Source organism: Pseudophryne corroboree, chromosome 6 (genome assembly GCF_028390025.1).
Source record: "Pseudophryne corroboree isolate aPseCor3 chromosome 6, aPseCor3.hap2, whole genome shotgun sequence".
Taxonomy (NCBI): Eukaryota; Metazoa; Chordata; class Amphibia; order Anura; family Myobatrachidae; genus Pseudophryne; species Pseudophryne corroboree.
This window is the reverse complement of record NC_086449.1, coordinates 16,432,871-16,504,959: the sequence shown is the minus strand read 5'-3', so window position 1 is coordinate 16,504,959 and position 72,089 is coordinate 16,432,871. Positions and strand designations below refer to the sequence as shown.

The window sequence follows — 72,089 nt, the reverse complement described above, 5'->3', positions numbered from 1 at the left end:
AAAGATGTGTGAACTGTTTAAGGTCACCAATTTCTGCAAGGCAATGTGCTGTTCCTTTATAGCATAAATAAACACAACACCCACTTAACTTCAACAATTTTATTTATTTATTTTTATTTTTTGGGGGGTTTTTAAAGAAACTTTTTTCAAAATTTAAAAAATAAAATCACAGTATATTTTCAATAGCCTCGATGTCTGCTATCACTTCCCTTAAATGGGCTTTCAGCCGCCCTAAAAGTTCTGGCAAAGTGCTGGGATCTCCAACTGCAGCATCTGAAAAGAAGAGTCAAAGAAAACATTAATAACTTACTCACATTACCTATTATACAAGCAGGGCACAAAGCACACTTTAATGCAGGCCTGTCCAAACTGATGCCCTCCAGCTGTTGTGAAACTACATAGACCAGCATGCCTTGACACAGTTTTGGGGACAGAGAATGCAAAACGGTGTCAGGGCATGCTGGAATGTGTAGTTTCTCAGCAGCTGTATGTCCGCAGTTTGGACAGGCCTGCTTTAATTCCTAAGTTACGACATCATGGCTGTTTTAAAGAGAAATCAGTAGCAGAACAACACACAAGCCTGCTCAGCAATGTTTTTTTGTTTATTACAAGAAAGTGGACCACACCATGGGGTACATTTATTACTACTGGAGTTCTAATTAGGATGGGACGTTGCCCATAGCAACCAATAAAATTAGACATATTATCTTGTAAAAGTGGACTTACAAATTACAACTATAATCTTATTGGTTGCTATGGGCAACGTCCCATGCTAAAGAGAACTCCACTCAGGTAGAAATGTTAGCATCAAAACTGAGCACATATAAACCATGTTGTCCTGGCCACCCTGTTGAACTAATGAGTGTCGACCTAGAGTGGACACACAAAACATTGCACACATAACACTACATATAATGACACTCTTTAAAAATTCAATGCAACATGTACACCATGAATAATAACTCTTTTTTTTTTCTTGGTAGCGTATTTCCAACAGTACAACAGGGCATGTTTTGAGATTGTAAGTCTAAGTAGTTAATCATTATTGTAAAAATGTAAAAACACTTACTTTCCTCCACAACATTGTCACTTAGCCCATCTGGGGCTTCTTCTGCCCATTCGCTGGGTGGTGATGCCAGCTGGATGGGGGAAGGAGGCTGGATGGGGGAAGGAGGCTGGATGGGGTAAGGAGGCGGGATGGGGGAAGGAGGAGGGATTTTGGGAAGTTTTTTCTGAGGGTGGGTCTGATTGTGAGGGCGAGGGGGGCGGAGAGAATGTTTGGCCAATCGAGGTTGAGGGGGGCTGAGAAGGGGATTTTGAAGGAGAAGGGGACTGGTAAGGAGGAGAAGGGGGCACAGAAGGAGAAGGAGAGGTGGGCTGAGAAGGGGAGTGGGAAGCTGAGGGGGAGTGGGAAGCTGAGGGGGACTGGGAAGCTGAGGGGGACTGGGAAGGGGAAGGGGACAGGGAAGGGGAGGGGGACTGAGAAGGGGAGGAGGACTGAGAAGGGGAGGGGGACTGAGAAGGGGAGGGGGGCTGAGAAGGGACATGATGTGGGCTCTCTGCATCACCTTGCCGTTGTGGTCGTCCTAGAATGAGATATGTTATTTATTTTCTGTTGCATGTTAAAAAATCAAAACACCATTTGGCAATTACACTGTGCTGTCCCGTGTAAAAGACACAGGGCTAATTTTTATAATGTTTATGTTGTCCATAGCAAACAATCTGATTCTACATTACTTTTGTGTTGCTCATTACATAATCTATTCCATTGACTCATAATGATTGTTATAGGCAACATCATCATATCAATATTCAAGGCACCTTATTATATTGACACCACTGATCAAGTTATGTGGTACAGTTTCCAGCCTGTGTAGTAATTATGAACAGCATGCACTTGTTTTGACTAACTTTGTTACAGTCAGTACTGTTTGGCCTAACCACACACACTCTCATATTTTGTCAACTAGTGCAGTCAGTGTTGCAATTACAGAATACCACTCAGTGTAAATTTGCACAGTTTTGGATAATAATGTAATGTAACTTACTGCGTGCACGCAGTTGGCGGATTTGCTGGCGGATCTCCGCCAAAAGCTCCGGAGTCCTCCTGCGCAGATCACTCCATCTGCGTTCCAGCTGTATGATGGTCCGCCAGCTGCGGACGCGAGTCCTGAGTAGGTGGCGGACCTCCGCGTAGGCCTTGCGCTTAACCCGATTGGGGATAAATCGCCCTACGTGGCCTACGCGGCGGTCCATCACCGCAACCAGGACGCGGAGCTCCCGCCTGGTGAAAGGTGCTGCACGCATCATGGCAATGGCGTTTTCCTTATTTGGGCATATATTTATAGTGTGTGTTAGCATGTGATTGGTCTAAAATCTATGTTGTCATTACAATAAACTTTATTGATGTTTGCAATGCTGTGAAGAGCAGAGTGATAATTTCGCACGAGCGGAAATACGCAGGCGCGGAAGATATTAAAAAAAAAAAAAAAAACAACTAAAACACCCACACAAACACAGACACACACACACACACACACACACACACACACACACACACACACACACACACACACACTTTTGATTACATTTTGATAAATATCTGTGTACTCACCACAGTTTTAGTGATAATTCAGCTGGACATTCACAAAGTGGTCAACATTCAATTTCATTTGTTGGAGTTATTTTACACAAAACAAGGATTTTATGAAAGTAAAAAAATGAGGACACTATTTAGCAACATCACATTATTAGATTTGAAAAAAAAAAACATTGTAAGCTTAACCTGTTTTCGGTTTTTATAAATAAACATAATTAGAGATTCACACACACCCGAATAATTACACAATGACCTAACAATATCAAGCCAAAATTCTGCGTTACAAAATGAGCATAAGCATACTGTGTTTTGTATTAATTTTGAAAAGTAAATTAAAAAACACTATACCTGAAATATTCTGCAACAATGCTTGCCCTGACTTGGCTTCCCCTCCGTGTAACACTCCCCCCACCGAAGTGACGGACAACCCCTGGCTCCTCATCAGGCAATTCCTCTGTCTGAGGAAGCTCTACGCTACTCCTTACCGCGATGTTATGTAGTATAGCGCACAGGACCACTAGTTTACTTGCCATCTCCGGCGAATACATGATGTCGCCACCAGTGCGGTGGAGCACACGAAATCGGCCTTTAAGGACCCCAATTGTGCGCTCCACCAGCTATCTAGTGGCAGTAAGCGCGGAGTTAAATGCCGTCTGTGGTCCTGGCCTGGGATTACGGTAAGGAGTCATGAGCCAGGGGGTGCAAGGATATCCACGGTCTCCTGTTTGATGAGAATTAAAAATTAGAAAGAGTATATTCTGATAATTAGAAAAAAATAACATTAAATTATGTTGTCCAACTCACCCAATAACCACATGTCTGCTCGTTGACTTGATCTTAATCTGTGCCATATCCCTGATTGTCTAATGACATAAGCATCATAGGAGTTTCCGGGAAACTTGGCATTCAGGGAAAGGATCTGGAGGGATGGCCCACAAACAACCATTACATTCAGAGAATGAAACAGTTTCCTGTTTCTATAAATCTCTTCATTATGTCTTGGTGGCAGAATAGCTACATGTGTGCCATCCACAACCCCAATAACATGTGGGAAGCGACTACCACCTTCCTCAAATTGCCGCTTCACCACATCTAGGGCAGCAACATCCAAAGGCATAGCAATAAATTGCTTAACCCGCTTTAGGAAAGCCTGGCAGACACGCCGCAGGACCTTACTGAACTGGCCCTGCGACATGCCAACCAGGTCTCCAACAACATGCTGAAAAGACCCTGTAGCCAAAAAATGTAACACAGCAAGGAATTGTGTCAATGGTGGTATTGCTGTAGGATACCGAATTGAAGACTCCAGATCACTCTCTATTATGGAGAGAGTGTCTAGGATTAGATGTGGTGGCAGCCTGTATCTACGCACAACAACATCATCTGGCATCCCAAAAAGTAGGACACGGGTTCGGAAAATTGGTGGCCTAGCACGCCTCCGTTGCCTTGGTTGATGAGGAGCCGGTTGTGGTTGTGGGGCTGGCGGTTGGGGTGGGAGTGCTGCCGTGGGTTGGGGTGGGAGGGCTTCTGCTGCCACAAACACTGAGATCACACACTTTAAAAAAGATTAACAGATATGTTGAATAAGACAAATGCAAACCCAAAAAAATAAATAACATTTTTTTTTTTAAAAACGGGGTGTCAACTTACTGCAGGAGCATAAGACATATTTTCTGGGTTCAATTCCGGAACAATTTGAAATTGATACAAAAAAGGAAAAACACAAATTAAAAGTGTGAAACCTACATATTTTTAAAAATAAAAATACAGACACATAATAAGAGCATCAAAGACATCACAAACACCTAAGTATAAATTTAAAAAAATAGGTTAGACATCTAAAAAATAATCCAAAACAAAGTTAGCCCTTTAGTAGCTAGTACAGGCAAGACCAGCACTACTTTGCAGAACAATCCTGGTAAAAATTAGATTATTTATTATAAAGATGGCTGACAAACATAAGCAAAACACTTTGAACAAACACAAACAGGCACCAACACAGGCCAAGGGGACTTACCTGCTCCAAAGAAAAAAACTGGAAATTAGTGTTAGAGGTCACACTAATCTAATAAATCAAAAAGGGTTTAATTCACCCATAATAAGACACCTACAAGAGACCAAAAATGACAGTAAGAACAACATAGAGACCATTAACACAAACAGGCACCAACACAGGCCAAGGGGACTTACCTGCTCCAAAGAAAAAAACTGGAAATTAGTGTTAGAGGTCACACTAATCTAATAAATCAAAAAGGGTTTAATTCACCCAAAATAAGACACCTACAAGAGACCAAAAATGATAAGTAAGAACAACATTTTAACATTAGTCCACAAAACAGCAACACTGAAGCACAGGTTTAGTGTTAAAAATGTACAAGCAAAATATATATTATCAAAATTTAAAATGTAATAATCAAAAATTATAAAAAAAAAAAAGGAAAATTGAACAAGACAAATGCACGAATACTCACAAATGGAATTTCGCAAAAAGTATGCAATACTGTCTATATGCTAAACGCGAACAAACGGACAAATGTATACTTGACAATTACTCACTCTGAAAAGTACAATAGCACCTTCACGCACGGCCCAACAAACTCCAAACTGCAACTACTACAAACTCCAAACTACCAACACTCACAGCGTGCAAACTAGGCCCATTAATAAGCAGTGCAATCATTAGCAAGATTACCATACTGTACACCTGTGTGAATGAACGCGCTGCACGTAGGTATAAATAGGCACACACCTGGGCGTACACACGTCATCTCCAACATGGCTTCTCGTGAGGAATTAGCAGCAGAGATGGACCGCATTGCACAGCAGCAGATGGCATTGGCGAAAAAACGCCTAGAGTGCCAGAAACGGATGTTGGAATACGCCTCTGCGGATTCTGAACAGGCAGGACCTAGTACTCTGCAAATGTCAGCTTCTGAGCCCCAACAATTGAGTGGGGATACCCTGCCACACACACATACTGTCCAAACTGAGGAGGAATCAGCATTAGCCACACAAACACAACAGGCAGAAGCTGCTAGTGAGGAGGAAGATGGTGAGGAGCAACAGGAAGAAACCTCACAGGCTACCTCCAGGCGTAAGAAAAGACAGCCAGCATTCACTAAGAGGGAGTTGCGTGTCTTGGTCACGCAGGCCATGTCCAAAGTACATAGAGGCCCCAAAAACATGGGTGCTGCTACAAAAGATCGCATCTGGAGGGACATCACACATTCTGTGAATGAAGTTGGCTCTGTCGTCAGAACATCGCAGGAAGTTAGACGATGGTAAGTGCATCTTGCCAGTCCTTTTTCTGTGCTAAGTTGACTTAAAAATGTAGTGACATGTGATGTTATGTATAGCAAACAGAAGCAGAACATGTGTACTAGATATTTACATACACAAATAATAAGACTCTACTTTGCCCCTCTTTCACAATACATATGTAGGTGGGCCGACTTCAAATCCCGCCTGAAGGCAAAGAGGTCTGCGGAGTGGAATGCCTCAAGGGCTACAGGGGGAGGACCATCTGTCGCTGTGGAGTTTACAGACTTGGAGGAGATGGCGATGGCCTGTGTCAGTTATGAGGAGGGCCAAGGGGTGTCTAATATGGACACGGACCTGCCTGAGATCCTGACGGGACATGACTTGCCAGGTAAGTTTACACATGTATTTATCTGCAATTTAAACTGTATTTATAAAATAAAATCTAATTTTTTATTGTACTCTTTTCCCACACATTCTTCTATTTGCTTGCCACAAAACACAGCACAGGGGGATGATCAGTTTGAGTCACAGGAGGGTTATGTGGCTGAGGCTGAGGTGGAGGGACCTAGTGGGTCTGCCAGTGTGGGGCCACAAATCCCACCTCTGCAGGTTCCTACTGGCCCCCCCACCCAACCCTCTGCTATCCCGGAGATCCTGCTTGAAATCGCTAGGTATGGTGAGAGCCTAAATGCGTTTCAAGACGGGGTCCTCCGGGAGGTAAGCCAGATAGCTGTCCGAAAAGAAAAGTTGCAGCGCATATAGATTAGAATTAATAAGAATCTATTTATTAAAACACATATATAAATAAAAATATATATATTAAACAAACTGTGCAAATTTATACCACCGGCCGGTCAATACATTTTTACAATAATTGATGCATGCATATACCAAATGTAACATAAATTGTGTCTGTGTCATTCTGATGAAGCCGCTGAACCCGGAGGGAGGCGGGGAAACACGTTAATTACTCATTCAAACTGCTATACCGCTGCCCGGAGGTCTTTACAGCAAAACTATACACTTCACTAAGATGCGATTGGAATTCTTCACCGTTTATATGATCCCCCAGAGATGACTGCGCAATAAAAGGTTGAGAGCACCAGCAGCCGGGAGGACATTTCGGGTGAAATTATCCATGCACAGGAGTGGTGAGACCGCATTATATTAATGTCTGGCCAGACACATTTTCAGTGAGAGCACCGGCTCAATTACAGGCTGCAGTTATTTACAGCATATTTACTTGCACCTGAAGTGAGAAATATACTTTACCATCATCATCTTTTTTCACCAAAAATGACTGGTATATAACCTCACAGGAAAAACTATTGAGCGCACTATTCAGTCTGAATAATTATCAGATCTATCATATTACATTTTAATTATTCTAGTAGGTATTGCTTAAATATATTGAACAGATAGGAAGCAATTTGTTACAATTTATGTTACATTTGGTATATGCATGCATCAATTATTGTAAAAATGTATTGACCGGCCGGTGGTATAAATTGCACAGTTTGTTTAATATATATATTTTTATTTATATATGTGTTTTAATAAATAGATTCTTATTAATTCTAATCTATATGCGCTGCAACTTTTCTTTTTTGCTTGTTTGATTTTTCAATCTAATAGGGGTGAGTAGCCCTATGTTGCTGGCAGCATATTGATTAGGAGTGACAGAGCGCCAGATTCAGCATTTTGTTGTTTAGATAGCTGTCCGGCTCACTGAGCACCGAACCAGTGTTGAGCAAGGTGTTGCTCAACTCTGCCAAGGTCTGGCAGAGATCAGGCAGGGCCAAGAACAACTTGCCTCCTCATTCCAAAGCCTTGCAAATAACATCTTGCAAGGGCTCCAGGCCATCGCTGTCTCCCTTGCCCACAGTGGCAGAGAGCCACCCACATCGGCTCCCTCCCCTGCCCCTGCCCAGGAAGAACAGCCCACTGGGCAGGCCCAACGAAGGTCGCTCCGCAGACCAAGCCAAGAAGAACAGCCTCAGGCGGGGAGAAAAAAAAGAAAGTGATGTCTCTCCAGATGGGCAGCACCCATGTTTTTCATGTTGCCTCTATGTTATTGTGGAGTTGGCTTGTGTGGCCAGAATGGATAACTCCCTCTTAGTGAAATGTATTATTTATGTTAGGAGGTATTGTAGCCTGTGAGTTTTTTGGTATAAACACCAGAGCCATCTTCCTCTTACTAGTGTGCTATGTATTGTTGTGTTTGTATGGTGGATCCTAATTCTTTCTCAGTTGTGGCAAAATTTTTGTGTGGCAGGGTGTGTAATATGTTTTATTTTTGATTACAAATTATAATTTAGTCAGAAGCTGAATTTTGCAGACTACTAAGTTCTGCTATATCATTTGTGTCAGTGCCATATGCTTGCTGCTTGGTCCATCTCTGCCTGTGAGACTCACGTGTAGCCATGTTGTTTTCATGTTGTGAAATCTTACTACAGTAATAAAAAAAATGTAATTAAAAATTGTGCAATTTATTCAAGGTAATGCATTAGGTAAATCTTAGTTCCAGAAAAATTAGGTCAGCATATAGACACTTGTGGACCAATCTGCAATTTCTCCCAAAAAATTGCATCATCCAACAAATACAGGTATGCTTTGCACCACACTTTAATGTCCATATTAAGTAAACTGACACAACACTTTTTAGATTTATCTATTGGTCAACAGGACATCATTTAAAACATTGTCAAATATTATAAACAAATATTAATGTTACATTTCTGACAAAATGAAAGTGTATGCTGCATTATGTGGGTGTCGGTTTCTTTAGCAAAAATGTTGCAGCTTTAAATTTAAATGTTTAATTATTTCCCTTGTTTGTATTTGTTATTCTTACAAACATTAAAACAATTTTTAAAAATGTTTACACACCTACTTTAACACAAAAAACAACCTTATTTGGCAGTGTGTGTGATTTATATGTGAGTAGAATAAACATGTAATGTTGGTTCAGACAATTGCTGTTTCCTAACTTTCATCTGCGCAGTAATTAGCAAGTAATTGGCCATCAGATGAATGTGCTCTTCAATTAACAGCTAATTACTGCATACACACTTGGTAACAGTACTTCGCAAATGTAGAGTAACTGCAGACCTACTCGGCTGCTGCGTGAAGGTTGCTACGGTTTCCTATGTTAGATTTAACAGCGACAAGGTATAATTGCGAAAAACACGCCCATTGCGAGTTGCATACTCCCACACTGTACGCCCACTTTCACGCCCATGTCGGAGCATTGCGAAGTCTCGCCTCTGCCACGCCTCTGCCACTCCTTGTTTTCGTTTGCCAGTTACGTGTTGGTTTAAATTTGGCATTTTTGCACTAATGTCGTACGCATGTACTCGCGCATGCGTATTTACGCTTTTGCACATGCGCAGACACTTAGTTTTCGTACATTTGCGATGCGATGAATCTCTGCGATCAACTCGGAATGAGGGCCTATGTCCCTAGAGATGATTGTCCTGCCCCTCACTGTTCTTATTGGTAGGTTAAAGCTGTCACTCTCAAAGAGGAACATTACATATTAGGTTTAACCCATGAAACACATTTTGGGGTTATTAACCTATTAAGGTTAAATTAGGTGGGTCCTGGTTTAATTATTGAATAGGATAAAAGGTCTTGATCTATATTTAATAGCAGTATGGCTGCATGCCTATAAGGGTTTGATAAAACCACATTTCTTTAGGAGTCCCACATTAATTGGTAAAGCACTAATTTGATCTAATTAGGAGGTGATTTCATTCCTCTTCCCCTATATAAGTTAGGCCCTGTTTCCCATGCTACATTGCATGGATGTTTGGACAATCACTGACTTGCTGTTGGAAGGCAAGGTGCCTACATACAACATTTAGAACAAGGCTCCATTTAATTTATCATACACTCCGGTATGTGTCTTTTGTAATGCGGTTGTATGTATTATTACATTCTGATATTTATGAATTGATATCTTTTATACAAGAAATTCCCCTGAATCAAATCTGTCACCCATATGGGTGTTACTCATTATGATGATCAATGTATGAATAGTCTCAACTCATATGTGTTTATCTCAATTGTGTTTCCTTTATACATTTATATACATATACACACTGCTCAAAAAAATAAAGGGAACACTTAAACAACACAATGTAACTCCAAGTCAATCACACTTCTGTGAAATCAAACTGTCCACTGAGGAAGCAACACTGATTGACAATCAATTGCACATGCTGTTGTGCAAATGGAATAGACAATAGGTAGAAATTATAGGCAATTAGCAAGACACCCCCAATAAAGGAGTTGTTCTGCAGGTGGTGACCACAGACCACTTCTCAGCTCCTATGCTTTCTGGCTGATGTTTTGGTCACTTTTGAAGCTGGTGGTACATTCATTCTAGTGGTAGCATGAGACGGAGTCTACAACCCACACAAGTGGCTCAGGTAGTGCAGCTCATCCAGGATGGCACATCAATGCGAGCTGTGGCAAGAAGGTTTGCTGTGTCTGTCAGCGTAGTGTCCAGAGTATGGAGGCGCTACCAGGAGACAGGCCAGTATGTGGAGGAGGCCGTAGGATGGCAACAACCCAGCAGCAGGACTGCTACCTCCGCCTTTGTGCAAAGAGGAACAGGAGGAGCACTGCCAGAGCCCTGCAAAATGACCTCCAGCAAGCCACAAATGTGCATGTGTCTACTCAAACGATCAGAAACAGACTCCATGAGGGTGGTATGAGGGCCCAACGTCCACAGGTGGGGGTTTTGCTTACAGCCCAACACCGTGCAGGACGTTTGGCATTTGCCAGAGAACACCAAGATTGGCAGATTCACCACTGGCGCCCTGTGCTCTTCACAGATCACATGTGACAGACGTGACAGAGTCTGTAGACGCCAAGGAGAACGTTCTGCTGCCTGCAACATCCCCCAGCATGACCGGTTTGGCAGTGGACCAGTAATGGTGTGGGGTGGCATTTCTTTGGGGGGCTGCACAGCCCTCCATGTGCTTGCCAGAGGTAGCTTGACTGCCATTAGGTACCGAGATGAGATCCTCAGACCCCTTGTGAGACCATATACTGGTGCGGTTTGCCCTGGTTTCCTCCTAATGCAAGACAATGCTAGACCTCATGTGGCTGGAGTGTGTCAGCAGTTATTGCAAGACGAAGGCATTGATGCTATGGACTGGCCCACCCGTACCCCAGACCTGAATCTAATTGAGAACATCATGTCTCGCTCCATCTACCAATGCCACATTGCACGACAGACTGTCCAGGAGTTGGTGGATGCTTTAGTCCAGGTCTGGGAGGAGATCCATCAGGAGACCATCCGCCACTTCATAAGGAGCATGCCCAGGCATTGTAGGGAAGTCATACAGGCACGTGGAGGCCACACACACTACTGAGCCTCAATTTGACTTGTTTTAAGTACATTACATTAAAGTTGGATCAGCCTGTAGTGTGTTTTTCCACTTTAATTTTGAGTGTGACTCCAAATCCAGACCTCCATGGGTTAATAAATTTGATTTCCATTGAAAATTTTTGTGTGATTTTGTTGTCAGCACATTCAACTCTGTAAAGAACAAAGTATTTAATAAGAATATTTCATTCATTCAGATCTAAGATGTGTTATTTTATTGTTCCCTTTATTTTTTTGAGCAGTGTATATGTCACTTAGACTTTACAAAAATGGTTTCTTCCTTTTGAAACCTCTTTTTTATAAAAGCTAGATATTAATGGATACCAAACTGAAATATCACTTGAATTCTTAGGTTCCAAAATCCATTTATTCATACAAGGATCTTTTGTATGCATGAGCTCCATTTTTTAAGCTGACCTTTGAGGTATGTTATTATGTACCCTTTATATATATATAAAAATTTGGAAAATTTCACCGAATCAATCTAATATAACCATAAAGGATTGGATATTTAATACATAAATCTTTTTGATGATATGCAAGATATGATTTACAACATTTTTCAGAAAGTTTGTTATTACTTAAAATTCTTAGTATTTCCTGTTCAGGTATCACACACATTGATACTAATCAATGGTAATTAATCGATCCATTAGGTTCTTTTGGGTTAGAATTAGACGACTTCATTATCCTTTTGAACATCCTTTACTGATGGTTTGAATTTGGGTAGTCGACTCTAGAGGTATATGGTGTAATGCCCAAACATGTGGATCTGGTAATAGCCTTTGATATATTTGATTACAACTTTAATTAATATGTTCCAATTAGGTTGAAGTGATATTACCACAATGGTGGCTATCGAACTCTCCTTATGAATATCCTTGATTGATTGTCTGGGTTCTTCAAAATAGTTCTCTTTTTTTGGTCATTATTTACCAAAAATCTGAGGTATGTCCTGTTCTGTAATTATGATGCTCAGATGTCCTCTTTCTTTGTTTCTTGTTTTTCCCTGTTCCCTTCATTCTCTTTGAGACTGTTTATTAATAATTATTGCTGTTATACCATGTCTTGCTCACTTGTTCTTATACACTTCATTTTTTATTATTCTTATTTCATTATATTATTTTATATATTGTAATTCGTAATGGCTATATAAATGCTATGCATTGATTAGTTGTCCTATTATTTTAGACACACCCCTGATGAAGTCTTGATATTAGTTTTAGACAAAATGCATTGGGTTATTACTCTGTTTTCTGATGTTATCTCCAAATATTTAATAAGGAAGATTAAGGACACAAGTAGAAGTTTACCTGCACTCTTCCACAAAACATAGGAGATTTGCATCTTGTTGACTATGTAATATGATGGACACTATGTATGCTTCTGTATCTTTTTTAATAAATGATTCAATGAAAAGTTTATCCTTATATTTTAACGATAGATCAAATCATACCATGTAACTTTCTGAGGTTCTTTTTAATTTCAGGGGTTGACAGAATACTTGGGCACCCAATTCCTCTCTCTCTCTCTCTCTCTCTTTCTCTCTCTCGCTCTATATACTGTATATATATGTATATATATATATATATATATATATATATAATATACTGATGAAAGGTGCAAATAAAGGCATCAGAAACATTGATCTAACAAGCTTGGTGAGCTGTATGTTTTCTTTTCAAATCCTTGGAGTTCCGCCCATAAATTTGTGCTATCCACTGGGCTTTGTAGTGCCATGGGAGGGCACCCAGGTATTTATCTCCTGCTGTTGGAGTGCCGCTCACATGTGTTTGTTTATATATATATATATATATACATACATATACTGTATGTATATATATATATATATATATATATATATATATACTATATTTATTGGTCCGGCACTCACTATACCTTATGTAGATGCCCTGGTGCCCTCTGTAAAAAAAGATGAAGACTGGGCTAAGAAAACAGCAGCACTCCCGGGTCTTGGTGTCTCAAAAGGGTGTATTCAAATCAAAACATCTCAGCAATATTTCCAACATTTCGGAGCCCTAAGCTACTTTGTCAAGTCATGGTGAATATAAAACCAAATTCTAGAGTGCATTGATAAAAATTGGAGTAAGATTATATGATATTCTCATGAAGGTGATGGATTTTTTTTCAGGGAAAACCTTTTAAAAGTACAGTTCTTATTATTCTGTCAGTCTTTATTCCAACTTTGGAAGGCAATCCTGTGAAAAATACCCTCTCACCAAAACAGATCACCCAACAAGAAGAGCCAAATGGGCAATCAGTAAAAGATACAAAGTATTACATTTCAATTTTAATAGTTTTCTTTTAAAATAGTATTTTTACATACATGATTGAATACAATGAATCATGACCAATACAGGAGAGATGTTACTATAACCTACCTCCACCTTATTTAGGTGTGAGCTCAGGAAAGGATCCTCACTGGATTGCACAAAAGACCTCAAAGCACTGCTGACCCTCTCCTGGATAAATGCTGCAATGATGTGTACTGGTCTCCAGCTCCAACGTCAGCAGTGCTTTGAGGTCTATTGTGAGCTCCATTACATTTACAGAAAAAAAAGCAGATATAGGTTATTTCCTCTACACCAGGGCTTTTGAAGCCCAAATAAGCCCTTATTTCTACTATTTAAAGTCACTATAGGATAACCCCAAATATCAGGCCAATATGGAAATAAAATAATGCTCATTCCATCTGTAAATTATTTTCCAATAGTTTTTTTTATGTCAATAATTTTTATTGAGACTATATGCAAATAAAGGGGTACAAAAATAGAAGAGGCATAGGGAAAAGGAACAGAGTATGGGGAAAGGGGGATGCACACAATGAGAATTAAAAAATACAGAAATAGCAAACATGAAAATGTGAATGAATCAAGTAGGCAGCAGTGTCAATAGTAAGAATATTCATGCAGTATAAACATTGACAATAAGGCAAATGATAAATAGGTTTTTTTTTGGTACCTGCACTCACCAATGCATGTTGTCAAATGTATTAAAAATGTAAAATCAGTGTATAATAAACAGGTGTCTGTGTCGTCTGCTAATACTTTAATTCAGTCACAATGCTGAGTATCTGTCAGAATTAATGCTATAAACACATATAAATATCAAATGAAAATACCAATATTGCAGGCTCGGTTCTTACACATCATATGATAATTTTAAGTATGGGGTCAGAATGTCCGTATTCCGTGGTACACAAAGTTCATATCTAGTGCAGTTAATTGGTTTAATACAATTTGCAGTCTCTTAGGGTTGCAATGTTGACCCTTCGGTCTGGGATTCCCCACTTGATGATGGAAAAAGAGTTTTTAGTCTGAGGGGGGTCGTGTTCTGAGAAGCCGGCGTACCAGCCTGCCAGGTACAACATACCTACCCACATTTTTAATATCTCTCCGATGTTTAACTAAGCTGTGAGTGTTCTATTGATGTTTCCACTGTTGCTGCTGTCCCCATACTCTCCGTCCCTGGCAGCTCTCCAAATGTGCAGGGCTTCGAGTCCACCTCACTCTGCTGGTCAGTCAAAGGATCCCGCCGGAAGCCAAACTGTGACTGGATTTGAAAATCACAGCGTATCAAAGCACTATAAAGAGACACATATTGCGGAACCCACCTCCCTTTTCTTTATAGCAATTGACAAACCACATAGGAATTAGAGGGGTGGGGACTTCAACAAAACACTGGATATAAAGGAGTTAAAATGGATCTTTAATCTAAGAACTATGGCACCAACAGGCCTAAACATTGACTTCAGCAATGCTATATTGACAAGATAAAGAACACACTAACCGTTATTTAAAATACACGTTGTGCATGTGTATCTAGACACATAATTACAATACACATCGTGAATAGGTCTATTTTGTATCAACTGGTAAGCATATGCATTATTGAATCTGTATACACCATATCATAAAAGCAAAAAAGGCTGTCATACAACCTTTAACATACAAGTGATCTATGTGAACGAGACCCTTTGAAGTGTAAATCAAGAACTTTTGGACACACCCTCAGCACTGATTGGTCTGAGAGGCAAATAAAGAGACCCCTATGGACAAGCATCAGTATCCTTGAAAAAGGTATAAGGGCTGAAACGTGTTGGAGGCACTCATTGGCACTCACACACAGCCTAAAGAAAGCACAGCTAACCTGCAATTATACCAACCAAGCACCACAAATTACATCCATAAGTCTTCTCGCTGGCTGGTGAGTGGAGCGGCCGTTGATGACGCACAGGGATTCGGAGGAAGCGGAGCCTTGTGGCAGCGCGACTGCCAGTCACAGTTTGGCTTCCAGCAGGATCCGGAGAGAGTAGGGACCTCCTGGTCTCTCTGGACCATGGCTCCTCCCCCAGCATGTCCCGATCACTGCTGGCCAGTGATCGGACAGCTCGCGGCATTCCACCCAGCACTGTAGAGACTGCAACCTTAGCCAGCAAAGAGAGGTGACGTCCCCACTCGGTCTCCAGAATCTGGATAGAGCACTGGAGCCTGGAGATTGCAGCCCACAATGCGAGCAGGCTGGGAGCTTACTTATATGAGTGGCCGGAAATCCCTTCATCAAACACAGCCAGATGAGCACACAGAAGACCCAGGGCATTAGCACTCGCCACCGCCGACTCTGGTTTTTGGCATGTCTAGTGATGTGGTTCGGTTGCTGATAATTTCTAAATGGCACATAAAGCCCAGACAGGTGGTGATGTCCCAGGGAGTCACCTACCTGCAGGCATATGGTATGTCTCATATACTGTATGAGTGTGTGTATCTCTCCCTCCCCCCTTTCTTTCTCGCTATCCAGCTCCAAATCCTCTCTCTGTCTCCTTCCCACCACTCTCTCTCTGTCTCTCTACCTGCCATGTTTCTCTCTCTCTCCCTCACAACCCTATCTTTCTCTCCCTTCCTCTCTCTTAACTTAACCTGATGTAATATGTAAAAGGGGACTCTACCTGCCGTTATGTGCAAAAAGCGGACTCTACCTGCCTGAATATGTAACATGGAGCTCTGCCTGCCATAATGTGTAAAAGGCGGCTCTACCTGATGTAATGTGTGATACGGGCTCTTCCTGGAGTAGTTTGTAAAATGGAGCTCTATCTAGCATAATATGTGACAGGGGCTCTACCTGGCATAATGTGTAAAAGGGGCTCTACCTGGTGTAATGTGTGTAAGTGGCGCTACTTTGTAGCATAATTTGAATAATGGAGACTACAGTGCAGTGTAATATGAATTGGTATTATTTTGTGGCCATGACCCTTCCCCAAGAAGACATGCCCTTATATTTTTAGCGTGGGCTTGAGGAGTGCAATTTCCATGTTTTAAATAGTGGGAGGGGGGGCACTGATGTCTAGTTAAGGCATTGGCTTTTACTCCTGGTGGCAGATTTAATGGTGGGGCTGCATTCACATAAAACAAACATTTGGGCTAATCAGCTTGATATAGGAAAGGAGGGAGACTAGAAGAGCGGAAGATTCAAGTAAAACCCAGACAATAAACATGCTTTTGGGGTGAAGCATATTAATGTATCTAGAAAATAGCTATTTCCTTTGGAAGAGGCAATAAACTCTGGTCAAGCTAGCAAACACAATAAAGAGGTGTATTTGACCAGTTCATTTTAATTGCCTTCTTAGAGATGGCTGTGTTCCAATACCTCAGATTACTTACATATCAATAATGGATATCAATATACTGTAATAAATGAATATTTTACTGTCATTTGAAAGCTTTTTAATTTTACTAACAAATTGTTGCTCTACGTATTAATTAATTGTTAAGGGATTCACAGGTGGTTGCTGTTCCTCTGTGACATTGATGAAATCATCCTCACATGTAATTCCACAAGGATCTCTGTCTGCTATAAAATCACCACAGAAGCTGGGAGCTAGATACTGTACAGCAGTCACAACATTAACAAACCAGAACACCACGACTGCTGAGAGGAGGAACCTGCCATTCCCTCAGATGTCTTCTTATGCATGAAACATACTGTAATATTTCGTAATTTTTTACCCCTGCTGTTTTTATTATTGACAAGAGTACGAAATTTGGTGAAGACTAATAAGGATTAGGACAGAATATTTCTGGAATATTTTCTTACTGAATGACATTCTGAAATTGTGCTCTAAAATAGACAGATGTTTCGCATTAACTACCTGACTTTTCTCCAATCCGTATTATGGGGGTCATTCCGAGTTGTTCGCTCGGTAAATTTCTTCGCATCGCAGCGATTTTCCGCTTAGTGCGCATGCGCAATGTCCGCTCTGCGACTGAGCCAAGTAAATTTGCTATGCAGTTAGGAATTTTACTCACGGTTTTTTCTTAGTTCTGGAGATCGGAGTGTGATTGACAGGAAGTGGGTATTTCTGGGCGGAAACTGGACGTTTTATGGGAGTGTGTGAAAAAACGCTACAGTTTCTGGGAAAAACGCGGGAGTGGCTGGAGAAACGGAGGAGTGTCTGGGCGAACGCTGGGTGTGTTTGTGACGTCAAACCAGGAACGACAAGCACTGAACTGATCGCACTGCAGAGTAAGTCTCGAGTTACTCAGAAACTGCATAGAGATGTCTTATCGCAATATTGCGAATCTTTCGTTCGCAATTTTAAGAAGCTAAGATTCACTCCCAGTAGGCGGCGGCTTAGAGTGTGCAAAGCTGCTAAAAGCAGCTTGTGAGCGAACAACTCGGAATGACCCCCCATGTCATTAGCAGTGTTACTGCTAATTGTGTATATCTTTTTAACAGCGATGGTTATCTTAGTGAACATTCGGAGGTGATTTGGTTACAAAATTTGTGACATTTTCAAAGCTACATTTATACATTAAAAAAATTATATTAAGATAATTTGTAATCGGTTACTATTTATGTATTCTGACCTTTGATAAATAATCTTATAAATCAACTACTTCTAAAGTATAAATGTGTGATCTGGTGAAATCAGCTGACAATTCAATTTGAAAAGAAAGACATCTAAGCTCTCACATTCCCCTTCTCTACTAACCACTGTGCAACTTTGCCTCCTGACCACTCTTTATATTTTGATCTTTTTTTTACTATACGACTCCACAGAAGACATTATAGATATTTACATGTTATATTGTTATTAATAGGGGAATTTAGTAAACAAAAAAACACAATTGGGCATCTTGTTTAATGCCCCATTGTATTGGCAACTTTTACATTAAATAGGCCCCCCTATATAATTTTCTAGGAATCAGGATATTTATGGACATTTCAGAACTTTGAAGTTTATAGGAAAAAATATCTGTTACCATACAATTTTACCATCTTTGCACAGTCATTTCCTGTTGCATTCTTATTTTAATTTTTATAATTTGTGATTCCTGTTACCACCTCCATGTTTGTTGATTACACAGTTTCATATTTTCAATTCAAGAATAATATACATACTTAATATAGGTCTACATTTTTCAAAAACTTTTTTCTTTCTCTTAACATTGTTACAGTGGTGGGTTGCTAAAGGACTATCTGGCACAATAGGTACGGACATTTTCCTTATGGCCTATTGCTAGATTATAGATGTCTATTGTTTTAATTTTAATTTCAGTATCAAATTCAAGTATTCAGACATATATTGTCCATATTTTTATCTATGTGGCAGATTCAATTAGCCACAGCTTCCATTCTGTGACGTCCTGCATTTATAATCTAAACATATTTTGCAAATAAAAAAAAATGTTTGAGTTCAAAACTTTAATTTGTGGACATCGCGCCAATATCGTGCATTAATTATGTAATGCGTAATCTATGTAAAGTGGATGAAAGAGTAATTCTAAGTAGAAATTTACTCAGTTCTTAATGTCAGAACTATTGCAAATTCCGATTTTCTGTATTTTTATTTTTGGCTGACCAAAACACTTGACGTCCGAGTTCCAATAAGAAGATCTTAATAAATCTGCAAATAGAGTGTACAATGACTGTAGATTTGATTAGTAACAGTGGATAGTAAGCAAAACATAGCAGGCTATTGTAAGGTATCACAGGGCTTAATTTTACAACATTTAAAATAGAATTAGAAAATATAGCTAGCGGGTGTATTTCAGTAAATAAATACAAAAAGGATTTTGGGGTTACAGTTAGATGTACGGTATCTATTGTGATTTATAAGTGAGTTAGTAAACTCTTACATTTCCCATCTGGAAGGTCAAAAACACATAATTAGAACACATAGACATTCATGTTCCTCATCATTACACCCATCTCTCTGCTTTTTAGAAAATGACATGAATAATGAAGTGGCATTATAAGCTATGTATTACTATTGAAACACCTTTACATACATCATTAGTCATCAGGTACGTGCTCTGGAGACTTACTGAGAGCCACAATTTCTCCCTCTGAAACGCACATTAACTTAACATACAGTAGTTTTCTAACTGAATAGCAAAAAGTCATGGCCGGGAGATTTTGACATGTTAAAAAATTATGTGGCCTAATTTGTGGCTAATTGAATAGGTAATCTGCTGTCAGTGATATTAAAGTAAAACTCCACATTACATTAAATTATAAACTATTATGATAATGTCATTGTAAATGTAATAAATACCATTTATATTTTCCTTTTTTGTAGGATATATTCTCTACTGGCTTCATTTCATCTGCTTTTATCACATTTTATACTGTCAAAAACTTGTGCCATTGGAGAAACAGACCTCTTACAGTTTATTGTACAAGGGTGGAGGGTAACACTGCACAGAGAGTCGTATAACACTTAACTAAGAAAAGGTCAGCATCTTATTGTGATATAATGATCTAATTCTGAATTTGCTGTGTGTTGTATTAGATCCTGATTCAGAGATGATATGTGATCCTGATGGTTTATGCATATCTCCAATGGTAGAGCATCTCCAATGGTAGTACTCGTTCTGACCATGTTCTGGTAATTTCCCCTGGCATTTGATGTCGAGGGGGGGGGGGGGGTTGAAACTGGGCAGCGTTTTTAGAAATTGGGTCAAGAGTTTTATGGCCCCAGCAGCATTGTAAAAAGCCCATGTTTCGCAGATGGCTGACATAACTGATCCAATACTGCACAGCTGCGGCTGGCTGAAGCTGGCAGGGGAATCTATATAACAAGACTCCTCCTGCTGAATCAGCATATTATACACAGCATCTGTATGACCTGTGTCCTTCCCTGAATCAGGCTCTTATAGGCCCTACACACTGGCCGATTACACTGAAAGATACGAACGATCTCATTCATTAATGAACGAGATATCATTCATTTTTTTCAGTGTGTAGGCACCTACGATGAACGAAGCGCAGCCCTACGCTCTTTCATTGTTGGTCTTGGCTCATTTATTCATGCATGCCAATATGGACAATATCGTTCATATTAGCTTGCAGGGCTATAGGGCCGGGTGAAGCGGGGAGTGAAGAAACTTCACCCCCCCATCACCCCCCCACACACCGCCATGCTGTATCGGCCATCGGGCACCTCAGTGGCCAATCTTGTGGTGTGTAGGGCCTTTAGTCTGACTTATAAACCTATACTATAATTTATCATGTGGATGTATAAGTAATTACATACCAAGTAGATTTTTAAAGTTGATGTAAGTTACAGCAAAGTAATCTATACTTTAAAAGCCTAAGTATACAGTATATTTCTAGAGCATATTATACACTGTAATACAAAGAGATTGTAGCCATATAACAGCAATTCATGCATCATACACATTCATTTTAGCATATGGACCATACAACTTCTGACATTACTCAGACTATTTTTGCACATAGCTCTGGAAAAAAAGCCTAGACATCCTTAAATTACTGTGAAAAGTAGGATAAATATGGACTCTCTTGTTTTGGGGGGCACATTTTTTTTTTAAATGTCTGGTATTAAAAATTAACTCTTATTCTAATCATTAAAATTAGCTCATTAAGCCTATTACAGACAAAAGACAGATGTCAACAAGTAACATAGATATCAAGAGTATGTTTGAGCAATATTTGCTTCGATTTGCAATCTAATTAGTTCAGCAAAACACTCTCATGTAAATTGTGTCAAAAAACTGTATTATTAGGTATCAATTAGTAACTGTAAAAGATTAATAATTTCTAGCATCAATACTGATAATAGTACACAGATTCACTTAGCTCAATATTCACTAATACCGTTTGAGCAATGTTTGATTAAATTTGCAAAATAGTAGGCTCAGCAAAATGTTTACCTATAGATTATAACAATTAACAATATTGGCCCTCATTCCGAGTCGTTAGCTCGGTAAATTTCTTCACATCACAGTGATTTTCCGCTTAGTGCGCATGCGCAATATCCGCACTGCGACTGCGCCAAGTAATTTTGCTATGAAGTTAGTATTTTTACTCACGGCTTTTTCTTCGCTCCGGCGGTCGTAGTGTGATTGACAGGAAATGGGTGTTACTGGGTGGAAACAGGCCGTTTTAAGGGCGTGTGGGAAAAAACGCTACCGTTTCCGGAAAAAACGCGGGAGTGGCTGGAGAAACGGGGGAGTGTCTGGGCGAACGCTGGGAGTGTTTGTGACGTCAAACCAGGAACGACAAGCACTGAACTGATCGCAGATGCCGAGTAAGTCAGAAGCTACTCTGAAACTGCTAAGAAGTTTGTAATCGCAATATTGCGAATACATCGTTCGCAATTTTGAGAAGCTAAGATTCACTCCCAGTAGGCGGCGGCTTAGCGTGTGCAATACTGCTAAAACCGCCTTGCGAGCGAACAACTCGGAATGACCTCCATTGTTGGGTATCAAAAAGTAAATGTAAGAAATTCAATAATTTTTAGTAATTTCTAGTATCAATAATGATAATATACCATGCAGTTCACAGATTCACTTAGCTCAATTTTCACTGGTTCCAATTCCCCCCCCCCCCCCCTATTCCCCTCGATTTTACTGTATAACCACATATAGGATTGGCTAGCATATAGGGATAGCAGCTCCCAGAACCTCAGGCAGCTCACAAAAAGTGAAGCTCTGTGTCCTCCCTTATCTCTTTCCACTGTACTACTTTGGCCATCAGGGGTGCACCTCCACCTTAGACATCTCTTATTAGGCTTTGTCCTACATTACTAACACAACTATTATTATGGATCTTACTATCACTTAATTTTATACCATTTTGTGACTGTATCTACCTGCGCTCATACCTTCCATATTCCCCCACCCCTAACTACGATATCCTTGAGTTACTGAAATCAAATATGCAGGATTTCTAGAATGGCAGAACTTCATAAACCCTTTATGCTGGAAAATTGCAACAGTTTGTTCACTTGATTATCTGTGTGACCAGGATAAATTCTGTAGTTTAATTGTGAGGATCAGATTATTTGTAGTAAAGAAAAAACTATTACTGTACATTATTTAAATCATCAGATAATTTCTATCTAATATACAGTGCATCCAGAAAGTATTCACAGCGCTTCACTTTTTCCACATTTTATTATGTTACCGCCTAATTCCAAACTGGAATTTATTCATTTTTTTCCACAAAATTCTACACACAACACCCCATAATAACAACACTAATACCAGGATGGAATTACTTAAAGAGAATGTTGTTAAGAAATCTACCGACAAAATACATTGGGTTAGAAAATGTATTACTCTACACAATATGGTTGAAAAATCCACTACGAGCCTTTGGCCCATCATACAGGGAGACAAAGAGCTAAAGTCGCTGACGATTTGTGTTTTTTTTTCTAAGTCCCAATCCGGGAATACACTAAGCAGAAAACTCGGCAGTGTCTGGTCTATTTGTAATGGTTTGATTGGCAAATTTCTGAAATACGAATGAATATACCATCGGTCAAACACGGCTGTTATTTCATACAGTACGGGTATTCACTATTCATTCATATTTGGGTGTTAGTCTCTGAGTGCTCAAGTGCGGGTCTATTTTTTTCTGAATCGTTAAAAAAAGCAGCAAAAAAATAGACCTGCTTTTTCCAGTCGAGTTTGGATAACCATGCACGGATCAGTGAGATCTATGCATGGTTATCTATGAGAAAGGGTGTGTTTAGTGTAAAAATAGAAAAAAAATTGCGTGGGGTCCCCCCTCCTAAGCACAGCCAGCCTCGGGCTCTTTTAGCCGGTCCTGGTTGACAAAATATGGGAAAAAAATGACAGGGGTTCCCCCATATTTCATCAACCAGCACCGGGCTCTGCACCTGGTCCTGGTTCCAAAAATACGGGGGACAAAAAGCGTAGGGGTCCCCCGTATTTTTAAAACCAGCACCGGGCTCCACTAGCCAGGTACATAATGCAGCAGCCGGGGGACACTTTTATAGTGGTCCCTGCGGCCCTTGCATTACATACCCAACTAGTCACCCCTGGCCGGGGTACCCTGGAGGAGTGGGAACCCCTTAAATCAAGGGATCCCCACCTCCAGCCACCCAAGGGCCAGGGGTGAAGCACGAGGCTGTCCCCCCCATCCAAGGGCTGCGGATGGGGGGCTGATAGCCTTGTGTACAAAATGTGAATATTTTTTTAGTAGCAGTACTAAAAGTCCCAGCAAGCCTCCCCCGCAAGCTGGTACTTGGAGAACCACAAGTACCAACATGCAGTGGAAAACCTGAGCCGCTGGTACCTGTAGTACTACTACTAAAAAAATACCCCCAAAAAAACAGGACACACACACCGTGAAAGTATAAGTTTATTACATACATGCACACTCCATCCATCCATACATACATACATACATACATACTTACCTATGTTCCCACGAGGCTTGGTCGTTTTCTCCCTGAAGAATCCTTGGGGTACCTGTGAAAAAAATTATACTGACCGCAAAGTTCCCACCATTGGATACAATGGAGCGCATAGGCGCTACATTGTATCTCTGCCGTGTTCTGCCCCACAGACACTACAGGAGCACACAGCCAATCAGGAGAGTGCCACGATGTGGTGCTCCCTGATTGGCTGAAGGGACCCTCTTTGACAGGAGTCAGGGGGGGTCCTGGCAGTTGGGGAAAGGGGTCCCATGTGTAAACATGGGACCCCTTTCAGTGCGTGGTTGGGTTTCCGTTTTTTTGTTTTGCCAAGTTTGTGGATTATACAAAGGACAGAATCTACACTGGATTATGTGAGTATAATTTTTTTCACAGGTACCCCAAGGATTCTTCAGGGAGAAGACGACCAAGCCTCGTGGGAACATAGGTAAGTATGTATGTATGTATGGAGGTGTGCATGTATGTAATAAACTTATACTTTCACGGTGTGTGTGTCCTGTTTTTTTGGGGGTATTTTTTAGTAGTAGTACTACAGATACCAGCGGCCCAGGTTTTCCACCGCATGCTGGTACTTGTGGTTCTCCAAGTACCAGCTTGAGGGGGAGGCTTGCTGGGACTTGTAGTACTGCTACTAAAAACAATATTCACATTTTGTACATAAGGCTATTAGCCCCCCATCTGCCGCCCTTGGATGGGGGGGGGCAGCCTCGGGCTTCACCCCTGGCCCTTGGGTGGCTGGAGGTGGGGACCCCTTTGATTTAAGGGGTTCCCACTCCTCCAGGGTACCCCGGCCAGGGGTGACTAGTTGGGTATGTAATGCCAGGACCGCAGGGACCACTATAAAAGTGTCCCCCGGCTGTGGCATTATGTACCTGGCTAGTGGAGCCCGGTGCTGGTTTTAAATATACGGGGGACCCCTACGCTTTTTGTCCCCAGTATTTTTGGAACCAGGACCAGGCGCAGAGCCCGGTGCTGGTTGATGAAATATGGGGGAACCCCTGTCATTTTTATCCCCATATTTTGTCAACCAGGACCGGCTCAAAGAGCCCGAGGCTGGTTGTGCTTAGGAGGGGGGTCCCCACGCAATTTTTTTCAGAATTTTAAAGACTTTAACCACTTTTTAAGGTACACAATGAAGGCCTGCACGGATCTCACTGATACGGCCAGGATTCCTTGTGTTTTGTCAGGCAGTGTTTTACTCATCACTCCCGTAAAACACTGCCTGATATTACGAATCACATCGACATCGGAAAATACGAATTGGGAAAAGTCGGCAGCTTAGTGAATGACCGTATCAGGATTCAAAAAGTTGCAGTAAAATGCACCCGATACCATTCGAGATCAAACACCCTTCAAAATGGCCAAAACACTAATCTTTGTAAATATACCCCCTAGTCTCTCTTGTTTTAAACACTTTATTTTAGCTCCTGTTCCTGAGTCAGTATGCGGAGGTGACCGTCATAACATATAGAAAAGTGCTTAAATATATCAGCAAAGATCACTGGAGTGTACTAAAGAGTCTATATACTCATTTCAAGATTATCACGTTAAAATACAAAATGAATATAACAAATGCTATAGCAAGCCATGCAGCATCTGTTGCTATGGCTACACAGCTGTCCTACTGAAGAGATCAAATCTCACAAAATACAAATACGTATGAGTAGATATACTATTTATTTATTGATGTTGTGAGGATAAGTGAGCTTGCTATGGTGAGTGCTGAATTTTCTATTTGTATATATTTAAGTAGGTGTCCATGGGCTACATGCACTCCACCCTATGAGTGGTGAGTGCAGACATTGAACCCCGCTTCTGGGGTGGCGAGTGCTGTGGTTTTACATTTGTTTGTATATATATATATATATATATATATAAATCCAAGAAAAAGCAGGAGCACTCACCAGTCTTCAAAGCAATAAAGGGTTTTTAATCCGACCATCAATGTAAGGATAAGATCAACGTTTCGGTCTATATGTAGACCTTTGTCAAGATGACTATATACTGAAAGAATCACCCTTATATACCCTACATAGATCCACCCACCAATTTATCAAAGCAACACTCCCACACCCCATACAAAGATTATAATAATAATAGACATATCGCACATACATATAAAATATGTATGAAAACAACTATCAGAACACCAATCATCACCCTACCTGTTTCCAGTCGTGACTACAGGCACCGATCGTGTATAGGCAAATAAGAATACATTCATAGCCATAGCGCTTCGGCGTGCGTTCCACAGGTGTCCTCACTTCCTGTCAATGGAGCGCATCAGCTGACTGGAAGTCAAGCGCTACCATGACAACAGAGCGTCGAGACTAGACAGCACTGAGTCCAACACAGCCTCATAGATATATTAGGAGCGCAAGCTCCCACAAGAGTCAAATAGTCCTAGCATTTAATAGTATTACCCTCACCACTCATAATATAGATCATGAGATACAAATAATCAATCCGTCAACCGGAAGTGACACGTTGCTATAGCAACTTTGCCGGCATATAAAGAGTATATAAAAAATCAGGACTGGATAGGCAGGGCGATATTGGTATCAAGGGAGGCTACATAGTTATATATATATATATATATATATACATATATATATAAATGCACATGTATACACATAAGTACACATATGCATCCATATGTACACATAGACAATCCGCAGGACCGGATTAGTCATATATCAATACCTATAAGAAAATTCCATAAACAAAAATAGTGTTCCTTATAAACAACACACATATATTCAAATTATAGTAAGAAAATTAGGACCGTATATAGGAATACATAAAAAATGAAAAAAATATAAAAAATGAAAAAACAAATGAAAAAACAAACTACAGATAAGCCACCATCACAGGCTCCAGATAAGACAAAAAATATATAAAAAATATAAAAAATGAAAAAATGAATAAAAAAAAATAAAAATAAAATATTGGAGTGAGGACCATAGTTCATTCCAGAAAAATGCTGTAATGAATACCATCATTAAGGCCACGGGGTCTTATGGTATCTAAATGGTGTATCCAGGCCGCCTCACGTTTCAACAAGAGTTTTGCACGGTCTCCACCTCTTCTCAATAGTGCTACTATATCAATCACCATACTCTTCAGAGTAGCAATAGGGTCTCATAGAAATGTCTGGCCACCGGTTTATCTGAATTGCCACTGATCAGAGCTTCTCTAACAGACAGTCGATGGTTTGCCATCCTTTCACGAAAGGGGCGAATTGTTTTGCCCACATAGACTAAAGAGCAAGGACATGTCAAAGTGTAGACAACAAAGTCAGAAGTGCAGCTCAGTCTGTGGCGGATAAATATTTTGGCACCAGTATGCGGGTGGTGAAAGTACTCTCCACTTGTCATGCTCCAGCAAGTGGTACAATTCGTGCATCTATAGCACTCCATTTTCTTAGGTGACAACCACATATCCGAGGTGGAACCCATTGGTCTATCAGGCTGCATTAGAATATCCTTCAGATTGCGTGGCCATCTAAAGCTCAATAGAGGTCTATTGGGCAGTCTCTTTGTTAATGATGGATCTCTTTGTTAATGATGGATCTGTTTTGACCACTGGCCAATGTTTGTTAACCACTCTTCGTATGGGGCAAATACAAAAGAAAAGAAAAAGCAACCCAAAGCTCAGAAGAATCGGTGATTAACCTATCCTCACATAAACTCTCAACCTCAGAAACTAGTTTACTCTCTAGAGGTTTGAGCTTCATACCTACACCTTAATTTAACGAATTTGATTGGGCTATTGATAGATTTAAGGTTGGTAGGAAATTGAGACTTATAGAGACATTTTCTAATCCAATGATAGACAATCAAACTACTAGGATGTTTAAGAGAAAGAGTACCTATGACCCCCCATCCTTAAATCCTAGTATAAGGACCTTCACTAGGATGTTGGATAGGGATGTAAAAAAAGTCACTTGAAAAACACAAAAAGTGTAGATACAATCTCAATGGGGCTGAGAGAAGGGCTTTAAGTGATCTAAAGAATAATTCACGTATTACCGTGAGACCTGCCGACAAGGGAGGGGCGGTGGTATTATTAGATACCAGTGAATATAATACTGAGGCATTGAGACAGCTTGCGGATAGCGGAATTTATAGATTATTACCAAGTGACCCGGTGTTGACCTTTAAGAGCCGATTGGATAAACTACTGGATGCCGCTTTAGTCCATGGTTGGATTGATGAAGAAACTACTGGTTTCCTGAAAACAGAATTTCCTATTTGTCCCATACTGTATTTACTGCCAAAAATTCATAAAACATTGGACAAGCCGCCGGGCCGTCCGATAATTTCTGCACGTAACTCATTATTCTCTAACGTGGCTCAATATGTGGACAGTTTTTTGCAGATCTGTGTGAAGGAAACCAGTAGTTATCTTAAAGATACGGGTGAATTTTTAAGACTTTTGAACTTACATCCATATGCTGATCAGAGGATTTTGGTCACCCTGGACTTTACGTCCCTCTATACTGTGATTCCCCATGGTGCTGTATTAGCCGCTACTAGGAGGGCTCTGATTAACCTACATACTGGGACTCCACCGACTGAGTTATTGATGGAGTTACTTGAGCTAATTTTGACATGTAACTATTTTCGCTTTGGGGGGCGATACTGTCTCCAAACGGCGGGTACAGCTATGGGGAGTAATATCGCCCCTTCTTATGCTAACTTATATATGGATGAATATGAGAATGAAAACATCTTTCCGCTGTTTGGGGATAGTATCGCCTTCTATCGACGATTTATTGATGATATCTTCTTGATATGGAATAATACTGAAGAATCCCTTCTTGAGATGTTGAAATGTCTTAATCTACTTGACTTACCGATTAGGTTCACTATGCACTTTGATAGGGAATCTATTGATTTCCTGGATGTAAGCGTCTATACCACTGAGTCAGGCTATGGATACAAACTGTTTAGAAAATTGACCGATAGGAATACATTATTATCCTTTGATAGCCACCATCCAGGATCATTAAAACGTAATTTACCTGTTTCCCAATTTATGAGGGTCCTTCGGAATAACTCGGATCCTAATAGAACTATTATACAGTTGGAGGATATGAATAAAAGATTTAAGGCCAGGGGCTATGATGATTGTGCCATCATGAACTGCCTTGAGAAGGCAAAGAAAATCCACGCAGGGCACTCACCAAAGAGGGCTATTGAGAAAAACCCTTTTGTTGTCTCGACTACTTTCAATACAGCGGGACCTGTTATACGAAGAGTGGTTAACAAACATTGGCCAGTGGTCAAAACAGATCCATCATTAACAAAGAGACTGCCCAATAGACCTCTATTGAGCTTTAGACGGGCACGCAATCTGAAGGATATTCTAATGCAGCCTGATAGACCAATGGGTTCCACCTCGGATATGTGGTTGGCACCTAAGAAAATGGGATGCTATAGATGCACGAATTGTACCACTTGCCGGAGCATGACAAGTGGAGAGTACTTTCACCACCCGCATACTGGTGCCAAAATATTTATCCGCCACAGACTGAGCTGCACTTCTGACTTTGTTGTCTACACTTTGACATGTCCTTGCTCTTTAGTCTATGTGGGCAAAACAATTCGCCCCTTTCGTGAAAGGATGGCAAACCATCGACTGTCTGTTAAAGAAGCTCTGATCAGTGGCAATTCAGATAAACCGGTGGCCAGACATTTCTATGAGGCACGTCAACCTCCTGCTACTCTGAAGAGTATGGTGATTGATAGAGTAGCACCATTGAGAAGAGGTGGAGACCGTGTAATACTCTTGTTAAAACGTGAGGCGGCCTGGATACACTGCTTAGATACCATAAGACCCCGTGGCCCTAATGATGGTATTCATTACAGCATTTTTCTGGAATGAACTATGGTCCTCACTCCAATATTTTTTTCTTCTTCATTTTTTCATTTTTTATATTTTTTATATATTTTTTGTCTTATCTGGAGCCTGTGATGGTGGCTTATCTGTAGTTTGTTTTTTCATTTGTTTTCTCATTTTTTATATTTTTTTCATTTTTTATGTATTCCTATATACGGTCCTAATTTTCTTACTATAATTTGAATATACAGATGTGTCCACTATTACCTTTCTGAAAACAGAGCTATGGTAGTAAATTTGGCATGACATATATTCTTTGTGCTTTTGTGCCGTCATATTGTGCCGTGACAATTCGTGACAATTCATAGTTTCACCACTGGGTGGCCAGTGCATCACGTAACATAGCTTTGCACTAACATTGCTGTTAAATAGACACTGTAATCAGTATGGCCAGCTTTAAAGTCTAATTGCTAATTGTGTAGGTGTGAAAATCTTAGTGTGAGAGGCCTTTGAAGTAGACTCCTTGGGGGTTACAGATTTTATCCTGGCTGGGGGATGTTACTATCAGTGACGTGCGGTGGGCACGTCCCTGCTTACTATACAGTATGTTGCTCAAAGCACAGAGGTGAATGAAATCTAAAGTGAAATTAAATAATAAGTTAATAAAAACCTTAGTGCTATAGAGTAAAAGAACATATTATAAGATTTTGCAATGATAAAATATTTCCAAATAAAGGGCCTCATTACGAGTTGATCAGACGAAGATGCTTTTTTCAGCCCGTGCGACAAACTAACCTCCGCCTATGGAGGTTGTTTTTTTCCCATACCAAGGCTTTGATCACTTGTGCAGGCCTGTTATGGTAAAAAATGTTGTGCAGTTTCTAAGTAGTTCTGGACTTAGGGGGTCATTATGACCCAATCGCAGCGTGTTGTCGTTCGCACAGCTGCAATCGGGTCCCTACTGCACATGTGCGACGGCCGCTATGCGCACGCACGGCCATCGATGGGAAACGACGCTGGAACCGAAAAAAGCGATCGCTGCAATGATCGCACGAAGATTGACAGGCGGAGGGGGTACCTGGGCATCAACTCACCGTTTGCAGCCGTTTTCGGGGGGGGGGTTAAGAAAACACGGGTGTAGTGAGAGAAACGCAGGCGTGTCCAGGACGGGTGTTTGACGTCAGAGCCAGGACCGAACAGGCTGAAAACGTTGCAGCAGGTAAGTAAGTCACCGGCACCCCTGCACTGAGGACACCGCCGGCACTGCCCACACTGCCGGCACCCCTGCACTGGGGATGCTGCCAGCACTCCTGCGCTGAGGACACCTCCTGCACTGCCGACACTGCCTGCACTTTAGCACCGAGGACACTTCCGGCACTCCCACACTGCCTGCACCCCTGACTGCTGACACTTCAGGCACCCCTGCGCTGGGGATACTGCCAGCGCTCCTGCACTGAAGACACCTCTCGCACCAAGGACACTTCTGGCACTCCCACACTGCCGACACCCTTGAACTCCTGCACTAAGGACACCTCTAGTACTCCCGCACTGCCGACACTGCCGGTACCCCTGCACTGAGGACACCGCCGGCACTTCCCGCACTGCCAACACTCCTGCACTGGGTATACTGCCAGCATTCCTGCACTGAGGACACCTCCTGCACTGCCGACACTGCCGGCACCCCTGCACAGAGGACACTTCCGGCACTCCCACACTGCTGGCACCCCTGAACTCCTGCAATGAGGACACTGCCCTCACTGCCAGCACTCCTGCAATGAGGACACCTTTTGCACTGCCGACACCCCTGCCCTGCCGGCACACCTATTGCTAGCACTCATGGACTGAGGACACCTCCCGCACTGCCGGCACTTCTACACCGAGGACACTTCCGGCAACCCCACACTGCCGGCACCCCTGAATTCCTGCAATGAGGACACCTCCCGCACTGTCGACACTGCCGGCACACCTGCACTGGGGATACTGCCAGCACTCCTAGACTGAGCACACCTCCCGCACTGCTGGCACCCCTGCACCAAGGACACTTCCGACACTCCCACACTGCCGACACTGCCAGCACCCCTGAACTCCTGCACTGGGGACACCTCCCACACTACCAACACTGCTGGAACCCCTGCACCGAGGACACTTCTGGCACTCCCAAACTGCCGACACCCCTGAACTCTTGCACTAAGGACACCTCCAGTACTCCCGCACTGCCGACACTGCCGACACCCCTGCACTGAGGACACCACCGGCACTGCCTGCACTGCTGACACTCCTGCACCGGGGATACTGTCAGAATTCCAGCACTAAGGACACCTCCCGCACTGTCGACACTGCCGGCACACCTGCACTGGGGACACTTCAGACACTCCCACACTGCCGACACTGCCAGCACCCTTGAACTCTTGCACTGTTTTTATTTAAACTCTTTAACAATACTGTATTCTTGCTGAATTGGCATAGATATACTATAGATAGTACTTTACATTTTGATTATAATCTCTAATTTTTCATCGACTGTACTTTAGGAGAGTCAAGAAAATAGTAGATGAGCTGACTGCTGATAATGATGAGCTTACTGCCATAGAACTCCGTCGTATTCTGCAAGCTGAGTATGGCCTTGACATCTCCTGTAGTAGCATAAAAAGAATGCGGAGGCAACTTGGTTGGACTTATGCCGGTGCTAGGTACTGTACAGTAAATTGAAATTTCAATTACAATTATAATACAATTTCTATACAGTTTGTATACAGTGCGGTAAACTAATTACATCTCTGAAATCAGCATCTGATTTTTCTTTAACATTATCTTAGTTTGGACGCTCAATTATCCTATTTCCACTGTAAAATGTATCCCATTTTACATTCCTTTCACAGGATGACTCACATGATTAGAGATGTTAACAAGGAAAAGAGAGTTCAACAGGCTCGTCAATGGATTGCTATTGGAGAAAATTTTGACAATGTCATATTTACAGATGAAACTTCTGTAGCACTTGAGAGGTTTGCAAGGAGGTCCTTCCGCAAACGTGGCCATTTATCATTTAAGCCATCTCCAAAGCACCCATTAAAAGTACATGTGTGGGGTGGTATCTCCCACAGAGGCCCAGGACCAATTTTAATTTTTGAAGGTACATATAAAGTACAGTAGTAATGTACATTACTATGTTATTTTTCAATATTTTCTATTTAGAACTACTGTCCAGTGACTACTGTAAGTCTATGGACTACGAGAAAAGGATTTACTGGTAGGTATATAAAATCCTGTTTTTTTTATTGTTCTACGTCAGGTATCATGGATAAAACATTCTTCCAGTCCATGATCATTAATGATACTTTAGTGCCGTATGTAAGAAAGTATTGGTCATCTGGACATCGAATGTTCCAGGACAATGATCCAAAACATAGTGCTTCGGCCAAATTCATAGAGGAAAAAGGCATCATTTGGCAACGCACACCACCAGAGTAAGTACAGTTTTGCCCTGTAGACTGATGCTTCCTGTAAAGCATGAAATGCCAAATATTCAATTTTTAAATTCTCTCCCTTTATTGACTTTTCACAGATCACCGGACATGAATCCTATCGAGCTAGTGTGGACTCAAATGAAAAGTTATATTCGTTCTCAATGTAAGCCAAGGACAAAAGAGCAACCGATTGATGGCATCAATACATTTTGGAAAAACGTACTTACATTGGAGACCTGTAATAATTATGTAGACCATTTATTTTCTGTGCTGCCAGTGATTATAGAAAGACATGGACAAGCCAGCTGCATGTAATTGGAATGGATCATATTGTCGACAAAAAGAAGGTCAACAGTCATTAGGTCAACCAATATTGGTCGACAGGCCATATGTCGACACATCAAAAAAGACAGTACGCAAACGAATAATGCATAGAATTTGCATAAAGGGCCCTTTACCTATCGTACTCATCCTTTCTGCAAATGCTTGAAATATCAAAATTAGACTACCTGCTTAAATTAATTAATTTGTTATATTTTATCTGTAACATGTACTTCACCCTAGTATTACATTTGTTATGCAATCTTGAAAATTGTTTAAAAAAAAAAGTAGTCACCTCTGCAACACTGTATACTGAAATTGTGTATGGATTGTACAAAGCATCCAAGTGATTGCATTCAGTTTTGTCTAACTTACAGTATATTTATACTATTTAGATGGAATTATTTTATCATTGCAAAGTCTTATAATATGTTCCGTTACCTTGTAGCACTATTAGGTTTTAATTAACTTATTCTTTAATGTCACTTTAGACTTCATTCACCTCTGTGCTCTGAGTAACAAATAACTCCAATTTTTGCATTAATAAACTGAGGCTCTGAATTGCTAAAAGTTCACTGTTTCTTTCAAATTCCAGGATAGCAGCCCTTCCCCCACCCAGAATACATGTTACTGTGCTGTATCTCTATTCCCCAAGGAATCTACTTCAAAGGCATCTCACACTGAGATTTTCACACCTACACAATTAAGAACTGGACTCTAAAGCTGGCAATACTGTACATCAGAATGTCCTGAATACGATCACACACACATAGCGATTTGGGCTGCTTTTCTAATTGATTTGCTGAGTCACTTAGAAATACAGCACAAATCGCTATGTGTGTATGGACTATAGCGATAGTGATGTGCGTCCCTGCATGCTTGAAAGATCTAGTCATCACCCATGTTTTCTCTATTGCAAACACGGGCAGTGACAGATCGCTCAGCACACATCGCTGGTGCAGCTCTGTGTGCTGAGTGATCTTGCTGAGCCCGTGTGATCACCGATATCGCTGGGCAGAAAACAGTCAACATAGGTAAGTATGTGTGTGTCGACATGTGTGAAATAAAGTTTTACTGTCACGGTGTGTATCTCCTGTTTTTATTTGGGTATTTTTTTCCATTAGAACTACAGGTACCAGTGGGCACGTTTTTCTCCCGCATGCTGGTACTTGTGGTTCTCCAAGTACCAGCTTGCGGGGGAGGCTTGCTGGGACTTGTAGTACTACTGGAAAAAACAATATTCTTCCAATTTTCTCAAGGCTATCAGCCCCCCATCCGCAGCCTTTGGATGGGGGGGAAAGCCTCGGGCTTCACCCCTGGCCCTTGGGTGGCTGGGGGGTGGACCCCTTGATTGAAGGGGTCCCCACTCCCCCAGGGTACCCCGGCCAGGGATGACTAGTTGGATATTTAACGCCACGGCCGCAGGGCACTGTATAAAAGTGACCCCCGGCTGTGGCATTATCTGTCCAGCTAGTGGAGCCCGATGCTGGTGTAAAAAATACGGGGGACCCCTACTCTTTTTGTCCCCCGTATTTTTTGCACCAGCACCAGGCGCAGAGCCCGGTGCTGGTTTTAAAAATACGGGGGATCCCCTGTCCGTTTTCCCCCCGGATTTTTAGAACCAGGACTGGCTCGAAGAGCCCGAGGCTGGTTATGCTTTGGAGGGGGGACCCCACGCAATTTTTTTGGGGGGTTTTCCCATTCCATTAAAAAAAATAATATATATATATAATAATAATCTTTTTAAAAATATATAAATAATACTTGTGCCTCCAAAAAAGAGGGCACCAGGCAAGCTGTACATTTTACTACATTGGGAGTGCCGAATATCTACATCATATATATTATATATATATATATATATATATATATATGGGCAGTGTGTGGACCGGCACTCCTCCTTTAGTGTTCAGATGCTCCGGTGCCTCCAGGAAACATGTGATGTATAGACAAGCAAAAAAGGCTGCGGCACTCAGAGACTTGAAGCAAAATTCTTAGTGTATTAAAGCAAACATCTGAAATCCAATGTTTCGGGGTTGGCACACCCCTTTGTCAAGGAGAAACAGCAATGAAGTGGAAAGAAAGAGAACTTACCTAAATACCCAGGAGAAGCCCGCCATGTGAAAAGCGCCGCCTCTGGCTCCGTTCTCGGCGCCTGTGGCCGGCGCACACCGTGTGCGTCATCTGTGACAGAAAGGCGGGTCGTCATGGTAACCACGACGCCCGACGCGTCTGTTGGATGACGTATGGTAAACAAAGTGAAGAGCGTGGCTCCCTTGTTAGTGAACCCAGGGATTAGAGAAACGAGAACTAGTGGCATGACAGATGTGGGGAAATCCTGCACGTCGGTTATAAGGCTGTTAATGCTGCATGTTATGCCTCGTGTCAAATGCCTGTTGTAAAAGTGTGCTTACCATGTCTCCTTGTGACAATCCAGGCTGTGGTACTGCAATAAAATATGTATTGGTGTAAAACGTGAATGGCTTGTCCGTGTCAGGGGTGGCTTAAAGTGACGGAGGATTGGATGTGGTGAGAACTTGTGCTCCCCTTGATTACTTTCCCACCCTTGACACAGAACATATACAACACAAATGGCACTGATCCATTTTACAGCTCACGGTCACACACAAAAACAACTGACCCAGTTTAGCATACGTGTCAGTTTTCGTCTCCCCGAATTTAAGTAATCAAGGGGAGCACAAGTTCTCACCACATCCAGTCCTCCGTCACTATCACTTCAATCAATATACATTCATTGATTAGGGTTGACATTTACAGTCACTTTACAGTTCACTAACAAGGGAGCCACGCTCTTCACTTTGTTTACCATACGTCATCCAACAGACGCGTCGGGCGTCGTGGTTACCATGACGACCCGCCTTTCTGTCACAGATGACGCACACGGTGTGCGCCGGCCCCAGGCGCCGAGAACGGAGCCAGAGGCGGCGCTTTTCACATGGCGGGCTTCTCCTGGGTATTTAGGTAAGTTCTCTTTCTTTCCACTTCATTGCTGTTTCTCCTTGACAAAGGGGTGTGCCAACCCCGAAACGTTGGATTTCAGATGTTTGCTTTAATACACTAAGAATTTTGCTTCAAGTCTCTGAGTGCCGCAGCCTTTTTTGCTTGTCTATATATATATATATATTTGCCTTGGCATCCCAACCATGCTGGTATCCATAATTCAGTATAAAAATAAGTAAATATAATAAATGTATGGTGGTGAAAGAAAAGCCCAGTTTCACTGAAAAAAGACACTTCTGCATGTTTTGAATTTAAAAAACAAAACAAAACTGAAGAACTGTAGGCAGGCACTGTCCGCCTACTTCGGTGACATCACAAGTTGGACAGAAGTTGGAAGGTTGGTTGGTCTGATGAAAAGTTGGTTAGATGTGTGGAGCACTGGTAAAAAGTTGGTGAGATGTGTGGGGCACTGTTTAGTTGAACAGACAAGTTGGATGGTTGGAAGTTTGGAGTGTTGGAGAAAAGTTGGTCAGATGTATGGCTAGCATTAGTGCAGGAGTTCAGAGGTGTCGGCTGTGTGGGAGTGCAGCAGGTGTCCTCCTTGCAGAAGTTCAGGGGTGCCGGCAGTGTCAGCAGTGCAGGAGGTGTCCTCCTTGCAGGAGTTCAGGGGTGCTGGCTGTGTCGGCAGTGCGGGAGTACTGGAGGTGTCCTTAGTGCAGGAGTTCAGAGGTGTCGGCAGTGTTGGAGTGCCAGACGTGTCCTCGGTGCAGGGATGCCAGCAGTGTTGGCAGTGTGGGAGGTGTCCTCCTAGCAGGAGTTCAGGGGTGCTGGCAGTGTGGGCAGTTCGGGAGTACTGGAGGTGTCCTTAGTGCAGGAGTTCAGGAGTGTCGGCAGTGTGGGAGTGCCAGAAGTGTCCTCGGTGAAGGAGTTCAGGGGTGTCGGCATTGTCGGCAGTGTGGGAGGTGTCCACCTTGCAGTAGTTATGGGGTGCTGGCATTGCGGGAGTGCCAGAAGTGTCCACGGTACCATAAACTAAGTGCAAGGAGGACATCTCCCGCACTACTGACACTCCTGCACTGGGGATACTACCAGCCCTCCTGCACTGATTACACCACCTACACCTCTGCACCGAGGACACTACTGGCACTCCCACATGTATTGGAGATATATTAATACTTCACAATTAGCTGCCGCTGCTGATATTCCTGTGTGCCTGATGGATAAATTGCCCTGCACATATGGATGTCCATGTTGCTGCCCACGGTGCTGTTGGTGGCTAGAGGTGGGAGGAGAAGCCACCGGCATCCTTGATTCTGCTGACCGGAAGTCTGACCCGGTCACATGCTCGTTGCCAGGGGTTACATGCTCGTTGCCAGGGGTTACATATGCTTTTTGCCATAGGGGTTATATGCTTAGAGCCAGGGGGTTACATGCTCATTCTGGGTAGCGCTGGGTAATGGTCTAGTAATACCCCTGGCATCTGTCTCCTATAAGGGCCGTCTTCCATGCTGTCTGCATGGAATCTGCAGCTTCCAGTAGTAGGTAGAGCCTAAGCATCTATTGTGCCGGTGCTGCGCCCCCCCAGGACTCAGCTATCCAGGCTGCAGCCTTATGGCTGATCAGGCCCTGGGTCTCATGTTTCTTCACCCACTTGTATGGCAGGCAGAGCACCCACTGACTTATGGAGCACAGCCCAAGCACAGGACTGATTTGTGGCAGACAGGCACAGCACCCACTTGTATGGCAGACAGAGCACCCAGTGACTTATTACGGCAACACAGCCTCAGCGCTGGACCGATTTGTGGCAGACAGACGCAGCACCCACTTGTATGGCAGACACTGTCGATCTTCAGACCGGATCCCAGTGAAATATATGTGGTATTGAAATACCAAAAATTCTCTCTACTCGCACCTTAACCACCAAACAATTGCAAAAAATGACAAGTATCAATAGTGCCTTTTAGTTAGTATCATAATTTCTATATTGAATCTCTGTGTGGTGTTTGTATGAACTCTTCATCAGCACATTATCAATCACAAGGAAAAATATTTTTTTAAACATATAGGCAACATTGAGCCAGGTACATGTTGGAAGTTAGTATGAGAGATGTATTGGAAAAATATTAATACTTCACAATTAGCTGCTGCAGCTGATATTCCCGTGTGCATGATGGATAAATTGCCCTGCACATACGGCTCATGGGGGTCATTCTGACCCGATCGCTGCTGCTGACCAGCCGCTGCGGGCCGTGTAGTAATGAGTAGCTCCCGGCCAGCACGCTAAAGCTGGGCTGGCCGGGAGCTACTCCTGAAGTACAAAAGCATCGCCGCTGTGCAATACTTTTGCACTTCTGCAGGGGGGGGGGCATAACTGACCTGCGGGGCGGACTGGCCCTGTGCTGGGCATCCCCTGCATGTCTCTGTTCCTGATCGTAGCCCTGCAAAATTTTGCAGGGCTACGATCAACTCGGAATGACCCCCCATAGCTGCAATTTTGTTAGCAGATGGGCAAAACCATGGGGGTCATGCAGGCCTGATTGCACGCTAGATTGTTTTGCTGAGCTGCGATCAGGACATAACTGCGCATGTGTGTGCCCCGCAATACGCAGGCGCGTCGCACAGGTACAAAGTGGATTGTTGCTGAGCAATGGATTTAATGAAGAATCCATTCGCACAGACAATCGCAAAGAGATTGACTGGAAGAAAACATTTGTGGATGTCAACTGACCGTTTTCTGGGAGTGTTTGGAAAAACGCAGGTGTGTCTATGCGTTTGCAGGGTGGGTGTCTGATGTAAATTCGGGGCAAACACTTTAGCCTGTTCGTGTCCGGAATTGACGTCAGACACCTGCCCTGCAAACGCTTGGACACGCCTGCGTTTTTCCAAACACTCCCAGAAAGCGTTCAGTTGCCACCCACAAATGCCCTCTTCCTGTCAATCTCCTTGCGATCTGCTGTGCGAATCGATTCTTCGTTAAATCCATTGCTCAGCAATGATCCGCTTTGTACCCGTACGACGCACATGCGCATTGAGGTGCATACGCATGTGCAGTTTCGACCAGATCGCAATGCTGCAAAACAACCTAGCGTGCGATCGTTTCGGAATGACCCCCATGGTTTTGCCCATTTGCAAATAAAATGCTGCTAGAATCAGGTCTGAACTACTCCCTCTAGAATCTCTTTATCAGACTTTCTGCTTGCTCAGTTTCTGAAAATGCCACCTGCTGTCTGAAAAGTGGTACTGCACTATATTTCAGAGGAGATACACATGGCTTGCCGTGTATATCTTAAGAGGAAAGCTTATCTCGTGCCATGAACGGCAGGCCATGATACTTTTTTCAGAAAGGTAATAGTGGACACATCTGTATGTGTGTTTTTTATAAGGAACACTATTTTTGTTTATGGAATTTTCTTATAGGTATTGATATATGACTAATCCAGTCCTGCGGGTTGTCTATGTGTACATATGGATGCATATGTGTACTTATGTGTATACATGTGCTTTTATATATGTGTATATATATATATATATATATATATATATATAATTTAACAAAAAGGGAGGTAATCTGCGCACTGGGGTGGTTTTACTGTATGGGATGTGCTGCTAGTCAAAAGGTGTCCTTGCCCTTTGGTTCAATATGGATATCTGGTTTTCACCTGACTGTGCTCATCCCCTACAGTTTGAGTACTCGTGAAATGATGCAAATGGATACTTATATAAAGGTGTGTTTTACTTTCACATGTATCAAATATGACACTCAATATAATGAAACAGTGCAGATAATATTGTGGAACATGAAAAAGGTGGTTTTCACAATGTGTGCTCCACGGGGAGCACCTGTTTTACTCAGTCCTTTAATCACTCAAATTGGTGATTAAATCCTTTAGGTTCTTGGTGTGTGTGTTCTGACACAAAGGCCAATGGGCTGGAAAAAATATATATATGTAATGATTAAATCTGGCTGTGTTGCTTTAAAAGTCAAATATAGATATTCCAGTGGAAATGTCTCTAGTCCTGACCGGACTGTGAAAAAAAACCCACAATAACTATGTCAATGGGATGATTGTTGCCGCTTGTATATCGGTGAAATGACGATTACTTGCGACGCGAACAGTACGAGAGATTGCTCCCTACTCGCAGTTTTTCCAGCCCATTACGGATGAAAAAAACTTGTTCAGTTTATCCGCGTTTATTTTGTCATCATTTACCAAGGCTCCCAGTTCATCTTTTAATGGGTCTACATTCTCCTTTTTTATCCTTTTACTGTTTATGTACTTGTAAAACTTTTTAGGATTGGTTTTACTATCTATAGCGATCTGCTTTTCATTTACAATTTTAGCTGCTCTTATTACCTTTTTACACCTTTTATTGCATTCCTTGTAATACTGGAATGCCTCCTCCCCACCAACTGATTTAAATGCTTTGAAAGCACGACTCTTATTACCCATTTCCATTTTTGACCTCCTTATTTACCCACATTGGTTTGTGTTTAGTACTCCTGCGTTTATTGCCCATGGGAATTAATTTGTGAGTATTGCTATGAAGTAACCATTTTATAGCATCCCACATTTCTGAAGTGTACTTACCCTGTAATAAGACTTCCCAGTCAATTTAATTTAGTGCCTGTCTCAGCATATTGAAGTTAGCTTTTCTAAAGTTAAATGTTTTAGTTGTTCCCTTATAGCTATGTTTCTTGGAACTGACGTTGAATGTGATAATGTAGTGGTCACTGTTTCCCAAGGTCTCCCCAACTGTAATGTCCGATATAATGTCTACATTATTGGTAATAACTAGGTCCAGCATATTATTACCACTGGTTGGGTCCTCGACTAATTGAGACAAGTACTGATCTTTTAATGTGTTTAGAAACCTGCTGCTCCTAGCTTTTACACAAATCGTTATTCCAATTTATATCAGGATAATTGAAATCCCCTATCACTAGGATGTCCCCCATTACCGTAGCTTTTTTCAATTTGTTGCAAGAGATGTTCCTCGTCATGTACGCTAATATCCGGTTGTTTATAGCATGTGCCAATGACCAGTTTTTTTGCTTCAATGCTCCCACTTGTGATTACAACTCATAGTGATTCCACATTATCTCCCATCCCCTCATAAAAAATGTATTATGTTTGGTTTTAGAGATGGTTTTACATAGAGACATACCCCTCCTCCCCTCTTGGAAGCCCTATCCCCCCTGAAAAGTGAATATCCCTCCAAATTTGCAACGTGGCATGAAGTTCCCTTCACCCTTGCCCCCGCGGCATGAGTTTCCCTTCGCTCTTGCCTCACAGCATGAGGTTCCTTTGCCCTTACCTCGCGGCATGAGGTTCCCTTTGCCCTTGCCTCGCGGCATTAGGTTTCCTTTGCCCTTGCCTCGCGGCATGAGGTTACATTTGCCCTTGCCTCACGGCATGAGGCTCCCTTTGCCCTTGCCTCGTGGCATGAGGTTCCCTTTTCCCTTGCCTCACGGCATGAGGTTCCCTTTGCCCTTGTCTCGTAGCATGAGGTTCCCTTTGCCCTTGCCTCATGGCATGAGGTTCCCTTTGCCCTTGCCTCGTGGCATGAGGTTCCCTTTGCCCTTGCCTCGTGGCATGAGGTTCCCTTTGCGCTTGCCTCGTGGCATGAGTTTACATTTGCCCTTGCCTCACGGCATGAGGTTACATTTGCCCTTGCCTCGTGGCATGAGGTTCCCTTTGCCCTTGCCTCCGGGCATAGGGAGGTCGCCGCAGTGTCGGCAACAATTTTGTGTGTTTTTGTCCAGGATGGTCCAGTCACCCGGTGTTCCTAGAGATCCAGCCGAGGTCTGCCGAGCCTGAGGGGTTCACCAAGGTCTGCCGAGCCCAAGGGGTTCACCGAGGTCTGCCGAGCCCGAGGGGTTCACCGAGGTCTGCCGAGCCCGAGGGGTTCACCGAGGTCTGCCGAGCCCAAGGGGTTCACCGAGGTCTGCCGAGCCCGATGGGTTCACTGAGGTCCGCTGTGCCTGGGATATCAAAGATTTATGTTCTACCCGAGTTTTTTTTATCCTTTCTCTGAATTGACTGTTGTCTCAACAGAGCGAAATGTGAACTGTTGCCTCGGAGGAGTGTCTGGAATCCGCTCCTTAAAGGGGGGGGGGGCTATGCTATGACGCTGCCATCTATGATGTTCTGGAGTGCAGTACCTTTAGGCGGCCAGGGGTGCTGCTGTTATGTCTCTCACCTGCAGTACCTCTGAGCAGCCAGAGGTGCTGCTATTGGAAGAGCAGTCCCTGCTGTGGTAATCAGGTGGAACATGCTCTCTCCTGATTACCTTTTCCAGCTGCAGCACATTGTGTGTATTTGTGTGTGCTCTAGTGATTGGCCCTGACCTATGTTAAGTATGAGCTAGTTCTGGGAGTCAGGGCCAGCTATAGTTTTGTTACAGCTCATGTTAACTTATGTTGTTCCTAGTCTGTTCCTAGCCAGTTTATTTGTCACAGTTTTGGAATCCTTGTTTGCTTGGTCCTGTGCCGGAATCCCTGCCGTAGCTGAAGTCTTGAACCTTGCCTGCACCTAATTTCCGTGACTGTTTTCCTTGCCATCCATGTGTTCAGGTGAAGTTAACCTGATTCTTTATGCCTATGTCATGTTTCTTCAGTTATCCTGTATGCCTTATTTGGAATTATGCTTCAATACAGTTTTATTTTAAACCATCATCACCTGTCATCTGTGCAACTCCTGTATTTATCCGTGTAACCATCATCTTATCATCTGTAGCCTGCAACTCCAGCATTAACCCATTATACACCGTAACAGTTACAGCCTTATTCCAAACTGGAATAAATTATTTTTTTTGCTTCAAAATTCTACACACAACACCCGATAATAACAACATAAAATAAAATAAAAATAGATTTTTGCAAATTTATTAAAAATAAAAAAACTAAGAAATCACATGTACATAAGTATTCACAGCCTTTGCTCAATACTTTTTGATGCACCTTTGGCAGCAATTACAGCCTCAAGTCTTTTTGAATATGATGCCACAAGCTTGGCACACCTATCTTTTGGCAGGTTTGCCCATTCCTCTTTGCAGCACCTCTCAAGCTTCATCGGGTTGGTTGGGAATCGTCGGTGCACAGCCATTTTCAGATCTCTCCAGAGATGTTCAATCAGATTCAAGTCTGGGCTCTAGCTGGGCCACTCAAGGACATTGACAGATTTGTCCAGAAGCAATTAATTTGATATTTTAAGTGTGTGATTAGGGTTATTGTCCTGCTGAAATATGAACAATCGCCCCAGTCTGAGGTCAAGAGCACTCTGGAGCAGGTTTTCATCCAGGATGTCTCTGTACATTGCTGCATTCATCTTTCCCTCTTTCCTGACTAGTTTCCCAGTTCCTGACACTGAAAAACTTCCCCACAGTATGATGCTGCCACCACCATGCATCACTATAGGGATGGTATTGGCCTGGTGATGAGAAGTGCCTGGTTTACTGCAAACATGACACCTGGCTTTCACGCCAAAGATTTCAATCTTTGTCTCATCAGACCAGATAAAAGGGCTGTAACATATCAAAATGTGGAAAAAGTGAAGCGCTGTGAATATTTTCCAGATGCACTTTATGAGGTTAGGCAAAATAGGTGTCATCTGGAGTTGGGATAGTTCATGTTTATTATTATTATTATTATTATTATTATTATTGTTATTATTAATAATAATACACTGTTATATATAAATGTAATATATGAAAATATGTATTATTGGCCTTTAAATCACTCCTTTTCCAGAGATCATACAGTACGTGTAATTCTATGTGGTGTTTGAAAGTTCTCCTCATGTTTGCTTGTGTTTCCTCCTAGTGCTGTCTTCTTTTCACAGCCCCAAAACATTTGCATGGTGTGTAGTTGTGTGATATTTGTCCTCTGACAAAATTGACCTAAAGAATGTGTTAATTACCCAAATTATATATTGTAATATTATGGTGGAGACATAATCCTTGATATATGATCATAGTTTACTGACCGGCTGATAGATAATAAATCAGTTTAATCAAGTTAATGTTCTTGCAGGATACAAGTTGTGCTCAGTGACATCTACTCTACCCCCTCAGAATGTGTGAGGACAACCAGACTGCAGTCACAGTGTTTACACTTCTTGGATTTAAAGGTCTATATTCATACAAAGTTATAGTCTTCATCCTGTTCCTCTTCTCATATTATGTGGTGCTCAATGGGAACCTAATCATCATTGTTTTGGTGTCGATAAGTGAACGCCTCAAAATTCCAATGTTCATCTTCCTTAAACAACTAGCAGTCGCTGATATCTTAAAAACCACAACCATTATACCAATGATGTTAGATATCATATTAAGCAATACAAAAGAAGTCTCTGTTGCCGGTTGCCTCCTACAGGTTTACTTTTTTGATATTTTTGAATTAGTGCAGTGTATTATTATTGCTATAATGTCTTATGATAGATATTTGGCCATTTGCAATCCGATGCGTTACAATGACATAATGTCACCCGATGTTTGCAGGAAAATGATTGCTGCTTCTTGGTTATTGGTCTTTATTGCATCAGGTGAAATAATTTTGGCTTGCCAGTTACAATTCTGTGGTCTAAACTACATTGACCATTTCTTTTGTGATTTTGGCCCGCTTGTAGAATTAGCCACATCAGACACTTCATTGTTGTTACTGGTTGATTTTATCTTGTCTGTTGTTTTTATCTTTATTCCTTTTTCAGTAATTATCATAACCTATTTTATCATTTTCTGTGCCATACAAAAAATATGTCTCAACAGTGGAAGGAAAAAAGCCTTCTCCACGTGCAGCTCCCACCTTGCTACTGTATGCTTATATTATGGAACCCTGATGATAGTTTACATGGGGTCATCGGATGACAGCTCACATAGCAAAAATAAGTTCTATTCTCTATTATATATAGTGGTGACTCCCATGATGAATCCCATTATCTACAGCCTCAGAAACCGCGAGATTAGGAAGACTCTGCAAAAAGTTTTAAATATTCGAACATAATTATAAAATATATATAAAAACAACATCATAATGCCAATAGTTATTAAATATTCTACTGGTACTAATGTTTAAAAGCTTATTTAAAGACAGTTGTAATCATAAAAACATATGACACAGTTGTATTATATATATGACATTGCATGGAATGTGATTTATTTATTTATTTTAACCTATTAAGGGTTAGAAAAACCTGTATTTGTAATGTCTTATTTCATTGATAAAGTAACTGTACACTGACAATGAACGTTATCTTTTCCTTTTTCTTTTTCCATTCATTTCCCTTTCCCTTCCCTTCCCTTTCCCTCCCTTTCTCACCAAAACAAAGCATCACTCATCAAATCCACTAAGAAGTGAGGGTGGGGAAATTTTCTGTAGCAATTTTCAGAGACATAATGAAATCTGATTCCCCCTTACATGAGCAATCAAAAACACATCCATACCCAAACCAACTGACACTATTGGTTACCTCCGGAAGCACAATATAAACAGTAAGGGAAACTTAAATTTACCTACACCTGGAGAACATATGAGGAAATTCACTAAAGCCTATGGGTTTAAAGGCCATCAGGCATACTGCAAAAGCATTCCATTACTCATTAAACATAGAAACATAGAATTTGATGGCGGATAAGAACCACTTGGCCCATCTAGTCTACCCCTTTTTTACCATATTTTTATCTCAACCGTATTTGATCCTTATTTCTTTGTAAGGATATCCTTATGTCTATCCCATCCATGTTTAAATTGCTCTACTGTCTTAGCCTCTACCACCTATGATGGGAGACTATTCCACTTGTCCACTACCCTTTCTGTGAAGTAATTTTTCCTCAAATGTCCCCTGAACCTCACCCCCTCCAGTCTCAGTGCATGTCCTCGTGTCCCATTGTTTCTATTTATTTGGAGAATGTTTCCCTTCTGGACTTTGTTAAAACCCTTGATATATTTGACAGTTTCTATCATTTCCCCCTTTCCCTTCTCTGCTCCAAACTATACATATTGAGATTTTTTAGTCTTTCTGGGTATGCTTTGTGATGTAGACCATGCACCATTTTACTTTCCCTTCTTTGTATGGTCTCTAATGTATTAATATCCTTTTGAAGATATGGCCTCCAGAACTGAACACAGTATTCTTAATGAGGCCGTACCAATGACCTATACAGTGGCATTATTACTTCTTTCTTTCTGCTGCTGATTCCTCTCCCAAAGCAGCCAAACATCTTACTGGCCTTCCTCATTGCTTTGTTACATTGCTTACCTGTCTTTAAGTTACCTGAAATAGTGACTCCTAGATCTCTTTCCTCCTCAGTTGTTTCCAGTATAGTGCCATTAATACTATATTTAGCCTTTGGATTTTTGAGACCCAAGTGCAAGATTTTGCATTTTGTGACATTAAACTGTAATTGCCACAATCTTGACCATTCCTCTAGTCTACCTAGATCCTACATTATTTGTTTTACCCCACCTGGTGTGTCTACCCTGTTGCATACCTTTGTGTCTTCTGCAAAAAGGCATACTTTCTAGAGATGAGCGGGTTCGGTTCCTCGGAATCCGAACCCGCCCGAACTTCAGTTTTTTTTACACGGGGCCGAGCGACTCGGATCTTCCCGCCTTGCTCGGTTAACCCGAGCGCGCCCGAACGTCATCATCCCGCTGTCGGATTCTCGCGAGGCTCGGATTCTATCGCGAGACTCGGATTCTATATAAGGAGCCGCGCGTCGCCGCCATTTTCACACGTGCATTGAGATTGATAGGGAGAGGACGTGGCTGGCGTCCTCTCCGTTTAGAGTGACTAGTACTAGAGAGAGACACAAATTTTGGGGAGCATATAGGAGGAGTACTACTTGCTACTGATAGTGTGACCAGTGACCAGTGCCACCAGTTTAATTAATCCGTTCTCTGCCTGAAAAAAAACGATACACAGTGTGACACAGTCACACATACCATATCTGTGCTCAGCCCAGTGTGCTGCATCATATACTGTATATCATTATCTGACTGTGCTGAGTGCTCACTGCTCACACAGCTTAATTGTGGGGGAGACTGGGGAGCAGTTATAGCAGGAGTACATATTTTAAGTACAGTGCACACTTTTGCTGCCAGAGTGCCACTGCCAGTGTGACTGACCAGTGACCACTGACCACCAGTATTGTAATTGTCTGCTGACCACCAGTATATTGTGATTGTCTGCCTGAAAAAGTTAAACACTCGTCGTGTGGTGTTTTTATAAACGCATTCTGCAGACAGTGTCCAGCAGGTCCGTCATTACATAATATATACCTGTCCGGCTGCAGTACTAGTGTGATATATATATATATATATTTTAATTTTATCTCATTATCATTTAGTCTATATTAGCAGCAGACACAGTACGATAGTCCACGGCTGTAGCTACCTCTGTGTCGGCAGTCGCTCGTCCATCCATAATTGTATACCACCTACCCGTGGTTTATTTTTTTTCTATCTTCTTGATACTAGTAGCTTACTTTAGGAGTCTGCAGTGCTGAGTCTGACAGACAGTGTCCAGCAGGTCCGTCATTACATAATATATACCTGTCCGGCTGCAGTACTAGTGTGATATATATATATATATATATATATTTTAATTTTATCTCATTATCATCCAGTCTATATTAGCAGCAGACACAGTACGGTAGTCCACGGCTGTAGCTACCTCTGTGTCGGCAGTCGCTCGTCCATCCATAATTGTATACCACCTACCCGTGTTTTTTTTTTTTTTCTATCTTCTTGATACTAGTAGCTTACTTTAGGAGTCTGCAGTGCTGACAGACAGTGTCCAGCAGGTCCGTCATTACATAATATATACCTGTCCGGCTGCAGTACTAGTGTGATATATATATATATATTTAAATTTTATCTCATTATCATCCAGTCTATATTAGCAGCAGACACAGTACGGTAGTCCACGGCTGTAGCTACCTCTGTGTCGGCAGTCGCTCGTCCATCCATAATTGTATACCACCTACCCGTGGTTTATTTTTTTTTCTATCTTCTTGATACTAGTAGCTTACTTTAGGAGTCTGCAGTGCTGAGTCTGACAGACAGTGTCCAGCAGGTCCGTCATTACATAATATATACCTGTCCGGCTGCAGTACTAGTGTGATATATATATATATTTTAATTTTATCTCATTATCATCCAGTCTATATTAGCAGCAGACACAGTACGGTAGTCCACGGCTGTAGCTACCTCTGTGTCGGCAGTCACTCGTCCATCCATAATTGTATACCACCTACCCGTGGTTTTTTTTTTCTATCTTCTTGATACTAGTAGCTTACTTTAGGAGTCTGCAGTGCTGACAGACAGTGTCCAGCAGGTCCGTCATTACATAATATATACCTGTCCGGCTGCAGTACTAGTGTGATATATATATATATATTTAAATTTTATCTCATTATCATCCAGTCTATATTAGCAGCAGACACAGTACGGTAGTCAACGGCTGTAGCTACCTCTGTGTCGGCAGTCGCTCGTCCATCCATAATTGTATACCACCTACCCGTGGTTTATTTTTTTTTCTATCTTCTTGATACTAGTAGCTTACTTTAGGAGTCTGCAGTGCTGAGTCTGACAGACAGTGTCCAGCAGGTCCGTCATTACATAATATATACCTGTCCGGCTGCAGTACTAGTGTGATATATATATATATATATATATTTTAATTTTATCTCATTATCATCCAGTCTATATTAGCAGCAGACACAGTACGGTAGTCCACGGCTGTAGCTACCTCTGTGTCGGCAGTCGCTCGTCCATCCATAATTGTATACCACCTACCCGTGGTTTATTTTTTTTTCTATCTTCTTGATACTAGTAGCTTACTTTAGGAGTCTGCAGTGCTGACAGACAGTGTCCAGCAGGTCCGTCATTACATAATATATACCTGTCCGGCTGCAGTACTAGTGTGATATATATATATATTTTAATTTTATCTCATTATCATCCAGTCTATATTAGCAGCAGACACAGTACGGTAGTCCACGGCTGTAGCTACCTCTGTGTCGGCAGTCGCTCGTCCATCCATAATTGTATACCACCTACCCGTTTTTTTTTTTTTCTATCTTCTTGATACTAGTAGCTTACTTTAGGAGTCTGCAGTGCTGAGTCTGACAGACAGTGTCCAGCAGGTCCGTCATTACATAATATATACCTGTCCGGCTGCAGTACTAGTGTGATATATATATATATATATATATATATATATATATTTTAATTTTATCTCATTATCATCCAGTCTATATTAGCAGCAGACACAGTACGGTAGTCCACGGCTGTAGCTACCTCTGTGTCGGCAGTCGCTCGTCCATCCATAAGTATACTAGTATCCATCCATCTCCATTGTTTACCTGAGGTGCCTTTTAGTTGTGCCTATTAAAATATGGAGAACAAAAATGTTGAGGTTCCAAAATTAGGGAAAGATCAAGATCGACTTCCACCTCGTGCTGAAGCTGCTGCCACTAGTCATGGCCGAGACGATGAAATGCCAGCAACATCGTCTGCCAAGGCCGATACCCAATGTCATAGTACAGAGCATGTAAAATCCAAAACACCAAATATCAGTAAAAAAAAGGACTCAAAAATCTAAAATAAAATTGTCGGAGGAGAAGCGTAAACTTGCCAATATGCCATTTACCACACGGAGTGGCAAGGAACGGCTGAGGCCCTGGCCTATGTTCATGGCTAGTGGTTCAGCTTCACATGAGGATGGAAGCACTCAGCCTCTCGCTAGAAAAATGAAAAGACTCAAGCTGGCAAAAGCACCGCAAAGAACTGTGCGTTCTTCGAAATCCCAAATCCACAAGGAGAGTCCAATTGTGTCGGTTGCGATGCCTGACCTTCCCAACACTGGACGTGAAGAGCATGCGCCTTCCACCATTTGCACGCCCCCTGCAAGTGCTGGAAGGAGCACCCGCAGTCCAGTTCCTGATAGTCAGATTGAAGATGTCAGTGTTGAAGTACACCAGGATGAGGAGGATATGGGTGTTGCTGGCGCTGGGGAGGAAATTGACAAGGAGGATTCTGATGGTGAGGTGGTTTGTTTAAGTCAGGCACCCGGGGAGACACCTGTTGTCCGTGGGAGGAATATGGCCGTTGACATGCCTGGTGAAAATACCAAAAAAATCAGCTCTTCGGTGTGGAAGTATTTCAACAGAAATACGGACAACATTTGTTAAGCCGTGTGTTGCCTTTGTCAAGCTGTAATAAGTAGGGGTAAGGACGTTAACCACCTCGGAACATCCTCCCTTATACGTCACCTGCAGCGCATTCATCATAAGTCAGTGACAAGTTCAAAAACTTTGGGCGACAGCGGAAGCAGTCCACTGACCAGTAAATCCCTTCCTCTTGTAACCAAGCTCACGCAAACCACCCCACCAACTCCCTCAGTGTCAATTTCCTCCTTCCCCAGGAATGCCAATAGTCCTGCAGGCCATGTCACTGGCAATTCTGACGAGTCCTCTACTGCCTGGGATTCCTCCAATGCATCCTTGCGTGTAACGCCTACTGCTGCTGGCGCTGCTGTTGTTGCTGCTGGGAGTCGATGGTCATCCCAGAGGGGAAGTCGTAAGCCCACTTTTACTACTTCCACCAAGCAATTGACTGTCCAACAGTCCTTTGCGAGGAAGATGAAATATCACAGCAGTCATCCTGTTGCAAAGCGGATAACTGAGGCCTTGACAACTATGTTGGTGTTAGACGTGCGTCCGGTATCCGCCGTTAGTTCACAGGGAACTAGACAATTTCTTGAGGTAGTGTGCCCCCGTTACCAAATACCATCTAGGTTCCACTTCTCTAGGCAGGCGATACCGAGAATGTACACGGACGTCAGAAAAAGACTCACCAGTGTCCTAAAAAATGCAGCTGTACCCAATGTCCACTTAACCACGGACATGTGGACAAGTGGAGCAGGGCAGGGTCAGGACTATATGACTGTGACAGCCCACTGGGTAGATGTATGGACTCCCGCCGCAAGAACAGCAGCGGCGGCACCAGTAGCAGCATCTCGCAAACGCCAACTCTTTCCTAGGCAGGCTACGCTTTGTATCACCGGTTTCCAGAATACGCACACAGCTGAAAACCTCTTACGGCAACTGAGGAAGATCATCGCGGAATGGCTTACCCCAATTGGACTCTCCTGTGGATTTGTGGCATCGGACAACGCCAGCAATATTGTGTGTGCATTAAATATGGGCAAATTCCAGCACGTCCCATGTTTTGCACATACCTTGAATTTGGTGGTGCAGATTTTTTTAAAAAACGACAGGGGCGTGCAAGAGATGCTGTCGGTGGCCAGAAGAATTGCGGGACACTTTCGGCGTACAGGCACCACGTACAGAAGACTGGAGCACCACCAAAAACGCATGAACCTGCCCTGCCATCATCTGAAGCAAGAAGTGGTAACGAGGTGGAATTCAACCCTATATATGCTTCAGAGGTTGGAGGAGCAGCAAAAGGCCATTCAAGCCTATACAATTGAGCACGATATAGGAGGTGGAATGTACCTGTCTCAAGCGCAGTGGAGAATGATTTCAACGTTGTGCAAGGTTCTGCAACCTTTTGAACTTGCCACACGTGAAGTCAGTTCAGACACTGCCAGCCTGAGTCAGGTCATTCCCCTCATCAGGCTTTTGCAGAAGAAGCTGGAGGCATTGAAGGAGGAGCTAAAAGGGAGTGATTCCGCTAGGCATGTGGGACTTGTGGATGGAGCCCTTAATTCCCTTAACAAGGATTCACGGGTGGTCAATCTGTTGAAATCAGAGCACTACATTTTGGCCACCGTGCTCGATCCTAGATTTAAAACCTACCTTGGATCTCTCTTTCCGGCAGACACAAGTCTGCTGGGGTTCAAAGAACTGCTGGTGAGAAAATTGTCAAGTCAAGCGGAACGCGACCTGTCAACATCTCCTCCTTCACATTCTCCCGCAACTGGGGGTGCGAGGAAAAGGCTCAGAATTCCGAGCCCACCCGCTGGCGGTGATGCAGGGCAGTCTGGAGCGACTGCTGATGCTGACATCTGGTCCGGACTGAAGGACCTGACAACGATTACGGACATAACGTCTACTGTCACTGCATATGATTCTCTCCCCATTGAAAGAATGGTGGTGGATTATATGAGTGACCGATTCCAAGTAGGCACGTCAGACAGTCCGTACTTATACTGGCAGGAAAAAGAGGCAATTTGGAGGCCCTTGCACAAACTGACTTTATTCTACCTAAGTTGCCCTCCCACAAGTGTGTACTCCGAAAGAGTGTTTAGTGCCGCCGCTCACCTTGTCAGCAATCGGCGTACGAGGTTACTTCCAGAAAATGTGGAGAAGATGATGTTCATTAAAATTAATTATAATCAATTCCTCCGTGGAGACATTGACCAGCAGCAATTGCCTCCACAAAGTACACAGGGAGCTGAGATGGTGGATTCCAGTGGGGATGAATTGATAATCTGTGAGGAGGGGGATGTACACGGTGATATATCGGAGGATGATGATGAGGTGGACATCTTGCCTCTGTAAAGCCAGTTTGTGCAAGGAGAGATTAATTGCTTCTTTTTTGGTGGGGGTCCAAACCAACCCGTCATTTCAGTCACAGTCGTGTGGCAGACCCTGTCACTGAAATGATGGGTTGGTTAAAGTGTGCATGTCCTGTTTATACAACATAAGGGTGGGTGGGAGGGCCCAAGGACAATTCCATCTTGCACCTCTTTTTTCTTTAATTTTTCTTTGCGTCATGTGCTGTTTGGGGAGTGTTTTTTGGAAGGGCCATCCTGCGTGACACTGCAGTGCCACTCCTAGATGGGCCAGGTGTTTGTGTCGGCCACTAGGGTCGCTTAGCTTACTCACACAGCTACCTCATTGCGCCTCTTTTTTTCTTCTTTGCGTCATGTGCTGTTTGGGGAGTGTTTTTTGGAAGGGCCATCCTGCGTGACACTGCAGTGCCACTCCTAGATGGGCCAGGTGTTTGTGTCGGCCACTAGGGTCGCTTAGCTTACTCACACAGCTACCTCATTGCGCCTCTTTTTTTCTTCTTTGCGTCATGTGCTGTTTGGGGAGTGTTTTTTGGAAGGGCCATCCTGCGTGACACTGCAGTGCCACTCCTAGATGGGCCAGGTGTTTGTGTCGGCCACTGGGGTCGCTTAGCTTACTCACACAGCTACCTCATTGCGCCTTTTTTTTTCTTCTTTGCGTCATGTGCTGTTTGGGGAGTGTTTTTTGGAAGGGCCATCCTGCGTGACACTGCAGTGCCACTCCTAGATGGGCCAGGTGTTTGTGTCGGCCACTAGGGTCGCTTAGCTTACTCACACAGCTACCTCATTGCACCTCTTTTTTTCTTCTTTGCGTCATGTGCTGTTTGGGGAGTGTTTTTTGGAAGGGCTATCCTGCGTGACACTGCAGTGCCACTCCTAGATGGGCCAGGTGTTTGTGTCGGCCACTAGGGTCGCTTAGCTTACTCACACAGCTACCTCATTGCGCCTCTTCTTTTCTTCTTTGCGTCATGTGCTGTTTGGGGAGTGTTTTTTGGAAGGGCCATCCTGCGTGACACTGCAGTGCCACTCCTAGATGGGCCAGGTGTTTGTGTCGGCCACTAGGGTCGCTTAGCTTACTCACACAGCTACCTCATTGCGCCTCTTTTTTTCTTCTTTGCGTCATGTGCTGTTAGGGGAGTGTTTTTTGGAAGGGCCATCCTGCGTGACACTGCAGTGCCACTCCTAGATGGGCCAGGTGTTTGTGTCGGCCACTAGGGTCGCTTAGCTTAGTCATCCAGCGACCTCGGTGCAAATTTTTTGGACTAAAAATAATATTGTGAGGTGTGAGGTGTTCAGAATAGACTGAAAATGAGTGGAAATTATGGTTATTGAGGTTAATAATACTTTGGGATCAAAATGACCCCCAAATTCTATGATTTAAGCTGTTTTTTAGGGTTTTTTGAAAAAAACACCCGAATCCAAAACACACCCGAATCCGACAAAAAAAATTCGGTGAGGTTTTGCCAAAACGCGGTCGAACCCAAAACACGGCCGCGGAACCGAACCCAAAACCAAAACACAAACCCCGAAAAATTTCAAGTGCACATCTCTAATACTTTCCCTTTAATGCCACTTGCAGTGTCACTAATAAAGATATTAAATAGCACTGGTCCAAGTACAGATCCCTGGGGTACTCCACTGGTAACATAACCTTCCTGAGAATGTATTCCATTTACCACAACTCTCTTAAAGTAAAAGCAAATATTTTTTGAGCATTCAAAATATTTTATAATCCATATGTCTTTGTTATATGTTTGTGGAAATTATAATAAAAATAAGTAGTAAATTAAATGGTTAGTTAACCCACTAGCAATATAAGGATTCAGTTGAGGAACTGGACAGCAAACAATAAACAAAGGGCATTATTTGATTGGTAGATATCCCATGAGTGTATCACCTGCCCACTTGAAAGCTTTTGCTGGAAAGTATCCTGTTGCTTTGTAATAAATTGGCACCAAAATTGTGCTTAGCGAGGAGTTACATTATAAATACTTTGATCTGTTGTAAAGAGACAGGATGATGATGATCATCATCATTATCATCATCATCCTTGTAGTCATCCAGCGATATACAATTACCCGAAGTCATTTACCATGGGTAATTGCATCGACGGTGACTATCCTATTGTCCCCAAAAAGTTCAGTGTTTTGCTCCCCGTCAGTTTTTGCCTACAATTGTATGCCCCCCCATCATTAGGTGTTTTTTCTCATTTTATTTTTAAATGTGAAGGTTAATGCATAGATGCACCGATATCTGGGTTGGCTTCAGGACATCCCGAACCAACAACTGGAATACCAATGCCTTATCCATCGGAAGGAACACCTTCTGTGTGTCACAACTGATTGGCTGAGGGTGACCTGGGGAGGCCTCATTAGTATCGGGGCTGACATGTACTTAAACCTGGGAGGCAGTATAGAATTCTTGAACATGCAGGGAACCTTTTAGCACCGATGCCCGAAGGCGTGACCAAAACAACTATGTAAAAGTTAAGTTGTTTATTAAGCACAGTTCAAATTATACATCGGCAGTTCAGGAGAAATAGCAGTGCTCAGCAATGTGAAGTTGTAGCATAGAAGTAGTAACACAGTTCCTTAAATGCAGCAGTAGTTAGGATGCAATTGGGAGTGGTATAAACACAATATAATACAGTCTTGGAAGACCCGGAGATGGTAAGTCCATAGAACCAACAGCTATCCGCTGTATAGAGTGTACAGAAACTGACCAGCAGATGACACACTGGAAGCTGGAGATAATGATGAAGCACTGAAATGAGGTGAGCGCTTATGAACTGCCGGGGATGCTGAGTGGAACCGGCCCAGGTGGTGAGGGTGCTACGGAACTCACCGATGATGTAAAAGTTCGATGTTAGGAGCACCGATGGTGAACTGTGGTAAGATGGCGGAACACCGATGGTGCTGGAGATCGATGGTGGAACACCGATGGACCTAGACATCGATGGCGGAACACCGATGGTGACAGGCAGGGCTGCAAGCAGGATGGAACTCGGGTCTCAGGGCAGAATGGAATCTCCTGGAGCAAGGTAACCTGGAAGCAGCTGAAAGCTATACCAGAGCACAGCTGGAAGCCGGTGTCGGATCATTGCCGATCGCAGGATGCAATGCTGGAACACTGCAGTGTCAGGCTGCAACGCAAGATATAGCTGGTGCGGGTCTCTTAGTAGAGCTGTATCACAGGAGCTGGAATACCTGTAAGAACAAGCTGGATAAACGACAGACAGGAGAGACATGTATCACTGGGTTTGACAACCAAAGCCCTGATGATTAGGCAGCCTTAATGCAGGATATTTATATCAGCTGGGAAGCAGGTATTGGCTGGGTAATTAGGCAGAGTCTAGAGTGCAGCTGTTGGTTACTTAGGCAGAGACCAAATTGCAGCTGATAGGCTGTAAAGCAGGGGTGGAGAACCTCCGGCCCCCGGGTCGTACAATGCCCGCGAAGCCGTTTGCTCAGGCACACCCGCTTCTCTCAGTGAGACACGCCACCACTCAGTCCGGCGGCAGCGTGTCTCAGCTGTCAGAACAGTGAGGAGAGCGCGGCTGTCGAGTTGGAGCGGCAGCATGTAGGACTTGAAACCAGCTGCCAGTTCGTGAGCCAATCAGAGCTCGCAGACCGGCAGCCAATCATGAGCCACGGCTGCCAGTCTGCGAGCTCTGATTGGCTCTCGAACCGGTGGCTGGTTTCAAGTCCTACATGCCACCGCCCAACATAGCCGCGCTCTCCTTCATGTCCCGCCGAAAGGAGCAGTAAACAACACGGGGGGGAGGGGGGATGTCTGTATACCTGGCACTGTGGGGGTCATCTGTATACCTGGCAATGAGGGGGGCATCTGTATACCTGGCACTGTGGGGACATCTGTATACCTGGCACTGTGGGGACATCTGTATACCTGGCACTGTAGGGACATTTGTATACCTGGCACTGTGAGGGGCATTTGTATACCTGGCACTGTGAGGGGCATTTGTATACCTGGCACTATGGGGACATCTGTATACCTGGCACTGTGAGGGGCATGTGTATACCTGGCACTGTGGGGGCATCTGTATACCTGGCACTGTGGGGACATCTGTATACCTGGCACTGTGAGGGGCATTTGTATACCTGGCACTGTGAGGGGCATTTGTATACCTGGCACTGTGAGGGGCATTTGTAAACCTGGCACTGTTGGGGCATCTGTATACCTGGCACTGTGGGGGCATCTGTATACCTGGCACTGTGGGGGCATCTGTATACCTGGCACTGTGGGTGCAATTGTGAATCTGGCACTGCACTATTGAGGGCATATGTGTATCACGTCGCATTTTAAATGTCCACACCAATTGTTTTGGGCGCGCGCCTCCGGCGCGCACACACAATACCTCTAAGGGGCAGACCTACTGGGGGGCAGGATAATTTTTTACGTTGAGAATTTTTGCATGGCCCCCGAAGGATTTTATATATATCCAAATGGCCCTCGGTAGAAAAAAGGTTCCCCACCCCTGCTGTAAAGCAACATGTGATGTAAACAAACATGGCTGTGCCCATGTTTGTATTTGGAGGGAAAGACTGTTTGTAACTTGCATGTGGTTTTTAACAGTGATGCTGCCTGGAGTACAGTGAAGAGACATGGAGGCAATGGAATGCAGCATGCTGCACGCACACAGCGCAAATGGAATCCAGGCTTGGAATGCTGGGACAGTCTCAGGAGGCATTTGGAAGGTAAAAATAGATGAGAAATTACCCGGATCGTGACACTGCAACTCTATGTCCAGTATCATCCCCAGGAACGGAAGCCTCCGTGTTGGTTCTAGGTGAGATTTTGGAAGATTAAGAATCCACCTGTGATCCTGGAGTAGTCTGGTTGAAAGGATAATGCTGTCCAAAAACCGTTCCCTGGATGGTGCCTTTATCAGAAGATCATCCAGGTATGGAAAAATGTTCACTCCCTATTTGTGGAGTAGAAACATCATCTCTGCCATCACTTTGGTGAACACCCTTGGTGCCGTGGAGAGACCAAATGTCAGTGCCAGGAACTGGTAGTTACAGTCCTGCAGTGCAAACCATAGATAAGCCTAATGAGGTGGCCAGATAAGCATGTGATGGTACGCATCCTTGATATCCAGAGACACTAGGAATTCCCCATTCTCCATACCTGAGATCACGGCTCTCAGAAACTACATCTTGAATTTGAACTCTTTTAAGTACAGGTTCAACAATTTGAGGTTCAAATTGTTCTTATGAACCATCCGGTTTCGGTACTACAAACAAGTTGGTATAGTACCCCTTGTTTTGCAGAAGAGGTGTCACTGGAACAATGACCTGGGTCTGCAACAGTTTTGAATGGCATCTGGCCAAATTATACATGCCTCTTGTGAAGCTGGTAAGCCTGATTTGAAGAATCTGTGAGGTGGGAGCTCCTGGAACTCCTGTCTGTGGCCCTGGGAAATAATTTTATGACCCAGGGATCCTGGCACAAACTTGCCAGATGTGACCGAAGAATTTTAGTTTGGTACCCACCTGCCAGTCCTCCAGGCTTCACGTTCCACTGTCATGCTGAAGGCTTTGAGGAAGCAGAGCTTGAACTCTGATCCTGAGAACCGGCAGTTGCTGGTTTTCATGGTTTACCTCTAGCGCCCCTGGTGGCTGTAGAGGAACCTCTGGTTTTGCCCTTGAACTTGGCTGTCTGAAAGGGCATCAAATTGGAAGCTGAGTAGGCCTTCCAGGCTGGGGGAGCTGCGGAATGAAGATATGTGGACCCCACAATAGCTTTAGAGATCCATTTATCCAGTTCATCTCTGAATAAGGCCTCTCCTGTAAATGATAGACCTTCCACGCCTTTCCTGGAGTCCGCATCAGCAGTCCACTGGCGTAGCCATAATCCCCTGCTTGCTGACACTGCCATCACAGTTGTGCGTGCATTAAGCAAGCCTATTTATTTTATGGCTTCCACCATAAAGTTTGCAGAGACCTGTAAATGCTGCAGTAGTAAAAGAGTCTCCCCCCTAGATAAGGAATCTAACCCTTCGATTAGGTTACCTGACCATTTAGCAATGGCCTTAGTAATCCATGCACATTATATAGTGGGTATCTGGGCCACCCCGGCAGCTGTGTACAAAAATTTGAGTGTGTTCTCAATTCTACAATTAGCCATGTTTTTCAGGGTTTGCTGCTCCAGGTAATACTATTTTTTGTGATAACCTGGATACTGATGCATCCATTATTGGTGGACATTCCCATATTTGCTAATCCTCCAGAGGAAAAGGAAAGGATGAGAGTAACCTCTTAGGGATTTGAAATTTCCTATCAGGATTAACCCATGGGTCTTCAACCAAGGCATTTAGTTCCTTTTACAAAGGAAAAATTAGGATTTATTTTTTATATTAAAATAAGATTCCTCACACTCCTCTGTCACTTTATCAGGAATTTGTAGAACATCTCTGATAACTTCTATAAGAACTTCTTTTCCATGTGACAGAGCAGCATTCCCCCCCTCAGAGTCCACCTTCCCCTCCTCCATGTCTGACCCCTCACTATCCGAGTCAGACTGCAGGATATGGACTAGAGTACATTGTGAACAATTTGTAGGGGTGTGAGATGCTGATTTGGGGATTGAGTCTCTACTCATAAACTCATCCACAGACTGTTTTAAGTAGAGATGAGCGCATGAAATTTTTCGGGTTTTGTGTTTTGGTTTTGGGTTCGGTTCCGCGGCCGTGTTTTGGGTTCGAACGCGTTTTGGCAAAACCTCACCGAATTTTTTTTGTCGGATTCGGGTGTGTTTTGGATTCGGGTGTTTTTTTTAAAAAACACTAAAAAACAGCTTAAATCATAGAATTTGGGGGTCATTTTGATCCCAAAGTATTATTAACCTCAAAAACCATAATTTACACTCATTTTCAGTCTATTCTGAATACCTCACACCTCACAATATTATTTTTAGTCCTAAAATTTGCACCGAGGTCGCTGTGTGAGTAAGATAAGCGACCCTAGTGGCCGACACAAACACCGGGCCCATCTAGGAGTGGCACTGCAGTGTCACGCAGGATGTCCCTTCCAAAAAACCCTCCCCAAACAGCACATGACGACAAGAAAAAAAGAGGCGCAATGAGGTAGCTGTGTGAGTAAGATTAGCGACCCTAGTGGCCGACACAAACACCGGGCCCATCTAGGAGTGGCACTGCAGTGTCACGCAGGATGGCCCTTCCAAAAAACCCTCCCCAAACAGCACATGACGCAAAGAAAAAAAGAGGCGCAATGAGGTAGCTGTGTGAGTAAGATTAGCGACCCTAGTGGCCGACACAAACACCGGGCCCATCTAGGAGTGTCACTGCAGTGTCACGCAGGATGTCCCTTCCAAAAAACCCTCCCCAAACAGCACATGACGCAAAGAAAAAAAGAGGCGCAATGAGGTAGCTGTGTGAGTAAGATTAGCGACCCTAGTGGCCGACACAAACACCGGGCCCATCTAGGAGTGGCACTGCAGTGTCACGCAGGATGTCCCTTCCAAAAAACCCTCCCCAAACAGCACATGACGCAAAGAAAAAAAGAGGCGCAATGAGGTAGCTGACTGTGTGAGTAAGATTAGCGACCCTAGTGGCCGACACAAACACCGGGCCCATCTAGGAGTGGCACTGCAGTGTCACGCAGGATGTCCCTTCCAAAAAACCCTCCCCAATCAGCACATGATGCAAAGAAAAAGAAAAGAAAAAAGAGGTGCAAGATGGAATTGTCCTTGGGCCCTCCCACCCACCCTTATGTTGTATAAACAAAACAGGACATGCACACTTTAACCAACCCATCATTTCAGTGACAGGGTCTGCCACACGACTGTGACTGATATGACGGGTTGGTTTGGACCCCCCCCAAAAAAGAAGCAATTAATCTCTCCTTGCACAAACTGGCTCTACAGAGGCAAGATGTCCACCTCATCTTCACCCTCCGATATATCACCGTGTACATCCCCCTCCTCACAGATTATCAATTCGTCCCCACTGGAATCCACCATCTCAGCTCCCTGTGTACTTTGTGGAGGCAATTGCTGCTGGTCAATGTCTCCGCGGAGGAATTGATTATAATTCATTTTAATGAACATCATCTTCTCCACATTTTCTGGATGTAACCTCGTACGCCGATTGCTGACAAGGTGAGCGGCGGCACTAAACACTCTTTCGGAGTACACACTTGTGGGAGGGCAACTTAGGTAGAATAAAGCCAGTTTGTGCAAGGGCCTCCAAATTGCCTCTTTTTCCTGCCAGTATAAGTACGGACTGTGTGACGTGCCTACTTGGATGCGGTCACTCATATAATCCTCCACCATTCTATCAATGTTGAGAGAATCATATGCAGTGACAGTAGACGACATGTCCGTAATCGTTGTCAGGTCCTTCAGTCCGGACCAGATGTCAGCATCAGCAGTCGCTCCAGACTGCCCTGCATCACCGCCAGCGGGTGGGCTCGGAATTCTGAGCCTTTTCCTCGCACCCCCAGTTGCGGGAGAATGTGAAGGAGGAGATGTTGACAGGTCGCGTTCCGCTTGACTTGACAATTTTGTCACCAGCAGGTCTTTCAACCCCAGCAGACCTGTGTCTGCCGGAAAGAGAGATCCAAGGTAGGCTTTAAATCTAGGATCGAGCACGGTGGCCAAAATGTAGTGCTCTGATTTCAACAGATTGACCACCCGTGAATCCTTGTTAAGCGAATTAAGGGCTGCATCCACAAGTCCCACATGCCTAGCGGAATCGCTCCCTTTTAGCTCCTTCTTCAATGCCTCCAGCTTCTTCTGCAAAAGCCTGATGAGGGGAATGACCTGACTCAGGCTGGCAGTGTCTGAACTGACTTCACGTGTGGCAAGTTCAAAGGGCATCAGAACCTTGCACAACGTTGAAATCATTCTCCACTGCACTTGAGACAGGTGCATTCCACCTACTATATCGTGCTCAATTGTATAGGCTTGAATGGCCTTTTGCTGCTCCTCCAACCTTTGAAGCATATAGAGGGTTGAATTCCACCTCGTTACCACTTCTTGCTTCAGATGATGGCAGGGCAGGTTCAGTAGTTTTTGGTGGTGCTCCAGTCTTCTGTACGTGGTGCCTGTACGCCGAAAGTGTCCCGCAATTTTTCTGGCCACCGACAGCATCTCTTGCATGCCCCTGTCGTTTTTTAAAAAATTCTGCACCACCAAATTCAAGGTATGTGCAAAACATGGGACGTGCTGGAATTTGCCCATATTTAATGCACACACAATATTGCTGGCGTTGTCCGATGCCACAAATCCACAGGAGAGTCCAATTGGGGTAAGCCATTCCGCGATGATCTTCCTCAGTTGCCGTAAGAGGTTTTCAGCTGTGTGCGTATTCTGGAAAGCGGTGATACAAAGCGTAGCCTGCCTAGGAAAGAGTTGGCGTTTGCGAGATGCTGCTACTGGTGCCGCCGCTGCTGTTCTTGCGGCGGGAGTCCATACATCTACCCAGTGGGCTGTCACAGTCATATAGTCCTGACCCTGCCCTGCTCCACTTGTCCACATGTCCGTGGTTAAGTGGACATTGGGTACAACTGCATTTTTTAGGACACTGGTGAGTCTTTTTCTGACGTCCGTGTACATTCTCGGTATCGCCTGCCTAGAGAAGTGGAACCTAGATGGTATTTGGTAACGGGGGCACACTGCCTCAATAAATTGTCTAGTTCCCTGTGAACTAACGGCGGATACCGGACGCACGTCTAACACCAACATAGTTGTCAAGGACTCAGTTATCCGCTTTGCAGTAGGATGACTGCTGTGATATTTCATCTTCCTCGCAAAGGACTGTTGAACAGTCAATTGCTTACTGGAAGTAGTACAAGTGGGCTTACGACTTCCCCTCTGGGATGACCATCGACTCCCAGCGGCAACAACAGCAGCGCCAGCAGCAGTAGGCGTTACACGCAAGGATGCATCGGAGGAATCCCAGGCAGGAGAGGACTCGTCAGAATTGCCAGTGACATGGCCTGCAGGACTATTGGCATTCCTGGGGAAGGAGGAAATTGACACTGAGGGAGTTGGTGGGGTGGTTTGCGTGAGCTTGGTTACAAGAGGAAGGGATTTACTGGTCAGTGGACTGCTTCCGCTGTCACCCAAAGTTTTTGAACTTGTCACTGACTTATTATGAATGCGCTGCAGGTGACGTATAAGGGAGGATGTTCCGAGGTGGTTAACGTCCTTACCCCTACTTATTACAGCTTGACAAAGGGAACACACGGCTTGACACCTGTTGTCCGCATTTCTGGTGAAATACCTCCACACCGAAGAGCTGATTTTTTTGGTATTTTCACCTGGCATGTCAACGGCCATATTCCTCCCACGGACAACAGGTGTCTCCCCGGGTGCCTGACTTAAACAAACCACCTCACCATCAGAATCCTCCTGGTCAATTTCCTCCCCAGCGCCAGCAACACCCATATCCTCCTCATCCTGGTGTACTTCAACACTGACATCTTCAATCTGACTATCAGGAACTGGACTGCGGGTGCTCCTTCCAGCACTTGCAGGGGGCGTGCAAATGGTGGAAGGCGCATGCTCTTCACGTCCAGTGTTGGGAAGGTCAGGCATCGCAACCGACACAATTGGACTCTCCTTGTGGATTTGGGATTTCGAAGAATGCACAGTTCTTTGCTGTGCTGCTTTTGCCAGCTTGAGTCTTTTCATTTTTCTAGCGAGAGGCTGAGTGCTTCCATCCTCATGTGAAGCTGAACCACTAGCCATGAACATAGGCCAGGGCCTCAGCCGTTCCTTGCCACTCCGTGTGGTAAATGGCATATTGGCAAGTTTACGCTTCTCCTCCGACAATTTTATTTTAGGTTTTGGAGTCCTTTTTTTACTGATATTTGGTGTTTTGGATTTGACATGCTCTGTACTATGACATTGGGCATCGGCCTTGGCAGACGACGTTGCTGGCATTTCATCGTCTCGGCCATGACTAGTGGCAGCAGCTTCAGCACGAGGTGGAAGTGGATCTTGATCTTTCCCTAATTTTGGAACCTCAACATTTTTGTTCTCCATATTTTAATAGGCACAACTAAAAGGCACCTCAGGTAAACAATGGAGATGGATGGATTGGATACTAGTATACAATTATGGACGGGCTGCCGAGTGCCGACACAGAGGTAGCCACAGCCGTGAACTACCGCACTGTACTGTGTCTGCTGCTAATATATAGACTGGTTGATAAAGAGATAGTATACTCGTAACTAGTATGTATGTATAAAGAAAGAAAAAAAAACCACGGTTAGGTGGTATATACAATTATGGACGGGCTGCCGAGTGCCGACACAGAGGTAGCCACAGCCGTGAACTACCGCACTGTACTGTGTCTGCTGCTAATATATAGACTGGTTGATAAAGAGATAGTATACTCGTAACTAGTATGTATGTATAAAGAAAGAAAAAAAAACCACGGTTAGGTGGTATATACAATTATGGACGGGCTGCCGAGTGCCGACACAGAGGTAGCCACAGCCGTGAACTACCGCACTGTACTGTGTCTGCTGCTAATATATAGACTGGTTGATAAAGAGATAGTATACTCGTAACTAGTATGTATGTATAAAGAAAGAAAAAAAAACCACGGTTAGGTGGTATATACAATTATGGACGGGCTGCCGAGTGCCGACACAGAGGTAGCCACAGCCGTGAACTACCGCACTGTACTGTGTCTGCTGCTAATATAGACTGGTTGATAAAGAGATAGTATACTCGTAACTAGTATGTATGTATAAAGAAAGAAAAAAAAACCACGGTTAGGTGGTATATACAATTATGGACGGGCTGCCGAGTGCCGACACAGAGGTAGCCACAGCCGTGAACTACCGCACTGTACTGTGTCTGCTGCTAATATATAGACTGGTTGATAAAGAGATAGTATACTCGTAACTAGTATGTATGTATAAAGAAAGAAAAAAAAACCACGGTTAGGTGGTATATACAATTATGGACGGGCTGCCGAGTGCCGACACAGAGGTAGCCACAGCCGTGAACTACCGCACTGTACTGTGTCTGCTGCTAATATATAGACTGGTTGATAAAGAGATAGTATACTCGTAACTAGTATGTATGTATAAAGAAAGAAAAAAAAACCACGGTTAGGTGGTATATACAATTATGGACGGGCTGCCGAGTGCCGACACAGAGGTAGCCACAGCCGTGAACTACCGCACTGTACTGTGTCTGCTGCTATTATATAGACTGGTTGATAAAGAGATAGTATACTCGTAACTAGTATGTATGTATAAAGAAAGAAAAAAAAACCACGGTTAGGTGGTATATACAATTATGGACGGGCTGCCGAGTGCCGACACAGAGGTAGCCACAGCCGTGAACTACCGCACTGTACTGTGTCTGCTGCTAATATAGACTGGTTGATAAAGAGATAGTATACTACTAATATTATATATACTGGTGGTCAGGTCACTGGTCACTAGTCACACTGGCAGTGGCACTCCTGCAGCAAAAGTGTGCACTGTTTAATTTTAATATAATATTATGTACTCCTGGCTCCTGCTATAACCTATAACTGGCACTGCAGTAGTGCTCCCCAGTCTCCCCCACAATTATAAGCTGTGTGAGCTGAGCAGTCAGACAGATATATAATATATATAGATGATGCAGCACACTGGCCTGAGCCTGAGCAGTGCACACAGATATGGTATGTGACTGACTGAGTCACTGTGTGTATCGCTTTTTTCAGGCAGAGAACGGATATATTAAATAAACTGCACTGTGTGTCTGGTGGTCACTCACTATATAATATATTATGTACTCCTGGCTCCTGCTATAACCTATAACTGGCACTGCAGTAGTGCTCCCCAGTCTCCCCCACAATTATAAGCTGTGTGAGCTGAGCAGTCAGACAGATATATATAATATTATTTATATATAGATAATAGATGATGCAGCACACTGGCCTGAGCCTGAGCAGTGCACACAGATATGGTATGTGACTGAGTCACTATGTGCTGTGTATCGCTTTTTTCAGGCAGAGAACGGATTATAAATAAAACTGGTGGTCACTGGTCACTATCAGCAAAACTCTGCACTGTACTGAGTACTCCTAATGCTCCCCAAAATTAGTAAATCAAGTGTCTCTCTAATCTATTCTAAACGGAGAGGACGCCAGCCACGTCCTCTCCCTATCAATCTCAATGCACGTGTGAAAATGGCGGCGACGCGCGGCTCCTTATATAGAATCCGAGTCTCGCGATAGAATCCGAGCCTCGCGAGAATCCGACAGCGTCATGATGACGTTCGGGCGCGCTCGGGTTAACCGAGCAAGGCGGGAAGATCCGAGTCGCTCGGACCCGTGAAAAAAAACATGAAGTTCTGGCGGGTTCGGATTCAGAGAAACCGAACCCGCTCATCTCTAGTTTTAAGTATTGCGTCTCTTTCTCATTGTGGGACAGTTTAGTAGAAATATTTAACATAATTTCTTTAATGGATTCCAGCCATGCTGGTCAGCCCTGCTATTCTGGGAAGGTGCACTATCCTGAGTACACTGTAATGAGCCCCCTGGGCCAGAGGAGCACTCTGCCATACATGAAACACACTCTTTGCCTGACATAATGTAAATGTGACAGTACAAACACAGAAACAGGTTAAAGCCCACTTAAACCACAAAGAGCCCTTCCAGGGAGACACAGATAAGATGGAGCCAGCACCCAACGCACTTATAGCTAATGCCAAGCTTAGCCAGGGCGCAGAATAAGTACCCAGATTGGCGACCTAGTACACAAATAATCGTTCCTCCCCTGCCGTGAAACCCTGGTACTGCTGAGACGCAGTTCGCTCCCTCATAAGCACACTGTGTACCGAGTCTGGAGACGCAGTCTGCCCCGATTAGAAGCCATGCGTCTCCATACGCTCGTGCTGCCATAATGGCCGGCGACCCGCTAACCGGGACGCCGGCTCAGTACTCGCCACTCTTCATTCTTCTAGCTCTGTTAGGTGTGGCGGCATGCTGCGGGAATGTACACTTATCTTGACTTACAAAAAATTCTCTCAGTAGCTCAGTGTCCTGTCAGCGGGTAACAGGACCATTAACCCTTTAGGAGGTTGAGACATTTCTTCCCTAAGTCCCACGAAGCAGGCAGGCTGGTGTCAACCAGTCCTGCCTGAAAATAACAAACAGAGTCTGGTAGGAGGGGCATATGGGAGGAGCCAGCACACCCAGTCAAACTTCTTAAAGTGCCCATGGCTCCTAGTGGTACTGTCTATACCCCATGGTGCTAAATGGAACCCCAGTATCCTCTAGGACGTAAGAGAAAGTGTAGAATAACCAGGATATGCCAGGCTGGATGGTCATACTTATTAGGGGGACCTGCAGCAAATTATGCATCTGTCATAATGGGAATCAGTTTTATCATGGTCAGCAAATGGCTAAATTCTATAGTTTATCAGAATTGCACAACATATGTAAGACTCCTGGGACAATACAGTTTCTTCCTGAATAGCATCATTTAAATGTACTGTACTATATTTGCAATTTAAAGTATGTGCATCACTATCAAAAATCGAGTCCAAATATATTATGAAAAAAAGGAGAGATAAACTCTGCGCTTGAAACAATATATCTAAAGTAAATGTGCAGTCGGACACAGAAGATTGACTCAGTACAACTTATATGTAATGAAAAACAACTTTATAGTTTCTATTGAAGCAGAGAATGTAACATTTGTAAAAATAAATAAATAAATAAAAAATTATTTGGACATTTTACTCATATGTACTATCTAGATGTAAACATACAACATACAATAAGTTTGTTAAAATAACTTTTTCAAGTGGTGATAGAAAAATCAAAAATCAAAAACACTGGCGTCCCAGTGTATTGATTTAGGTTTGTAATTCCCGCAGAATTGATTGATAGTTCCACAGTCTCAGAAAATATAACACTTTAGAGGAAATGGTGTAAACTGTGTTTAAAGCTCCCGTGCTGGTTCCTGCATTAGTATGCAAACAGGGTCCTTTTGAATGGATTAAGTACACGTGGAGTGAAAGAGTTTCATTTAGTTCCTATTATAATAGCAGCTGGTAATTGCAGTATTTCCCAAACAGGTGTTAATTGGTTTGAATATAAGGTAACGTTCATATATATATAGCCGCCGTGAATGAAACTTCTGGAGACAGGTGTTAGGCCCTACAGGTGTTAGGCCCTACCCTCGCTGTAGGGCCTAACACCTGTCTCCAGAAGTTTCATTCACGGCGGCTATATATATATGAACGTTACCTTATATTCAAACCAATTAACACCTGTTTGGGAAATACTGCAATTACCAGCTGCTATTATAATAGGAACTAAATGAAACTCTTTCACTCCACGTGTACTTAATCCATTCAAAAGGACCCTGTTTGCATACTAATGCAGGAACCAGCACGGGAGCTTTAAACACAGTTTACACCATTTCCTCTAAAGTGTTATATTTTCTGAGACTGTGGAACTATCAATCAATTCTGCGGGAATTACAAACCTAAATCAATACACTGGGACGCCAGTGTTTTTGATTTTTGATTTTTCTATCACCACTTGAAAAAGTTATTTTAACAAACTTATTGTATGTTGTATGTTTACATCTAGATAGTACATATGAGTAAAATGTCCAAATAATTTTTTATTTATTTATTTATTTTTACAAATGTTACATTCTCTGCTTCAATAGAAACTATAAAGTTGTTTTTCATTACATTTAAGTTGTACTGAGTCAATCTTCTGTGTCCGACTGCACATTTACTTTAGATATATTGTTTCAAGCGCAGAGTTTATCTCTCCTTTTTTTCTAGTTTTCAATTGTTGCAACTTGGCAAGTTGTTTATACTCAGCTGCAGAAACAATTAGTGTATAAGGAATTAAATTATTACAGCGCCGGGTTATCACAATCGGTTACCGACTTGTGATTTTTCTTTTTTCTTCTTGCCAAATATATTATGCCCAAGGTCAGTGACCGCATCTTGTACTTTCAAAGGTGCAGTATTTATATGATGTAATTCATTGTTTAGAAAGTTAAATACTGTAACACAAAATCAGCAGTCCATTTTACTTTTTACATTGATGCAGACATTTTACATTTTCTTGAAGATTCAGATGTCTGGCTGATTGGGCTGTTGGAACAACTGTAATTGAGAAAAATACTAAACTTAATACTTTTTATTACTCAACGAACCAACATCCAACACATTTGAAGGATTCAATACCCATTTTATAATTGATGGGGATTGTAATCCTTCACCACTTTACTCTTTGTCAGTCAGTAAATATACTCTGAGACTCAGTATTATATTAAAATATAGAAATACAGTATATTGGTGCATAAAAGTGAATGTTAACAAAAGCAGCATGCAATTTATGAATGATAAGTAGTATAAGAATCAATACTCAGCTTATTTGTTAAAGTTTTTTAAGACAGCTGTGTTTGAGTTTGTGGTGTGGTGCCCCTAGATTTGGTGTGGATGGGCTGCCTTGGGGTAGCACACCATAATATTTATTTAGCACTTTGCTAACACTCCTATTTATTTTTCCACTAACACTACTCTTTGGAGTATTTTACTAACACCCTTATTTTTGTATCACTTTTTAACACATTGCTCATGCTTCTTTCCCATTAATACATATTAACACTAAAGTAATTTAATGATGTGCTGCACTGGGGTGGTTGGACCTGAGCCAGCTTTGTGAGGTTCTCACCCTGGACTTATACTTATTATTAGGGACCTCAAGCAATAGAGATGCCTTGAAGTGGCCTTGAGGATTATCATATCTTTTGCAAAATATAGGTAACCGAGATCTCTAAAGTTTCAATGACCATATACTGTAGTGTACAGGTCTTGTTACTAGTAGCTCTTGGGGTGTGTGGGAAAAACCCTTTTGTTTTTTTCTAGATTTAAATTCTCTCCAGAGCAACATGCATGCACTTAGCGGAGTTGTGGCCACCTGAGCTCCCACAGCTGCAAACAGCAGTCAGCCAGAGGAGAACTGCAACCACTGTAGATATCAGGGATACCTAAACTGCAGTGGGTGCCGGACAGCACCAGCCCACCATGGCCCATGGAGACCAGTGCTGTCAGACCTTGTAAGTGGGCAATGGGCTCTGGCATGATGTGATATTACCTTCCCCTCTAGGTTGTGCACAAAACACCCCACAAAAACATTTGGTGGAATTGGAGAAGGAGCTGAGGGGAATGGAAATCTGAGGACTTTATCTAACATTTTTGCTCCAGTCCAAAGCCCTTTCAATCCATCAAATAGTGAATGGATCATCTGGAAATTCTGAATTCCAGAATCTGTATCACCTTTTATTCCAACTGGTGGTCAACTGTAGTGGCAAGAGGATGTATGGATGTTGTACACTGATTTGAAACAAGGGATTTAAGTACATAGACATGAAACACATTAGGTAATCTGAATATGTCCTGATTTATCAGTCTGCATACCATTGCGTTAATTACTGGTATGATTTGTAAAGGACCAATGAACTTGGGAGTTAGTTTAATGCTGGGAACTTTCATTTGCAGATGTCTAAATGACAGTCAAATCCTATCACAAGGTTTCCATAACTGAGTTCTCCTCTCCCTGTTTGAGAAATGTTTGTAACATGTAGAAACATTTCATACTGTAAATTCATTTATACCTCAATCCAAATTTAAAAAAAATGTCTGAGATGTCACAGAACACTAAAAGAGCTACAGTGTTGCAGGGGGGCAATTCTGGTAAAATACATTCAGGATGTAAAAAAGTAGTATAACTAGTGACTACATAATACAATTTGTGAGCCAGCACAGCCTATGGTAAAATTGGAACCATATCATACTGATTGGTAAAGATGTAAATTCTAAAAAGCTTTTCCAGAACTTGGTTTAATCTTTCAGTATGTCCATTGCTCTGTGGGTGAAAAGCTTTAGAAAAACTCAAGTTTACATAGATTGAAACACTTGCAAAGTGCTCTGCGGAGAAAATATTATTGGTGAGCTTGTGTAGCTTAAAGATCTTTTTAATAAAACATCCATGACTTTTGGAGTTGAAGGTAGTCTCTTTAGAGAAACATAATAAGCTGACTTGGAGAACCTGGCAACTACTACCCAGACAGTATAGAACACAGTACCTGACAGTAAGGCTGGTCTATAAAAAAGTCCATAAAGATATATGACTATGGATGGTTACAAACTGGTATAAGATGTAAAAAAAAACCTAGGAGCTTGAGAAGGAATATTTTCCTGGGCACAGGTAGAACAGGCTGTCTCAAAGACCTTAATATCCTGATAAGCAGATAACCACTAAAAACGTCTGCAGTTTAAGTCCAAAGAAAATGACTTTTTAGCCAGTAAAATGAGACACTTGTGTCCACTGAAGTAACTTTGAATGTTTTCACCAGATAATTCTTTACTGGCTACTGACATGAAGCAAGATGGATTCAAAATGGGGTTGTCTTCACAGGTAGGCTCTTCCTTAGTGACACATAAGGAATAAGACAATGCATCGACCTTGACATATGTGATGGATACATTGAATAAGTCAAAAAACAACCACCACCTGGCCTGACGGTGATTCAACCAGTGATCCAGTTGAAGATACTGTACAATTATTTATTTATTTATTTATTAACAGTTTCTTATATAGCGCAGCATATTCCGTTGCGCTTTACAATTAGAACAACAGTAATAGAACAAAACTGGGTAAAAACAGACAGACAGAGGTAGGAAGGCCCTGCTCGCAAGCTTACAATCTATAGGGAAATAGGCATAGATACACAAGGATAGATGCTACCTATTGCATAATGGTCCACCAGATTGCTAGGTTCTTAATGGGTTGTATGATGATACCCCACAAAGTTATCCAAGTGTCAGGAGGGTGTGAGACTTAAGAAAGACAAGATATGTGATGTTATGAATATTCTACAGAGGATGTAATTAGATAGGGAAGCACTGAAGGTTATGTCGGTGGGTCTGGAATTTGATA

The 72,089-nt window shown here is 42.9% G+C and overlaps 1 protein-coding gene across 1 annotated transcript; it reads left to right on the top strand.

Moving 5' to 3' along the window:
* The first annotated feature begins 44,655 nt into the window (after positions 1 to 44,655).
* Positions 44,656 to 45,582, top strand: LOC134934040 (olfactory receptor 11A1-like). Its single transcript, XM_063929557.1, has one exon. It carries the CDS (start codon positions 44,656 to 44,658, stop codon positions 45,580 to 45,582), a length of 927 nt encoding a protein of 308 aa, XP_063785627.1.
* The last annotated feature ends 26,507 nt before the right edge of the window (positions 45,583 to 72,089 follow it).

Coding starts and splice junctions, on each gene's coding strand:
- LOC134934040 (XM_063929557.1), top strand. CDS start 44,656: ATGTGTGAGGACAACCAGACTGCAGTCACAGTGTTTACACTTCTTGGA.